This window comes from Primulina tabacum, chromosome 7 (genome assembly GCF_025594145.1).
Source record: "Primulina tabacum isolate GXHZ01 chromosome 7, ASM2559414v2, whole genome shotgun sequence".
In the NCBI taxonomy this organism is placed as follows: domain Eukaryota; kingdom Viridiplantae; phylum Streptophyta; class Magnoliopsida; order Lamiales; family Gesneriaceae; genus Primulina; species Primulina tabacum.
In genome coordinates, this window is record NC_134556.1 from 3,709,044 (window position 1) to 3,781,132 (window position 72,089).

The 72,089-nt window shown below is 36.7% G+C and overlaps 1 protein-coding gene and 1 pseudogene across 1 annotated transcript; both read left to right on the top strand.

The window, feature by feature from the left end:
* Nucleotides 1–32,021: 32,021 nt before the first annotated feature.
* LOC142552393 (uncharacterized) lies at nucleotides 32,022–34,557 on the top strand. Its single transcript, XM_075662168.1, has 4 exons — nucleotides 32,022–32,203; nucleotides 32,296–32,710; nucleotides 32,801–33,218; nucleotides 33,485–34,557. Exons 1-4 carry the CDS (start codon nucleotides 32,022–32,024, stop codon nucleotides 34,555–34,557), a joined length of 2,088 nt encoding a protein of 695 aa, XP_075518283.1.
* Nucleotides 34,558–34,685: 128 nt separating this feature from the next.
* On the top strand, nucleotides 34,686–36,296 carry LOC142550472 (uncharacterized; annotated as a pseudogene).
* The last annotated feature ends 35,793 nt before the right edge of the window (nucleotides 36,297–72,089 follow it).

Below are 72,089 nucleotides of genomic sequence, written 5' to 3' on the forward strand. Positions count from 1 at the left end.
GAAATGATACCGTTTGAAGCGTTATGCAGTAAGAAGTGCAAATTCCTTCTGTACTGGAATAATATCTCTGAGGTACCTGATACTGGACCTGACATGATCAGAGATATGACGAAGAAGGTGAAGCTGATTCAGAAGAGAATGAAGATAGCTCAGAATAGACCGACTAAATTTACCAACGGCAGATGACGACCGTTAGTAATTAAGACAGAAGACCGAATATTGGATCGATTGGTATTGAACCAATTTGATAGCAGATGATGATATTGATTTATTATGACTATTGATGGGCATATACGAATATTGTATAGTCGGTATTTTAAGATTGATTCTGTCGGAGTTATTCCGAGTCGTATTGTGATCTGATACTCCGTGAATGATTATTCCAGATTGAAATCAGAATCAGTAAAAGAATGATAATTCAGAATAAAGACTACTCTGCTAGTGAAAGTTCAATAGAGTTGTTAGAATATCGAAGAAGCTATTTGAAAGACTGAATCCAAGATGAGACAGAGATTACAGAATTTTTTTATTGAGGTGAGTTTTCTTTTAGCTTCTGTATATACCTCCTTTGGTATCTGCTTTGATATCTGACTTGATTGCCTGTGATTTCGGAATTGATTACCTATGATTTCAAGGATGAAATCGTATCTTAGGGGGGGAGAAATGTAAGGCCCGAGAATTTGATTACCGTAATCTGAAATGATTTGGTGATAATTGAGGTGATTATAGATGGAAAGGATTAGATCGGAAAAGACAGAAGAAAACACAAATTATATGCGAGGACAGTACACCTCGCGCATATGAGCCGCACTGATGCGCGCATATGCGCAAAATGGGCAGAGGACCTTGCGCATATGCGCGAAGAGTGGGCGCGCATATGCGCGAGTTGTGTGGAAGGACTTGGGCGTGACCAAAAGGTCTCGCGCATATGCGCGACTTGTGTGCGCGCATATGCGCGAGCAGTCCAGTAGCCAAGGTGAAAACAGAACATTGGGCGCATATGCGCCGAGATAGTACGTGCATGTGTGCGAAGTGATTATTTTGCCATATGCCGAGACAGTAGGTCTCGCGCATATGCGCGGGGCTCAGGAGCGCATATGCGCGAGTCATGCAGGATGAAAAGGTGCCACTTGCCCCCTACATGCAACGTGTATATATATATATATATATATAAGGATCAAAAAATGGAATTCTCAGAAAAAGAAACAAGGAAAGAGAAGCACTGGGGAAGATAAGTTTCTTCGAAGACCAGGAATTGATTTGGCCAAGATCCGTTCGTCCGAATTTGAATCCGAGTATAGCACCGAGTTCCTAGCGACGACAGCTACAACAGAACGTAAGTTTATTGAAGCAGATACCAAAGGAGGTATGTAGCTCTTTGTATCCTCACACACTCTAGTATATGCATCTCTCTTTGCTGATGGTCTTGAGCTTGTATTTATAGAGGCATTGAGACCGTATTCCAAGACTCATCACATGTGATCGTTGCAGCTTGAATGCGTTCCTTGATATATATGTCTTGACTCTTCTAACATGCCTCCAGGAATCTTTTGGCTTTAATCTTAGCTGCAACAATCATTATTGTACCTTTGATAGTACAGATGCTTTTGTATCTTTGTGCGTAGATGGAATCTACTTAAATAAGATTGTCTAGATCTGCAACTGATTGATTCCTAACTGATGTTCCTAACTGGTCATCTGAACTGATCTTCAGTCTAACTAATCTTCAGTTGTGTAAGGCCCGAGAATTCGATTACCGTAATCTGAAATGATTTGGTAATAATTGAGGTGATTATAGATGGAAAGGATTAGATCGGAAAAGACGGAAGAAAACACGAATTAGGTGCGAGGACAGTACACCTCGCGCATATGCGCGGCACTGATGCGCGCATATGAGCAAGATGGGCTCTTAGAAAAAGAAACGAGGAAAGAGAAGCTCTGGGGAAGATAAGTTTCTTCGAAGACCAGGAATTGATTTGGCCAAGATCCGTCCGTCCGAATTTGAATCCGAGTATAGCACCGAGTTCCTAGCGATGACAGCTACAACAGGACATAAGTTTTATTGAATTCTGATATCGTTTGAAATTATGATATTGGTTGAATTATGATTTGACTGATATATTGTGTTCTGGGTATACTGATCAGAATATAATTGAAGTCAGATTGAAGAACGGACTGATTATATAATTGTTATGATTTTTAGAGTTGATATGATCAAGATTATACAGATTTGCGATTGTTATCTGTGATTATTGAAGATTATGATTCGTATTAATATCGATTATGAGTTCTGGTATTATATCTGTGATGTTGAGATTGACGGCGTTACCGAGACTGTATTATTATGTCGTCGAAACATCAGTAGATTGATTTTGATCAGATTCAGTATTGATTGAGATTGTATCATTATATCATTGATATGGATTATATTATGTTTGATTTGAGTATTGATCAGAACAGGTCTTGAATTGAGTTATACATTGATACAGTGTATTCGATATTGTTATTGCCAGATTGATTTGACAGGCAGTGAGTTCGAGACTTCGACAGAGCCAGATCGATAGAACGAAACGAAAGGTATAAATTGATGTTGATGCGGGATTGCACAACTCGAGTTAGATTCGACTTGAGTTTCCCAAAATCACATACTGAACTGTCATTGCCTCGATATGTTGCAATGTTTGAGATTGTTATGCTTATTTTATTGAATTATTCTTAACAGATATTATGATTAGAGTCTTTGAATGATGTGTCTGATAGGTTGGCAGAATATGCCAAGTCTTTGGCAGCCCTACCGAGACACCGGACGTTTGGTCATATTGATGTGGCATAAGAGAAGAGCAACTCCTATTGCAGATATTCGATATAGAGACAGGACCAAAGTCCGTTATAAGAACGTACCGCCACCACGATCGTGAGAGTAGGTGGGAGATTGTTGCGTTCTTATTCAGATCGGGATCCCTGGATTAGAAAAGAGTCGAGTCAGAGTTTATGAGTCAGAGATTGTGAATCAGGGTTGATTTACATTTTTCGTATCGTTTTATGTTTTCAGATTGAATACATGTTATTGATATCTATTTCATGCCTTTGTATTTGTTTATATGATTGCATGTATACATGATTTATACTTGGAATGTATTTCTCACCGGATTCATCCGGCTGTTGTCTTGTTTGTATGTGTGCATGACAATAGGGGGGACATGTTCAGGGTCAAGAGGAAGATGAGAGACTATAGTTTAGCGTGGAGATCCGGACTCAGAAGTAGAATATGATTCAGCATTTGATGTATAGTTATTGAACCCTAGTTTGATGAAAAGACATGTAGTACAAGATTTGTACTTTTATATTAAAATGTGTATCAGACTGATTTTATTATGTTTCCGCTGCTGTATTTAAAAAAAAATTTTGGACCCTGTGTATTTAATTGTTTTAATTATTCCCAAAAATGATTAAGAAATGAATTAGCGTTCGGGTCCCCACAAGTTGGACTGGTGAAATCAGTTGACTCGTCAGTTGAACTGATTTACTCTTTCAGTTGAATTGATCAGCTGGGTTCTTCATCCTTTGAACTCTTCATCAGCTGGTCGGGCTTCTGAAGTCCTTTTGTTGAATCACGTATCAGCCGGACAATCAGTTGAACTGTTCTTCGAAATGTCAGTTGTGCTGATTCAGTTTTGTCTATCATTTGGCGTTTTCAGTTTACGTCTCGATAGCTTTAGTTTTACCTCGTTTAACTAATCAGTTCGAAGCCTGATTATGGGGACGCGGACGCTAATCATATTCTTAATCATCATTGGGACAATTTAATCAATTATAATAAACAGGGTCTAATTTTTTTTTCAAATACAGTATTAAATGCGGAACGTAATGGAATTCAATCTAATATACATATCCGTATAACAGTACAAGTCTTGTACAATACACATCAACTCAAACTAGGGTTCAACAACTAATGTCAAGTGATGAATCCTATCTACCGCAACGTCAAATTCCGTGGTCTCCACTTCAATCATGATCTCTAGTCATCTCCTCGACCCTGATCTTGTCCCACCTGTTGCCATGCACACATACAAACACGACAACAGTCGGATAATTCCGATGAGAATAAAATTCCAGTATAAATCAATGAAACATGCAATCATATAATCAATATAACGCATGAAGCAGATATCAGTACGATGTATCAAAATCTGAAAATATAATCAATATAAAATCGTAAATCAGACTCGTGACTCCACGTCTCAGACTAGACTCAATCCTAGTATAGGGATCCCGGTTTCCAGACGTTGGCATTCCTATATCGAATATCAGTAATAGAAGAAACTCCAATTTTATCCACTTCGATATAACCAAACATCCGGTGTCTTGACCTATCCGTCACAGACTTTGGCACTATCGCCAATCCATTATCTTGTGACAATGTGCAATGTGCCAGTGACGATTCCATCACTATCGGCACTTATGTCACAAGATTACTCGTCTCATATTCGTCTAATACATGCTTCTATAAATCAATAGAACATGCATATTAATTCAAATCAATGTAAATAATAACAATAAGTATGTGATTTAGGGAAACTCGAGTATATCCTACTCGAGTCGTTCTCCCGGTACCACATTGACTTATACCTTTCTTTTATTGTAGTTGCAGTTCTGATGTCGTTCCTGTCTGAATTCAAAGTCTGTCAACCCTCAATCTGACAATGACAATATCAATAATATCATCTTAATATACTGCTCAAATCAATACCAATCTGATCAATCTGGATTCAACTCAAAATCAATGGCATAACGGAACAATCTCGATATCCCCGTCAATATCACATCAACATATATCAATTACAATCTATAACCCATATCCCATAAATACAGCAGGTGCATTCGTCAACCCAAATGACATGACAATAAACTCATAATGTCCATACCTTGTTCTGAATGCAGTCTTCGAGATATCAGAATCCCTGACTCTCAGCTGATGGTATCCAGATCTCAGATCGATCTTGGAATATACAGATGAACCCTGCAACTGATCAAACAAATCATCAATGTGAGGCAAGGGATATTTATTCTTTACCGTTGCTTTATTCAGTTGTCGGTAGTCGATACAGAGTCTCATCGAACCGTCCTTCTTTCTCACAAACAATACGGGAGCACCTCAAGGAGACACACTCGGTCTTATATATCCCTTGGCCAGTGAATCCTCCAACTGTTCTTTCAACTCTTTCAATTCTATCGGTGCCATTTTGTATGGAGCCCTCGAAATCGGAACATTACCTGGCATCAACTCAATGCTAAAGTCGATCTCTCGAATCGGAGGCAATCCAGGAATCTCATCTGGGAAGACATCAGCAAACTCACACACCACTGGTAAATCCGCCAATGATGGACTCGATTTCAGTAAATCAACTGAATAAACAAGGAATCCCTCTGCTCTTTTCTGTAACAATCGAGTCATAGACAATACGGATATCAAAGGAATTCTAGATCGAGAACCCTTACCGTAGAATTTCCACTCATCTGCCATCTCAGGTCTGAATCTCACCATCTTGTGGAAACAATCGACAGTAGCTCTGTACTTGGTCAACATATCGATACAGATAATACAGTAAAAATCAGACAACCCAAGCACAATACAGTCTTACTCAATTTCATGCCCATCATACTGCAGTATACAAGATTTAACAGATTTCACTGATATCAAACCTGTCCCCAACGGAGAAGAGACAGACACTACCGCAGACAATGATTCAATAGGCAAAGAATGCATCAAAGCAAATCGCTCAGATATGAATTTATGCGATGCACCAGTATCTATCAATACATAAGCAGGATAACCAGAAATAAAACAGTTACCTGCAACAACATCGTCAGGTGCCTCCTGAGCCTGCACCTCTGTCAAAGCAAATACTCGGGCCTGCTGTCTAGGAGGCTGGCTCACTGTCTGGCTACTTCCTGGCCTCTGATATGACTGAGATGGTGCTGGCTGGAATGAATGCACAGCGGCTGATCGTCTGTCAGTCTCTGCCGCTGATCCAGATGATTCGGCACCCTGAGAGGTCTGAGAATCTCTCTGGGGACAAACTCGAGCAAAATGTCCCTGCTGCCTACAGATACGGCAACTGTCGAACACTCCTCGGCACTGCTCAGTGGAATGCTTCCCTCCACATGTGCTACAGCAAGGTCCTGTATAACTCTGGCTCTGACCAGTCTGTCTCGAGCCACTAGAACTGGATGAACTACTTCCAGATCTCTTAAACTGTTTCCCCTTAGCTTTAAGGAAATCTTTCTTTCCACTCCCACTGCCACTCTCAAATCTGGGAGATGGTGGAGGCATCTATGGTCTCGGTGCTGGTGGCACAAATGAAGCTCCTCTCTGTCTTATCAGACCGGCTTCGGCCCCCTTGGCTCGGTTCAGGGCATCAGTGAAATTATTCGGTCGCCCTGTATTCACCAATGTAAAGATTTTGGGATTCAAACCATTGATGAACTGATCAGCAATAGCTTCTTCATTCTCGGCCACGTGTAGAGCAAATCGCAACAAAGTAGAGAACTTAGTCACATATTCCTCAATATTCAATTGACCCTGCCTCAAGTTTGCAAATTCTGCTCCCTTATCTTTCCTGTACGACACAGGAAAGAATCTCTGATAGAATTCAGTTCTAAAGACATTCCAGGTAATAGTCGTACCTCGATGCTCCAAGGCCCGCTTGGTGGTAATCCACCAGTTCTTTTCCACATCGTGCAATTGGTGCCCAATCAGTTTCACTCTTTGCTCATCAGTATAATCCAAAGACTCAAACAACATTTCAATGTCATCTAACCATCTCTTGCAATCAACTGAATTCTCAGTACCCATCAGAGTCGGTGGATGGAATGACTGGAATCTCTTCAGTAATGTCTCCATCGGTGTTGCTGTCACATCCATGGGAGGATTCAAAGTGCTACCCTGTTCCGGTATTCTTCGAGGAGGCATATCTGATTATCAAAAGGGTTAGCAACCAAATACCATAAATCTGTTTCAGTCCTCCTCCGGATCATCTTAATGCTAATCAAGAATCGGTTCTGATTCATTCTCAATAACACATGTTTTAAAATCAAGTCAGATAAACAGATAAACATGCATTATAAAGCAGTAAATCATGCAAGCAATCAAAAGTAGGAAAGAAAACTCAATCTACCCCGCTCACTAGCTCCTATCTCAATCTAAAGGATCTATCGCTCTTATACCACCTGTTGTGGGGACCCGGACGCTAATCATATTCTTAATCATCATTGGGACAATTTAAACAATTATAATAAACATGGTCTAATTTTTTTTTCAAATACAGTATTAAATGCGGAACGTAATGGAATTCAATTTAATATACATATTCGTATAACAGTACAAGTCTTGTATAGTACACATCAACTCAAACTAGGGTTCAACAACTAATGTCAAGTGATGAATCCTATCTACCGCAACGTCAAAGTCCGTGGTCTCCACTTCAATCATGATCTCTAGTCATCTCCTCGACCCTGATCTTGTCCCACCTGTTGCCATGCACACATACAAACACGACAACAGCCGGATAATTCCGGTGAGAATAAAATTCCAGTATAAATCAATGAAACATGCAACCATATAATCAATATAACGCATGAAGCAGATATCAGTACGATGTATCAAAATCTGAAAATATAATCAATATAAAATCGTAAATCAGACTCGTGACTCCACATCTCAGACTAGACTCAATCCTAGTCCAGGGATCCCGGTTTCCAGACGTTAGCATTCCTATATCGAACATCAGTAAAAGAAGAAACTCCAATTCTATCCACTTCGATATAACCAAACATCCGGTGTCTTGACCTATCCGTCACAGACTTTGGCACTATCCCCAATCCACTATCTTGTGACAATGTGCAATGTGCCAGTGACGATTCCATCACTATCGGCACTTATGTCACAAGATTACTCGTCTCATATTCGTCTAATACATGTTTCTATAAATTAATAGAACAAGCATATTAATTCAAATCAATGTTAATAATAACAATAAGTATGTGATTTAGGGAAACTCGAGTATATCCTTCTCGAGTAGTTCTCCCGGTACCACATTGACTTATACCTTTCTTTTATTGCAGTTCTGATGTCGTTCTTGTCTGGAATTCAAAGTCTGTCAACCCTCAATCTGGCAATGACAATATGAATAATATCATCCCAATATACTGTTAAAATCAATACTAATCTGATCAATCTGGATTCAACTCAAAATCAACGGCATAACGGAACAACCTCGATATCCCCGTCAATACCACATCAACATATATCAATTAAAATCTAAAACCCATATCCCATACAATCCGAATCAATTAATAACTCAAATCTGTCCAATTTGAATCAATATAGTCTGAAAAATCATAAAAATTCCACAATCAATTCGTTCTTCAATCTGACTTCGATTCTACGATTTCTAACATGTCAAGAACATCATATATGAATCATATCCGATTCTGACAAAATCATAATTTCAAGACATATCAGAACATTAGAAAACTTACGTCCAGTTGAAGCCTGCGTCGATATTAACTCAGTACCGAAGTCAGATTCAAAATCTAACGGGCGGATCGAAATCGAAAGGCGTAAGAATTTCTGGAAGATTTCTCGTGCTTCCTTTCTTCGTTTTCTTCTCCCTCGTTTTCTGCTGAGGATGAAGCAACTTATATATATATATATATATATATATATATATATATATATATATATTTATATATATATATTGCATGTTGAGGCAACGTGTCAAACCTTTCTTCAATCTTGGTTGGCGCTCGGGCGGTCATATATTTTCGCCCTGGCGCTTGCTCAGCGTTCGGGCGGTTGAAACTTACCGCCCGGGCGCGAGGTGTTCTGCCTCCCGATTATTAATTAGCGCTCAGGCGGTCAAAAACTACCGCCCGGGCGCCACATCTTCTGTCCGAAGCATACCTTATTGAACATTAATGGTGCTCAGGCTGTCACTTTCTACCGCTCGGACGCCAATAGTTCTGTCCAAAACTTGTACAATTCCTATGCTTTGCCCAATCTGGTCTCGGAATGGCCCGACTATAATCACATCAGTTCAAAATCAATAATTTCAGATTAACAGAATTAAAATCTCGGGCATTACACTGATCAGTTCCAGTTTCTTGCGCACTACGCCAAATCATTATAAAGAAAATAGCAAGTTTTGTTAACATCAAAATCAAGATTGCGAACATTAAATGTTCCAACACAACTTTTATTCATCATAATTAATGGTAAACCAAATCAAAAGAGCATGAAAATTTGAATGAAATCACGTCCTGAACAAATAATCTAAATAAATCATAAATATGATACTACCAAATAAATATTCAATAATTTTGCACGCTTTCATCTCCAATCCAATGATCGATTCTCCCTTCCAGATCTTCAAAGAAATAAAAAATATCAAAATATGCTGAAAGAGGTGGGACTTGGTTTGAATCTTCAAATTGATGAATAAAATTATTATCAACATTCTTTGTTTTATCATTTGATGCTTGACAGAGATCAACAAGGTATTTGAGCGTACGACAAATATGATACCAGTGCCCATTTACTCCACACTTATAACACTCATTTTCTGATTTCATTAGATTATTATATCGACCAATACTTTCTTCTCTTGGTCATTACCCCACTTTTGACAGTTTTTATTCTTTTGATTGCTTTGATTATAGCGATCATCGTAGTTGCGAGGTTTTCCACGTAAACGACAATATGGATGAAAATTTCCTCCACAGTGGCCCCGACCATGACAATATTCGGTCTTATTTCATTTTCCCTTTTCATAGTGCATTGCCATATTCACTTCTGGGAAAGGCTTGGCACCATTGGGTCGGATTTCATGATTTTTCATCAATAATTCATTATTTTGCTCAGCCACGAGAAAACATGAAATCAATTGAGAATATTTTTTGAAACCTCTTTCTCGATATTGCTGCTGCAGGAGCACATTAGAGGCATATGTTTTTTCCAACAAATCATCATCAATTATTTTTTCTCCACACAATTTCAATTGTGAACTGATGGGAAATAATGCAGAATTATATTCACGTACAGATTTAAAGTATTGTAAGCGCAAGTGTATCCAATCATAACGTGCTTTTGGGAGAATCATCGTCTTTTGATGGCTATATCTTTCTTTAATATTTTGCCAAAAATCGACGGGATCTTTTATCGCCCAATGTTCATTCTTCAAACCATCATAAAGATGGTGACGAAGGAATATCATAGCCTTCGCACGATTTTGTGGTGATTCACTATTTTTCTCTTTGATGGTATTTCCAATGCCCATAGCATCTAGATGTATTTCAGCATCTAGTATCCAAGAGAGATAATTGTTGCCGGATATATCAAGAGCGGCAAATTCAAGATTTCAGATATTTTACATGATGAAATATATATAAAACAATCCATGTTAACAATTATATAAAATCCATCAATAAACATTCAAACATAATTAAAATATTTCATATCACATTATATTCATCAATTAACAAACAAACATGTCACAATTAAAATAAAAATATTGAAGAGTTGAACATGGATGATGTGCATACATGAATTCTCGATCTTCTTGTATCCATGAATTACGTGTTCGTAAAGTTGTATCGATGTTCTGTTTGGATTTTAAATATTAAGAAAAGTAATTCATATTAATCAAACAAAATAAATATTCATCGAATTAGATAAAAGAAATATTTTTTAATCGGTGATGGTGGGGGGCGTAACATTTTCAATAAAAACAGTGGAAAAATCGTGCTTATAAATAAATGCAAAATACTAACCAGACAGAATACAAAGCAAAAAACAAGCAAAACAAGCTAATTGAATATATAAAATTAGTTACATGAATGACATATTTATAGGTACAAGAAATCCTCAGATAAAGTAATTATGATATCAAAAAAATTAATATGATTACGATTCTCTACTATCCCCAAAAAATATGATTACTTATTCTTTGATTATCTTGACATCCATAATATTGCAACATTATTAAATTTTAATGTCAGAGTAGTCGTTTAATAATTTCATATAATTTAGAAATTTTCACATGGGATCCATTCTTATTAGCACAGTGTTATTGTGATTCAAATAGAAGCTTGTCTGTTGTAGTTGGGATTCCACTAGGGGCAGAGCCAAAGATGGAAAAAAAAGATTTTTTATTAAAAATTATTAAAACAATAAAAATAGAAATATAATGTTTAACTTTAATAATAAAACAATATTAGTAACAATATTAAATAGTTGGTGGAAACAATGCAACTAGAATCTTTTAAACCATACAACTTCTCAAGCGCAACAGTTCGATCATTTTTCCCAAAAATTTCTTGTATGATTGAGTGTGGTGATTTACCAAAAGTTATAGTGTGACGACACGTTACTTAAAATAGTACTGCTTTAATATTTGCGAAAAAATTTAAATTTTCTTCATATGTTATTTATTATAAGCATAACTCACAAAATAAAATAACGGTCACCACACATACTGAAAATAGAATTAACGTTAAAAATCCATCATTTGAATGCCACAACCATAAAAAATCCCAAATTAAAAACGACCACCATAATTTGAAAAAAAGTATAATTTAATATAAAAAGTTCAGCGTACTAATCTCTAATACTAATGCATAAAATCAGAGTAAATACTTTAAAAATGTGCATAATAAAAATCTCATTAACTACAAGGTACTCGGGTTTGCACTGACATTAGCCCGAACCTACTAACTGGTCACCACCTCCAGTCCCCTCATCCACAACATCTGCATCAACCAAGTCTAGTTAAGTATAGTGAGTCTAATGACTCAGCATAAATAAACCGCGAGAAAAGTAATATGTAATAAAATTCATGCAATTGAAACATAGCTCATACATAGCATAATATAAGCATAAATATGTATAACACGACTTTTCTACGTAAACCTTTTCATAAAATCACATTTTTATGCTCATCATAGTAATCTTTATCATAAATCAATTTGGGTAGAGTTCTGTTCAATGCAAGTGGCCCATAACATAAATCGTTTGATCAATAACCACAGTACTGGGCCCGCAGGGATCACCACAACCCTTGGACTGGATTTCCACTCCCTAAGATAACATAATTCCCCCGATAAGGTTGGAGAGGTCCTCGGACACGTTCTCCGACTTCAAAACCCGTAACATAATGGGCCACTAGACAAATTGCATACCTAAAAAATAATTAGTTTGTGCGTCATACATGCTTAAGAACATCGTAGACCTCTTTGGAACGTCCCCAGTTATGCTGCCACAACATCCTCGAATAATAACCAAGATTGCCCCTAATGTTGCATTCGGAGACATGGGGCTTCCAGATTAAATAGAACCCCTTAGGACGTACCAATAGTCTCAGGACTCGACTCATACATAAAAAACATACCAAAATACTTTCCAAGGCCATAAACCAGCCCCAAACCATTACCGAACCTTGTACCACGCACAATGAACCATAACAACACAAGCTGCCCAAAGAGTGACTCTATGGCACTTATGCGTTACGTACGACTTCCTATCGATTCCAACTCGAACCAAGCCCAAAAAAAGCCCTAGACTCGACCCTTAGACATCCCTTAAGATTCTATTTTGACCCTTTCGAGCCTATGGCACAAGCACAGCCCCTAAACCCCTTGACCCGTGAGCTGCATGCGCGACGCCCACATCACGCGTGCAGTGCCTTCGACTCCAGCTGAAAGGGTATCGGTTTTATGGTGTTCAAATGCGCAACGGAAGTTCAAAAATTGTTTTCAAAGCATGAAAACCAAAATTTTTAAAGAAAAATTTGAACACCTCATGTACTAGCATGTAACATATACAAAACACAAACTATGACATTCATAGGGTGTTTAGAAATCTTTACCTATCAATCTCTTAAGATTGATGTTGAAAAAGTGCCTCCAACCCTTCACCTCCCTAGCATGCCTTTCTATTTGGTCTAGTAACAATTACAAGGCCCATGGACTTTTATCTTAAATGTCTCAAACACATTTGAATCCATTTAAACTTTACTTGATATTACTCAATTCCACTAGTTTAATAATTATTTCTAATTGGGCTCTATAAGGCCCAATGTTATTTAATTAGTCCAACACTTGAATTAATTTAATTATTTAGACTCTACTAGGTCCACTAGTGTTTAATTAATTCAACACTTGAATTAATTTAATTTAGTCCATAATAATGTTTATGAAAATCACAATTTTCAAATACATTATTTGTTTGGCCAACTTTTAATTTAGGAACACCTCCTCAAATTAAAAATAATATTTTCTTTATAGAAGTCATACTTCTATTTTATTTACGCTTATAAACTCCTTTATAAGCCGTTCAACACATTGAACTATTTTACTTCTCAACGGGATCTAGAAAGCTAGCACTTGTGTGGCCCTCAATGGTTCATTGATACAACTAGCCGTGGGTTCACATCTACATGTGATTCGGACTAAACATGTCCTTATACGATCATACCCCAATTGCTCCATTCTTAATTATCAACTCCTCGATAACAAGAACGTCAGAACTCAAGTCTGATAGTACCCAACCAATCATGTTAAACGCCTAGCAGCATCGCTTACATGATTCCCTAGGTATCAAATGATAATGCCTGCAAGAACCATTCAATTATGGTTAGTGTACAGTACGGTCCCTTCAACAGATCTATCCCGACCGATTCGACAACCATTGGTATATCGAGAGTTGTCAATGAATCGATACTATGTGTCATGTCGTAGTTGCATCGATGGTGTAATCTATGAAACCCCTTTCATAATTACCACCATACTATGATCAGAGATTTCAAACTACATACACATGAGATCACATAGGATATCCATACCCGAGGGTACGCGGTGAATCCCCGACTACAATGCATCAACTCCAATATGTTTCGACAGAACACCCAACCTTGCCACCTGATGACCCTTTGAGAGTCGCTAAACAAGTCAAAGTGTAATGCTAGCACATAGAGTCTCAATGTTGTCCCGGGTCATAAGGACTAATGGTGTACAACCATAAACTAGGACGTTTCCACTCGATAAGTGAGAACCACTTGGAAAGTCCTTTATGGAGGGTTGTTCAGTGCAGTCTACAAGGAGCACCTATCTGCATGCTCGGACATCACAATGTTCCCTACCAATGAAACATGGTACTCACATAGCAGATACTAGTCTCGAACTCTAGCGGCCTATATCCTTCTTAGCGGCGGCTGAATCGACTATGAACTGTTTAGAATATACAGTATTCCAAATATGAGTTTCATGATACTCATCATATGAGTATCTCATATTCTTTCTACTATTTGTATATTCAAGGACTTTATCTATGCAACTAGAATGAGTATACAGATAAAGAAGTGCCAAAACATTAAATTCAAATATTATTAAAATAAAGACTGTTCATACATAGAGTTTAAACATGAACCCTCGGCCAACACTTGGCTCAACGGGCACCTACTCTAATAATCTCCCACTTGCACTAGAGCCAACTACCCATATGCTTCAAACCCATCGATTCGCGATGCTTCTCGAACAATGGTCCAGGTAAAGGCTTAGTTAGCGGATCAGCAACATTATCTGCGGAGCCGACTTTGTCAATCGTGACATCTCCTCTTTCCACGATCTCTCGGAGGATTTGGTACTTTCTCAATATGTGTTTGGACTTTTGATGAGACCTCGGATCCTTTGCTTGAGCAATGGCTCCCGTGTTGTCACAAAACACCGGGACAGGAGCAACTCCATTAGGAATGACGCCCAACTCTTGGACGAAATTCCTTATCCAAACAGCCTCCTTTGCTGCAGCTGAAGCAGCAATATATTCTGCCTCAGTGGTGGAATCCAATGTACTGTCTTGCTTGGAACTCTTCCAAAAGACAGCAGCACCATTGAGCATGAATATGAATCCAAAGGTTGACTTCGAGTCATCGATATCGTTTTGGAAGCTAGAGTCGGTATAGCCTTCCAATTTAAGTTCTCCACCCCCATAGACCAAGAAAAATTTATTGGTCCTTCTCAAATACTTGAGGATGTCTTTCACAGCTTTCAAATGTGGAAAACCGGGGTTCGATTGATATCTAATCACTACACTTAGGGCGAAAGCCACATCAGGACGTGTAGATATCATCCCATACATGATGCTACCAATCGCAGATGCATACGGAATGCGTGTCATCACCTCTATCTCTACATCAGTCTTGGGAGACATAGACTCTGATAGGGACACGCCATGACACATTGGTAGATGTCCTCTCTTGTACTCATCCATCGAGAACCGCTTCACGATGGTATAGATCCATCGAGAACCGCTTCACGATGGTATCAATGTATGTGGATTGGGTGAGACCAAGCAATCTTTTTGATCTATCTCTATAGATCTGTATTCCCAATAAAAAAGATGATTCACCCAAGTCCTGCATCGAGAACTTACTCGCTAACCATATCTTAGTGATGGCAACATTCCTACATCATTCCCAATGAGTAGAATGTCATCAACATACAGCACCAGGAATGTCACAGCACTCCCACTGACCTTCTTATACACACAGGGTTCCTCGGGATTCTTAGTAAAACCAAACTCTTTGATTGTACTATAGAATCTAAGGTTCCAACTCCTAGATGCCTGCTTTAGACCATAAATAGATCTCTGAAGTTTGCATACCATATGCTCACTTCCGACAGATGTAAACCCTTCGGGTTGAGACATGTAAATCTCTTCCTTAATATCCCATTAAGAAAGGTTGTCTTGACATCCATCTGCCATATCTCATAGTCATACCATGCAGCTATGGCTAGCAATATCCTTATGGACTTGAACATTGCAACTGGAGAAAAGGTTTCCTCAAAGTCAACTCCTTGTCTTTGAGTATATCCTTTTGCCACCAATCGCGCTTTGAAGGTCAATACCTTCCCATCCGCCCCAAGTTTCCTCTTATAAATCCATTTACACCCTATGGGACCAATTCCCTCAGGCGTATCCACGAGATTCCACACTTGGTTCAAATGCATGGAATTCATCTCAGATTCCATTGCTTCAAGCCACTTGGATGAATCGGCATCAGATAATGCTTCGTTGAAGGTCCTTGGATCACATCCATGATTAGGCTCATCATGGCCTTCTTCAAGAAGCAGACCATACCTCATAGGTGGTCTCGAGACTCTCTCGGATCTTCTAGGAGCTTGTATCTCATCTCTTGGCTCTTCGGGTGTGGGTTCTATAATTGTGGGTGTCTCTCGAACCTCTTCGAGTTCTATCATCTCCCCTTTTCTATCCAATAGAAATTTCTTTTCCAAAAAGGTTGCATTCCCAGAAACACACACTTTTGTTTCTTGGGGATGATAGAATTAGTATCCAACTGAATTCTTTGGATATCCCACAAAGTAACATAAAATGGATCGACTATCCAATTTATCTCTCACTACCTGCTTCACATAAGCAGGGCACCCCCATATTCTAAGATAAGAATATTTGGGAGGTTTATCCATCCATATCTCATATGGTGTCTTGTCAACTGCCTTTGAATGGACATTGTTCAACAACAGTGCCGCTGTCTCAAGCGCATATCCCCAAAAGGATGGCGGCAACTCCGTGAACCCCATCATAGACCGAACCATGTCCATCAAAGTCCGGTTACGACGCTCCGAAACACCATTCAACTGTGGTGTAGCGGGCGGAGTCCACTGCAAGAGAATCCCATTCTCCCTAAGATACTCTTGGAACTCGACACTCAAGTACTCACCATCTCGATCAGATCGAAGTGTCTTGATGCTTCGTCCTAATTGTTTCTCTACTTCACTTCTGAATTCTTTAAACCTTTCAAAGGCTTCAGACTTGTATTTCATCAAATACACATGCCCATATCTCGAAAATTCATAGGTAAAGGTGATGAAGTAGGCATGTCCATGCTTAGTGGTGATGCTAAGCGGACCGCACACATCGGTATGGATCAAATCCAATAACCCTTTGGCTAGCTCCACATGGCCCTTAAAGGGAATTTCGGTCATCAATCCTTTTAGACAGGATTCACAAGTCGTGAGAGCATTAATATCAGACATATCAAACATGCCCACTCCCACTAACTTGTTCATCCTTCTTAGGGAAATATGTCCTAATCGAGCATGCCATAATTGTGCTGTATTAAGAGTATCTTGCTTCGGCTTGTTTGTTGTTGTTATTGCTTGGACAATGTTTAGTGAAATATCTTTCAATTTTAAGTTATAGAGATCGTTTTCAAGTTCTCCAATACCATTTAAACATTCATTCTTGTAAATGTTGCAAACACCTTTGCTAAATAAACAAGAATATTCATCTTTATCTAGCATAGAAATGGAAACAATGTTTTTCACCAAATCTGGTACAAACAAAACATCTCTTAAAATCAACTTAAAATCATTGTTCAACAATAAGTAAACATCTCCTACGGCCTTGGCAGCAACTCTTGCTCCATTGCCCATTCTTAAGAAGGTCTCACCTTCCCTAAGCCTTCTACTTCTTCCCATAACCTATAACTCATTACAGAGATGTGAGCCAGAGCCAGTATCAAATACCCAAGAAGTAGAATTAATTCAAATGTTTACTTCAATGTAAAACATACCATTTCCAGAACCTTTATGGGCAAGATATTATCTGCAGTTACGCCTCCAATGTCCAGACTTCTTGCAATGATGACAAATATCAACAGTCTTGTCAGCCTTGACTGGTGTGGCTGCCACAACGGGACTCGGAGCTAGCCTCTTCAAGGGCACGTTCTTCTTGGGACGTTGGAAAGAACGGTTCTTTCCCTTCCCACGTGGATCAATCTTCGTGTACCAGATAAAGAACCCACATAAAGAACCGCTTCTCATCATTCATAGAAGCCTGCATATAACACTTGGCTTTCAAGTCATGGTCACACCATTCCTTGTAAGTCTGCAATTCCTCAGGAGTGCAGTCAGTCGGAGCCTCAACAGGGGACGACTAAGTACGTGTATACGCTATCCTTTTCGAATTCAAGATGATTTTCATATTTCTTAGCCAATTGAGGTAATTAGGTCCGGTTAATACGTGTTTGTCGAGTATTACAGATAGCGGATTGCGAATCAAAGACATTGTCAAAAAGTATTGAAAAGTAAAACAGATAAATGTTACTAACTATTTTAAAATATTTAGTAAGATATGAAGTATGGACTTTTACTTCATAAATTTTTACTCCCACTGTTTTGACATCTTTCACTACCCTCTAGTGAAAACAGGAAACTCCTTTCCTCAGTAGGTACGCAAGGTCCAATTAGCGAATTATGATCCCGAATAATATCAGCCAATCACAATTCCTAAAAGGTAGTTTCCAATTGCATCTCAATGCAACCCTCTACGCAAACTTTTGTCTCACGTTTGATTAGGACCCAATAATATGACGTCGTTCATCTTTACGTGTCAAGCCTTACCCATCGATGTTGAACCTTAATGGACGGTCGCCATGAGTTCCCTCAATAATATGAGCCGAAATCATGGGAGTTTCACGTAGTTCACATCACCATGTCAATGGATGTCACAGCTTTCCGGCACCCAGGGCCCCCCCAATAATATGAGCCGAGCCCCAAGCACGGGTAGCGTTCATCATGCACTCATTGTCGATGGAAGACATGAAAATTATAAACAACTTTATAATTCTCCTTTTTGGGCTTGATATTAATTTTGAATCTTATTCAAAATAAGGGTTTTTAATTTTGAAAGGTCTCATCATTAATTTTATTTAAAAGCTTGCCATGTTTGATTGTATGTTTACCGGATTCATGCAACTTTGTTATTATCATAATAATAACGCACATACTCATTATTTATAACATATCATGCATATATTATAAACAGTAAACAAAACAAGGATGATCAATCGCCACAAAACTAATGGTCCGTATGAGCTAAACACGGGCCTAGGTCCAATCCTAGGGAAATGCTTGGGATGCAAATGCAACTATTACATTAGCTTCCAATATTTACATGTCTTCGTTCTTCATAATCATCATGGCCACCATCTTCCAATCTTGATCATCCACTATACTAATATTTACAAATAAATATACATGGCAAATAGGGATACATCCCATGGGGGTGGGAATGGACCATAAACCAAGCCCACTTTATAAATTGATAATTATTACAATCATTCAACACAAAATATCCTAGCATACACCTAGCAAATTGGGCTTGGGCTTTTGATCATCCTTCATGCATAATATCACATATCATACACCATCAATTAATTATATTGATCTAATATTATATATCTTGATCCAATCACTAACCGCCACGATTATAAATTAAATTAACAAAGTATACAAACACCTTTGTCTACTTTCTAATTAATTTATTTATAACCGAATTTCTTGTAAATCACCATTTACTATAAATAACTAAAGTCCAACTTCAATTATTTATTTCATAAGAAAATATTTGCAACTTTTGTAATTTTAAACTTAAGGGCCCAAAAACATATTTTTCACCAAAAAACATTTTGGCCCATTTAAAATTCACAAATATGTTATTCATCTAATGGCCCAACAACATCAAGGTCCATGACACTTTGATAATCCAAAATACTTTTGGAAACCCTAGTCGTCATCGCCGTCGCCGGAGCTCCGTCGCCGGATTCCGGCCAAATTTTTTTTTTTATTTTTGAGGGGGACGTTCGGGCAGCCCGAGGGGCTGCCCTTGCTGCCCGAAATGGGCAGCACCTCGGGCAGCCCGAGCTGCCCAAAACGGGCAGCAACATGCTGCCCGAAATTTTCCCCCAAAATGCCTATATTTTGTTGCAAAAATTTCATCTCATGCGGTTAGAAATCGACCTCAATATAATATTATGTATATGCTACACAAACTATTACCCTTAGCTCATGATACCACTTGAAAGGGGATCGGTTTTATGGTGTTCAAATGCGCAACGGAAGTTCAAAAATTGTTTTCAAAGCATGAAAACCGAAATTTTTAAAGAAAAATTTGAACACCTCATGTACTAGCATGTAACATATACAAAACACAAACTATGACATTCATAGGGTGTTTAAAAATCTTTACCTATCAATCTCTTAAGATTGATGATGGCTTCAACTAAGGTGTAAACACCTTAGCTCTTGAAAGGGTGACAAATCTTCAAGCTTCCCTTGAGCACACCTTGCTCAAAATCAAGCCCACCACCAACTAGGAAGATCCACCTTACACTTGCACTAGAAAATGTAAGGCATTTTCTTTGAGAAATTTGCTATCAATCCATCAAAATGAAGAAGAAAATTTTTAAGAAAAATAAGAGAGAAATTTCGGCCAAAGGGAGTGGGGAGGAGAGAAGGGAGAGTTTTTCTTGGTTGTGGAAAAGTTAAGTATGTCCCCAAAGGCATGCCATGCCTTGGATGTTGAAAAAGTGCCTCCAACCCTTCACCTCCCTAGCATGCCTTTCTATTTCGGCTTGTAACAATTACAAGGCCCATAAACTTTTATTTTAAATGTCTCAAACACATTTGAGTCTATTTAAACTTTACTTGATATTACTCAAGTCCACTAGTTTAATAATTATTTCAAATTGGGCTCTACAAGGCCCAATGTTATTTAATTAGTCCAACACTTGAATTAATTTAATTATTTGTACTCTACTAGGTCCATTAGTGTTTAATTAATTCAACACTGGAATTAATTTAACTTAGTCCATAATAATGTTTATGAAAATCACAATTTTCAAATACATTATTTGTTTGGCCACTTTTAATTTAGAACACTTCTTCAAATTAAAAATTACATTTTCCTTATAGAAGTCATACTTCTATTTTATTTACGCTTATAAACTCCTTTATAAGCCGTTCAACACATTGAACTATTTTACTTCTCAACGGGATCTAGAAAGCTAGCACTTGTGTGGCCCTCAATGGTTCATTGATACAGCTAGCCGTGGGTTCACATCTCCATGTGATTCGGACTAAACATGTCCTTATACGAGCATACCCCAATTGCTCCATTCTTAATTATCAACTCCTTGATAACAAGAACGTCAGAACTCAAGTCTGATAATACCCAATCAATCATGTTAAACGCCTAGCAGCATCGCTTACATGATTCCCTAGGTATCAAATGATAGTGACTGCAAGAACCATTCAATTATGGTTAGCGTACAGTACGGTCCTTCAACACATATATCCCGACCGATTCGACAACTATTGGTATATCGAGAGTTGTCAATGAATCGATACTATGTGTCATGTCGTAGTTGCATCGATGGTGTAATCTATGAAACCCCTTTCATAATTAACATCATACTCTGATCAGAGATTTCAAACTACATACACATGAGATCACATAGGATATCCATACCCGAGGGTACGTGGTGAATCCCCGACTACAAGCATCGACCCCTATATGTTTCGACAGAACACCCAACCTTGCCACCTGATGACCCCTTGAGAGTCGGTAAACAAGTAAAAGTGTAATGCTAGCACATAGAGTCTCAATGTTGTCCCGGGTCATAAGGACTAATGGTGTACAACCATAAACTAGGACGTTTCCACTCAATAAGTGAGAACCACTTGGAAAGCCCTTTATTGAGGGTTGTTCAGTGCACTCTTCAAGGAGCACCTATCTGCATGCTCGGACATCACAATGTCCCCTACCATTGAAACATGGTACTCACATCGCAGATACTAGTCTCGAACTCTAGCGGCCTATATCCTTCTTAGTTGCGGCTGAATCGACTAGGAACTATTTAGAATATACAGTATTCCAAATATCAGTTTCATGATACTCATCATATGAGCATCTCATATTCTTTCTACTATTTGTATATTCAAGGACTTTATCTATGCAACTAGCATGGGTATACAGATAAAAAAGTGCCAAAACAATAAATTCAAATATTATTAAAATAAAGACTGTTCATACATAGAGTTTAAACATGAACCCTCGGCCAACATTTGGCTCGACGGGCACCTACTCTAACACCAACAGCTTTGCCATCCAACAAGACCCTAACCAACCCATACCAATCTTACCCCGGGGCCCTAAGACCCCGCCTAGACCCTAGCCATTAGCCCTAGTCCATCCATCTATTGAACATGATGCTCGAAAACCCCCTTATGCGTGTTGTGAGGCTCCCTTTCACACCTGTGGCTTATCGGCCCATCCCAGACCACCTAATGACATTTGAGCAAACCCTATAACATAACAATATGTATCAGCAAGCCTTTGGATCGGTTCAAAGAAGCATGCGATCCAAAAATTCAAGGAAAACATGGAAGTTCATATGTATTACGTAACAAAACAATATCGGTCACGTTCTATCATTCATATAATCAAAATTTTGGGTGCAATAATTGTCCCTGCTTGGTAGAGAAATCGAACTGTGGTGCTTGAGCTGCTGTGCAGCTTAAAATATTTGAAGCATCATTACCACCAGCTATAGCTTTTGGTAACGTGACAAGCGCTCGGTCCTACAATTGGTATCGGAGCCAAGGTCACGGCTTCGATTCCGATTGATTACAAAGAGTGCAATTATTTGGAAGGATATTGTTGGGTGCAATTGTTGCGTGTTTTCTTGACTGCTCGCAAGCGCACGATGTCAAGTTATAGTAAAATGTAATTCTGAGCACAAGTGTCGATCCCACGAAGAGTGTGTATAAAAAAATATATCAATGCTTGTAATTAAAATAGTCAATACTTTATCTAGAAAAATCAATAATCAGATTGGTTTGCTTAATCGAGTTAATTGAAAACAAAGGAGTAATCCAATCACCGACTTGAAGAATAACAATTAGAGAAAATATCTAGAGAAATGATTTCACCAAGTTTCCACGACAATTATTCCCAATTAAATTTATATTCCTGAATTCCAATTATTTAATGGCCAAGAACAATTAATTATTTTATTCTCTCTTTCCCAAGTGACGAATAAATTGTATCAATCAAATTTCGATTCAATTATTCCTAATAAAATCTAAGTTTAATTGATAAATACAAACGATGTTCTTACCTAAGCCTCGCTAAAGTTATACGCCTTCCGAACGATATAAACATTCAATGATGTGTTTCTAATGATCTATAATCCTAGTCCCTCTCCCGAGTTATAGAATTAATGAAACAACAACAAATTTATAGCCAGTAAATTGCAGTGAAATAAACACAGAGAAACAGAATCAAATATAAAATTGAATTCAATCATATAAAATAACCACGTCAAATTATCGTATCCACAAAGCTACATCATTCTCTAGACTGCAGAATTAGTTCATCACGAAATCCAAGCGAAAACTGTTAGAGTAGATGCCCTGCAAGCCAAAGGTTGGCTAGGGAAGTTATTGACTCAAGTGAAATAAACAATCTTTATTTTAATATAATTTAACTTTTTATGGTCTCATTATACTTTATATGTATACCCATGCAAACAGCATAGATAAAGTCCTTGATTATGCTTTAATACAAATGAATCGTAATTCGATGTTGAAAGTCATTTGTAATCACTGCATATTCTAAATTCGTTCCTAGTCGATTCAGCCGCCTAAAACAGGGATAAAGGCCGCTTGAGCTAGAGACTAGCATCTGTGATGTTGTATACTGCGTTTCTTGGTAAGGGCATAGAGATGTCCAAACATGCAGATGGGTAGTCATATGATGATTATACCGAACAACCCTCCCTCGGACTTTCCAAGTGGTTATCATTCATCGAGAGGATAAGTCCGTGGCTATGATTGTACACCATTAGTCCTTACGACCCGGGACAACATTGAGGCTCTATATGCTAGGACTGTGCTTTGACTCGTTTACCGGCTCCAGGAGAGTCATCAGGTGGCGAGGTTGGGTATAGTTGCGACACATATAGGAGCCAGTGCATTGTAGTCAGGGATTCACCGCTCACCTACGTGTGTGGATATCCTATGTGATCTGATGTAATAATAGTGCATGGAATCTCTGGCCAGAGTATGAGATGTACGTTAGAGAAGGAGTTTTCTGACAGTATACGCGATGCCACTATTATAGTTATCACATATTTATCGAATTAATATGCAACCCTCGATTAACCAATGGTTGCAGATTTGATCGGTATATTTAAGATGAAGGGACCGTACTGTACGTTAATCATAATCGACTGGTTCTTGCAGGCACTATCAGTGATACCTAGGGGATCATGGGGCGATGCTACTAGACGCTCTTACCATGATCCGATGGGTGCAAACATAAATGAGTTCTGACATTCTTGATCAAGGTGTTGATGAAAAGAATGGGGCTAACTAGGGTAAGTACGAATAAAAGATTATGTCCTGAATCACAAAGAGTTGTGAACCCACGGCTAGCTGTATCCCTGAATCATTGAGGGTCACACAAGCACTGAATCATTTGTTCCCGTTGAGAGAATAAATTCAAGGAGTTGAATTTATATTATGATATAGTAAATTGAAGAAGTTGAATTTATGATAATTAAAATTTGAGAAAATAAATTCAAGGAGTTGAATTTATAAGATAATAAATTCAAGAAGTTGAATTTATGAAATTTGGAGAAAATAAATTCAAGGAGTTGAATTTATAAAATTTGAGGATTTAATTTATTAAACTCAAAAGTTGGGTTTATTAAATAATAAATTTTAGAGGTGATAAATTCAAGAAGTAGAATTTATAATTTAAATATTAAATTCAAATGTTGAATTTAAAATTGATTTAATTTATTAAACTCAAAAGTTGGTTTATTGAATATTAAATTAAATATAATGGGAGATATGTTTAATGGGCTTGTAGGAGTACAAGTCCAACATATTAAATAATTAAAGTTCTTAATGAACTTTAATATAATTAATTAAACTAGTTTGACTAGTCCATTTAATTAACAAAGCCCATTGGATTTAATTAAGGAACCTAAATCCATAATTATGGAATTTAGGTTAAAGGCTCTTGTTTTTTAATATATATAAAAAAAGGGTAGCCTCCATGTTTTCCAATTTTTGTGATTCACGAGAGTTTCTTAAAAAAAAAATCCTCCAAATTGTTTTGGTTTTTTTCAAGAAAAAGAATTTTGATTCCTCTCACAAATTTTTGATCTCAACGTAAAAGTTCTTCCAAATATTCTAGTGCTATTTGGAAGAGGAACAAATCATCTAGTCGTGGACCTGATTAGAAGAGAGGAGTCTCTTGAAGAAAGTTCGTAGGGATTCTTCAAGAGCTAATCCGTTTATACTGGATTAGTTGGAGCCACGTGATCTAATTCACAAAGGTATGAAATTTCAACACCCTATGAATGTTTATGATTAAATCATACGAGCGCCCAAAGCAAAACATATTTTGATTGTCAAAATAAAATAAAAATTTTAAAACTTCCGCTATGTTTGGGCGTGTAGAAAACCAGGATCCAACAGTGGTATCAGAGCCAAAGTTTTTTCTAGATCGTATGGTTTTATATTGAATAATTTAATTCTAACCAAACAAGAAAATTTTTAGAAAATTGATGCACCATAAAATTTTTTTTCAGAAAACAAAAAAAAAAATTTCGTTTCTGCCCGGAACATGTTCCGGGCAGCCTGTGCGCGCAGGGTCGCGCACGCCAGCGCGCAGCGTGCGCGCGGCTAGCGCGCAGAGACGCGCAGCACACGCGCGTAGATTGCGCGAGCCGGGCAGCGCAGCAGGCGCGCGCAGATTGCGCGCGCCGGGCGGCGCAGCGTGCGGAGCGTCCGCACGCTGTCCGCCGCCAGCGCGGCGTGCTGAATGTCCGCACGCTACGCGCGGCACCGCGCGCGCCTGTGCGCCCTACGCGCACAGGAGTGCCCCCACTGCCCGAAACGTTCGGGCAGCGGAGGCGGCTGCCCGGGATTGTCTCGGAAAACGTGCTGTATGATGGGCTTTAATTGTTTGGGCCTAGAGTACAATTTTCTGATTTTTCAAATTTTTGGGTAAAATTGATATTTTTGAAAATTGGTTCAATTTTTATTTTGAAAAATTGGTTTTTGGAAAATTAATAATTTTCTTGTAAAATAAATAATTAGAATGTGATTTTAATTATTTATGGTAAAATGAGTTTTACAAGAAATCAATTATTATTGATTTATTTGGAAATTAAATAAAGGAGCTTATTTAATTTATTAAATTCTTTAATAATTGTGGTGGTTAGTGATAAAATTATTAGATATATGATTTATCAATTAATTAAATTGTTTAATTAAATTGATGTTAATATTTGATATTAAATGCATGAAGGATGATCGAAAGCCTTGACCAATGTGTTAGGTGTATGTTAGGATATTTTACTGTTTTATTCGTTTTTTTAATATTTGATATTATTAAAGTGGGCCTGGTTTATGGCCCGTTCCTATCCCATGAGATGTATCCCATATGTGCCATGGCTATTTAAATGTACTTATTAGAAATAGTGGGAGATCAAGACTGGAAGATGGTGGGCCCGATGAATGAGATGAAGACATGTAAAATATTGGAAGCTCTTGTAATAGTTGCATTTGCATCCCTGCATTCACCGAGGTTTTGGACCTGGATCCATGTTTGGCTCACATGGATCTAATAGTGTTGGCGATCAATCATCCTTATTTATTGTTGAATGTCATATTATGATATATGCGATATATAGTAGTATGCATGTATGTATATTATTAGATAATATAGTTGCATGAATCCGGCAAACCTACAAACTCTTGGCACCGATTTTTAAATTAAAATGATGAGATAATTTTAAAATTAAAATCCCTCATTTTGAATATGATTCAAAATTCATATCAAACCGTAAAAGTAAAAATTAAAAGAGTTTAATTTTTCATTGCCTTCCATCAACCGTGGTTGCATGTTGATTGCTACCCGCGGACAGTGTCTGGCTGATATTATTGGGGAGGCCTGTACGCCGAAAAGCTGTGACTTCCATCGGACATATGATGTGAATTGAATGGAACTCCCATGACTTCGTCTCATTATTGGGGGAACTCATGGCGACCGTCTACTACAATTCAATATTGATGGGTCAGTTTGACACGCGAAAATAAACGGCGTCATATTATTGGGTCCTTATTAAACATGAGGCAAAACACGTGGAGGTTGCATAGGGATGTAATTGGATTCTACCTTTTAGAAATTATAATTGGCGGATATTATTCGAGATTATAATTGGCTAATTGGACTCTACGTGCCCACTAAGAAAATACGATTTCCCTTTTTCATCAGAGGGTGGTGAAAATGTCAAAATAGTGGGAGGAAAATTTATAAAATGAAATCCATATTTTATATCTTAAAATTATTTTAAAATAATCAGCAACCATTATTCTGTTTCCATATCAGTATATTTTCGATTTCGTCACGTAATCTATTTTTGTTATCAACAAGCTAACCGAATCTAATTTACAAGACTGGTTGGAAAAATTGTTCTAAATTCGGAGAAAATGATATACACACTAATGTCAGTCCTGCTGAACTGACAATGCATGCAAGATGGTGGGACCATAATGTGCAAGCTAAAGTGTAATATGCTCGCTTTTATGTCAATTGAACTGTAGGGACAATTTGAGGAATTGTTGAATGTTGCTGACATTCGAATAAACATGCAAGAGTTGCATGGTACATGAAACTCGTACAGTGATGAACACCATTTTAAAAGCTCATGACTACATGTAAGCAAGATGGGGCTCTGGCCCATGAGCGTGGTGTAAAATGATTGGGCTTATTGAAAATGTGGTGGGCCTGGAATATGTGATTCCTAAAGAGTTAATTGATAACATCAATTTGTTGTCTTTCTCTTCCTCATTTGACGGGGTTATGATGAACTTCAAGTTTAATAAGATATTTGATAGCCTTGAAGAGCTAGTCAATATGCTTATAACTTATGAGATCACCATAAAATAAGAAAAATTGTTGTTTTTATAATGTGCCTTTCGTCAGACGAAAAATGACCCACAAGGTAAGGGAAAGAAATATTATGCCCCTCACAAGAAAAACAATCCCAATAAGAGGCAAACTCTGAAAGACACTTAAAAGGCCTACAAAGCCCGATAAGTTAGAACATATTTATTTCACTGCATGAAGTCTGGACATAAGAAATTATATGTGCCAGAAATGTTCTGGAAAATGATAAGTGAATGTCCAAGTAAACATGATTTCAACAACAAACAAAAGAAAGTTAGATGATCCAAATCCCACACAAATATGGCACGCTAGAATAGGTCACATTTCGCAAAGAAGGATGCACAAGTTAGTGGGAGAATGCATGTTTGACTTGTCAGACATAAATTCTCTACTTACCTGTAAGTCCTGTCTAAAAGGAAAAATGACCAAAACTCCATTCGATGGAAACGTGGAACGTGCGCATGGTCTACTGGATTTGATCCACACAGACATTTGTGGCCCGTTAAGTGTTAGCACAAAATATGGGCATTCCTACTTCATTACCTTTACTAATGACCATTTGAGTTATGGGTACGTTTATTTGATGAAACACAAATCTGAAGCATTTGAAAAGTTCAAAGAGTTCAGATCTGAAGTAGAAAATCAGCTGGAAAGAAGTATTAAGGCACTTCGATCTGATCGAGGTGGAGAATATTTAAGTGCTGAATTTTTGGGTTATCTAAAAGAGAATGAGATTCTCTCACAGTGGACTTCACCAGCAACACCACAATTGAATGGTGTTTTTTAACGTCGTAAGCGAACCTTGTTGGACATGGTTCGATCCATGATAGGATTCACTGAATTGCCTACATCGTTTTGGGGCTTTGCGCTTGAAACGGCGGTAATGTTGTTGAATAATCTCTACGCTAAAGCAGTTGATGAATCACCATATGAGATATGGATGGGAAAAAATCACAAATATTCTTACGAGAGAATATGGGTGGGAAAAAATCACAAATATTTTTTATATGATGATTTTCGGATTTAAAGCTTTCTTTAACAGATCCGAAAATTTTCATTCCGAAATTAATAGAATCTGAAGCGAAAATGTAAAAATAATTTAGAAAAAACCCCAAAAAATAACATTAAATCTTTTCTCAGAAAAATCGACGGTAAATCTAATTATATTAGACCCCAAACAGATTTTTTCTGAGGTAAAAAATTCGAGTATGCATCTGTACATGCCATGAGTTTCGGCATGAAGATAAAACACTCGAAAATGATGAAAAAAATTAGATCTAAAATTATATGTACTTCAATAGATCTATTATCCCGAAATCATGAAAATAAAATTAAATCAAGGATAAAAATCAAAATATAAATATTATTCGTGAATCAAAAAATCCGAAAAACAACATAATGAAATCCTGATTCTCGGTGCACAATAGTCACTGTATCGAATTTTTCTGAAGTATAGAAATAAAAACATGAAGATCTGTGTGGAACATGACCAGATCTAAATAGATCTTGTGCTCCATAAACAGATCTACGAAAAAAATGAATAATGCTTGAAAACATGTTTTATAAAATTCATATTTCGGAAAAAATAAATTTTTTATATGATAATTTTCGGAATTAAAGCTTATCCGAAAATTATTATTCCAAAAGTAATAGAATCTGAAGCAAAAACGTCAAAATAATTTAGAAAAATCACAAAAAAATGACATTAAATCTTTTCTCAGAAAAATCAACGGTAAATCTAACTATATTAGACCCCATAAAGATTTTTTCCGAGGTTAAAAATTCGAGTATATATCTGTACACGCCATGAGTTTCGGCTTGAAGTTAAAACACTCGAAAAAGATGACAAAAATTAGATCTAAAATTACATGTTCATCAATAGATCTATTATCTCGAAATCTTGAAAATAAAATTAAATCAAAGGAGAAAAATCAAAATATAAATATTCTCGGTGAATCAAAAAATCCGAAAAACAACAAACGAAACCATGATTTTCGGTGCACAGCAAAACTAAGAACAAAGAAGAAATCATGGCATATTTTCGTTTGAGAGAAAATTTAGAAAGAAACAATGGGATACGAGAGGTCCCCCTTTGCCATTTTTTTTTTATGTTTTGTGTGGGAAAAATATGTACAAATCCCGAAACAGACATGTATATATTGAGTCACTTTAGGGTTAAGATAGATAGTTGGATTGGGCTACTAAAATGTTTATTTGGGTTGGGCTACTTCAACATTTATTTGGTTGGGCTGTTTATTTGTTGTCTTTGATTTTTAAGGGAAAAAATTGGGCTATTATTGTTGGGTTGTTTATTTGTTGTCTTTGAATTTTTAAGGGAAAAAATTGGGCTATTATTATTTGGTTGTTTATTTCGAATTTTTAAGGGAAAAAATTGGGCTATTTGATTACAATTACACACACACACACACACATATATATATATATATAATGTTATTACAAATTAGAAAATTTCATCTATAATATTGATGAAAAATTTTAATTTGAATTTATTTTTTAGATCTAATATATTTATTTCAATGATAGTATAAAATCATTTTTCTCTTCGATATATCAACTTTAATCTTAGACCAACAATTCCCGAATCAATATAGAAGATTAAAAAATAATCGTATGTCAATTGATATAAACTATTATTTTAATATTTTTTATTCATGCAAAATAATATAAACAAGAAAAAATGTTAATTAACATATTTAGGGTTAAAATATATGTAGGAATTTGACAAACTCAAAAGGCAAAATTTGTTAATTAAATTACTTCAATGCCAAAATTGATTATGGAATTATATGGTAGGCTATTGTTAATAATCTCTATTAAATAAATTTATATTAAATACCAATTACTGTTTTTGTTATACTTGAATACATTATCTTTTGAATTATCATTATAAATGTTTCTTTTAGAATTAGTTCTATTTATTTTAATTGTTTTTTGTTGTAAATATTTAAACAGAAAATATGGATTTGAGAGCTAGAGTATCTCAACAATTTAGCTTTCATGGTTCAATCAAGATGTTGATTCCAACATCAATATCTCCGTTAAGCGATATTACAAATGGTATGAATTTTTTTAATTAAATAAAGTACTTTTTTAAAGTTTTTCTAATATATAAATTACTGTATTTAATATTTATAATTTTTTTTGCAGTTAATCCATCAAACCGAATGGCCAAAAATGTATCTTTTGAAATACCTAGCAGCTCAACTACAAATATCTCAGAGATCATTGATCTAACTAATGGTGATGGTTTTCATATCTCTTCTGTTAAGATTCTTCATAAATTGAAGTATGTTCGTCAATGTAAATATTTAATGTGAATATATTTTAACATTATTACTAATGTTTAACTTTAATTTGAAAAATATGAAAATATACCCTAAGATGTTCTAATAATTAATTAAAAAATTTATTTTTAAAATTCACATTTTCATTCTAGATATAATTATATTACAATATTTAAATATAATTTTTTTAACTAAGATGTTCTAATAATTAATTAAAAATTTATTTTTAAAATTCACATTTTCATATTACATATAATAATATTACAATATTTAAATATAATTTTTTTAACGTATTTATTGCATTATTTCAATAATACTTTTTATTATTTTTTTGTTTTTTGCAATTGAAAAATCTGGTTCCATTCATATTAATTCAATTTCCATATCAGACAGTCAACACGATTGCAATAATCGTGACAAAAGAACCTCAGTAACATCAATTGGTACAGTTAAATTTTATGTTTTTATTATTTTTCAATTAGGATATTTTTAATTTTTTTGTTATGTTATTATATAAATTTTCTTTTATTTTTTTCCTTCAATTTGTATTTAACAATGTCCTTTTATATATAGATTATTGGGACATAGGGAATCCAACGTACAAATGTGAATTTTGTGGTGCGATGTTTTGGTATGAAGAGAGGTTATGTCAAAGTTATAAATCTAGAAATCCTAAGTACTCTCTATGTTTTATGCAAGGAAAAATACAACTTCCTCCTTTAAAAAAACCTCCTCAATTACTGCATGATTTATTGAACGGAGTGAGTGATAAGATCAAACATTTTCTAGAGAGCATCCGATCATACAATAATATGTTTTGCTTCACGTCGATGGGAGGGAAGATAGATTCAAGTTTAAATCGAGGTGGCTCCCCTCCAATTTTTAAACTTCATGGTCAGAATTATCATTTAATCGGAAGCCTACTTCCATGTGAAGGTTCATCCCCGAAGTTTGCTCAGCTATATATTTACGACACAGAAAACAAAATTTCTAATCGGATTTCTGCTGTCAAGTATATCTCAAATTCTATATGTTACATTGAATAGACCATATTTTCTATTTTTGTTCTAGAAATTAAATTTTTTTAATCGAAATATTTTTCAGACAAAATAACGACACAAATAATCTGCATTTAGAGATAGTTTCTGATCTGATGGTAATGTTGGATGAAAACAATGTTTTGGTCAAGTGTTTTAGAATGACCAAAGAAAGAATGATGGTAGAAGGACGATCCGATGTGAAATTAAAGTTGATTGGTAGAAGAAGTGGGGACGGAAGGAGATATAATCTTCCATCTGCTTCTGAGGTTGCTGCATTAATTGTGGGAGATTTCGACGAGTCTTTGGGCAACCGAGATATTTTAGTAGAAACTCAAACGGGGCAACTTAAACGTATCAATGAGTTGAATCCTGCGTATCTTGCTCTCCAATATCCTATACTTTTTCCATACGGTGAGGATGGTTATAGAGAAGATATTCCATTTTCAGAATCTAAATCAAGTATTGGAGGAAGAAAAAAGGTGAGTCTAAGAGAATTTTTTGCTTATTGACTGCATGATAGAGATTTTGAATCTTCGAGTATTTTGTTTTCAAGAAGACTATTTCAACAGTTCATTGTTGATGCATACACAATGGTTGAATCTGCAAGGTTGACATATATTCGGATGCATCAAAAACAATTGAGATGTGAGATGTACAAAGGTCTTCATGATGCGCTTTTGCATGGTGAAACAAACGCATCTACACAAGGAAGACGTATTATCTTGCCTTCTTCTTTTACTGGAGGGGCAAGATATATGATTCAGAACTATCAAGATGCGATGGCTATATGTAAATGGGCCGGTTACCCAGATTTGTTTATCACATTTACATGTAACCCAAAATGGCCAGAAATTTTGAGATTTATCGAGCACTATGGGTTGAGGGCAGAAGACCGTCCAGATATTGTTTGCAGAATCTTTAAAATGAAGTTGGATGCCTTGATTAAAGATCTTCGAAGGAATAAAATATTTGGAAATGTTAAAGCAGGTAAAAAAATTATGTTTTTTTAATTATATATAACGTACTAATATTTTGGATTTTAGAAAATTAATATATTTCAATAAACATAATTAATTATTTTTCTCATTTTGTTAGTAATATACACCGTGGAATTCCAAAAGCGAGGATTACCGCACGCCCACATTTTGCTTTTCCTCTGTAAGAAGACAAATATCCAGCAGCAGAGGCAATAGATCATATCATTTTTGCTAAAATTCCTGATGAAAAAAATGAACCTATTTATTATGGTGCAGTACGAGATCTAATGATGCACGGTCCATGCGGAAAAACAAGAAAGAACTCTCCATGCAAGTCTAACGGTCGTTGTTCAAAGCATTTTCCTAAAAAGTTTGTTGAAGTGACATCAATTAATGAGGATGGATACCCAATTTATAGACGCAAAGATAATGGGCGAACAATTATCAAGAATCGTGTTAATCTGGATAACAGATTTGTTGTTCCCCATAATCGTTATTTGTTAATTCGGTACGGAGCCCATATGAATGTTGAATGGTGCAATCAATCTCGAGCTATCAAATATTTGTTCAAGTATATAAATAAAGGACATAATCGTGTGACTGCCTCATTCTATAAGAGCTCAGATGATGATAGTTTAGGGAAAAATGTTGATGAAGTTAATATGTACTACGACTGCAGATATATTTCCCCGTGTGAGGCTGCTTGGAGAATTTTTGGATTTGATAGTCAATACAGAGATCCACCCGTCGAGCGTCTGAGCTTTCATCTTCCGAATGAACAAAATATTATTTTTTCAGATTCAGATGAAATCAGTACCGTTCTCGATAGAACTACTATTAACCAGAGCATGTTTCTTGCTTGGATGGAAGCTAATAAGAAATATCCAGAGGCAAGAGAATTAACATATGCTGAATTACCAATGAAGTTTGTTTGGAAGCAAGAAACACGAGAATTCGTTCCCAGAAAACAAAGATTTTCAATCGGACGCATTTTTTACGTTCCTCCTGGTTGTGGGGAAATGTACTATTTAAGATGTCTTCTCAATGTAAACCGTGGCGCCAGGTGCTATGATAATATAACTTTTGTTAACGATGTTCAATACCGTTCATTTCGTGATGCTTGCTATGCATTAGGGTTGTTGAATGATGACAAGGAGTATATCGACGGCATTATTGAGGCAAGTCATTGGGCTTCAGCACAATCTCTGAGAGTTTTATTTGCTACTCTATTATCATCGAATTGTATCAGCCGACCTGAAGTTGTTTGGGAGTCATGTTGGACATATTTATCTGATGATATTTTAATAAAAGACGTAACTTGCTGCAACACCAAGGTATGCATGAACTGATAATTTATATATATATATATATTAATCTTTATCTTTTTTTTTGTAGAATTGGAAATAAATGAGGATGAATTAAGAAGTTATGCATTGGTTGATATTGAAAAGCTATTGCAAAGCTATGGAAAGAGTTTACGTGAACTCCAATCAATGCCTTTTCCCAGTGATCAATATTTTCAATCTTCACGAAATAGACTAATTCATGATGAGTTGCGGTTTGATAGAAGATCTTTGTCGCAAGAACATGATAAACTCATTAATAATTTGAACTCAGAGCAGCGTCGTGTATATGATACAATAATGAAAGCAATTGCTTCAAATAAGGGAGGAGTATTCTTTGTTTATGGATATGGAGGTACTGGAAAAACATTTGTCTGGAAAACTCTATCTGCATACTTGAGATCGAAAGGAGAAATTGTCTTGAATGTGGCATCAAGTGGTATAGCATCTCTTTTACTGCCTGGTGGAAGAACTGCTCATTCCCGTTTTGCAATTCCATTTAATCCCAATGAGGAATCAACATGCAATATCAAACAAGAGAGTCATCTTGCAGAGCTTTTTGTAAAATCTAAACTTATCATTTGGGATGAGGCTCCAATGACGCATAAGTTTTGTTTTGAAGCTTTGGATAACAGTATGAAAGATATAATGAGAATTGTCAATCCTTCAAGCCTTCATTTGCCTTTTGGAGGCAAAACGGTTGTTTTTGGTGGCGATTTTCGACAAATATTGCCTGTTATTCCAAAAGGCAGTAGGCAAGATATTGTTCACGCCACTATCAATTCTTCATATCTTTGAAGACATTGTATAGTTTTGAGATTGACGAAAAACATGTGCTTACAGAATTTAGGTTCTGATGAAGAATGTGCTAAAATCAAAAAATTTTCAGATTGGATTGCTAATTTAGGAGATGGAAAAATTGGAGAAGTTGGAGAACAAAATGACGGTTATGCGACAATAGATATTCCTGATGAACTTCTGATCAAAGATTGCAATGATTCTATTGCATCAATAGTTGAGAGTACGTATCCGTCTTTAGACAACAATATCAACAATACTGTATATTTTCAGCAAAGAGCTATTTTGGCACCAACACTTGATGTCGTTCAGTCCATAAATGAATATTTGATATCTCTAAACCATTCAGAGGGAAGGTTGTATCTAAGTTCTGATACGACGTGTCACTCAGATAGAAATGTTGATCTACTGAATGATGTGCATACCCCTGAATTCTTAAATGGAATAAGATGTTCTGGAGTACCAAATCACGAGTTAAATTTAAAGGTTGGAACTCCAGTTATGTTGTTGCGGAACATAGATCATTCACTTGGATTATGCAATGGCACTAGATTGATCGTGACAAGGCTCGGAAACCATGTTTTGGAAGGTAAAATTCTTACTGCAAGTAATGCAAGTCATAAAGTGCTTATTCCAAGAATGTCATTGACGCCTTCTGATCTAAGGCTTCCTTTTAAATTTCAACGAAGACAATATCCATTGATTATATCATATGCAATGACAATCAACAAAAGTCAGGGGCAATCATTGTCTCATGTAGGACTTTTTTTGAAGAACCCTGTTTTTAGTCATGGTCAGTTGTACGTTGCTGCATCTAGAGTTACGAATCCTGAGGGACTAAAAATTTTGATATGTGATAGTGATAGCAACCCGAAAAATTCAACGACAAATGTTGTATTTAAGGAAGTTTTTCAAAATTTGTAATTTTTTTTTGTTTTCTAATTGTATGATCTATAATCCATTTAGTTTATTTTTATTTTATTTATATTATTTATTGAAATTAAAACCACATTAAAAGTTTGTATCATGTTTATCATTTTATTTTGTTATAGTTATTGTTTTGTGCATATAACATAAATTTATATGTGAATACAATATAATTGATAAACACATTATGTCATTCATCGTCTAATACAAGTGTGATATTAATTTTCAGTCGAAATACAAAATGATCTTTTATTCAGTGTTTCATTGTTAAGTTCTATATGTATATGAAAATAATAAACATTTCACTTTGATAAAAAGTCATGTTATAGAGAAAGTAAACAAATTATCATACATATTAATTTTAATATCTAATTACATAAAATAAGAATCTGAAGCGAAAATGTAAAAATAATAAATTTTTTATATATTAATTTATAAATTTTTTATATGATGATTTTCGGATTTAAAGCTTTCTTTAACAGATCTGAAAATTTTCATTCCGAAATTAATAGAATCTGAAGCGAAAATGTAAAAATAATTTAGAAAAAACCCCAAAAAATAACATTAAATCTTTTCTCAGAAAAATCGACGGTAAATCTAATTATATTAGACCCCAAACAGATTTTTTCTGAGGTAAAAAATTCGAGTATGCATCTGTACATGCCATGAGTTTCGGCATGAAGATAAAACACTCGAAAATGATGAAAAAAATTAGATCTAAAATTATATGTACTTCAATAGATCTATTATCCCGAAATCATGAAAATAAAATTAAATCAAGGATAAAAATCAAAATATAAATATTATTCGTGAATCAAAATATCCGAAAAACAACATAATGAAATCCTGATTCTCGGTGCACAATAGTCACTGTATCGAATTTTTCTGAAGTATAGAAATAAAAACATGAAGATCTGTGTGGAACATGACCAGATCTAAATAGATCTTGTGCTCCATAAACAGATCTATAGATCTGTTTCGAAAAAAATGAATAATGCTTGAAAACAAGTTTTATAAAATTCATATTTCGGAAAAAATAAATTTTTTATATGATAATTTTCGGATTTAAAGCTTATCCGAAAATTATTATTCCAAAAGTAATAGAATCTGAAGCAAATATTGATATGTCTCAACCTGAGGAACACACATCAGTGGGAAGTGAGCATAAGATATGCAAACTTCAGAGATCAATATATGGTCTCAAGCAGACATCAAGGAGTTGGAACCTCAGATTTGATAGTACTATCAAAGAGTTTGGTTTTTGCTAAGAATCCTGAAGAACCATGTGTGTACAATAAAGTTAGTGGGAGTGCAGTGAGATTCCTAGTACTTTATGTTGATGATATCCTGCTCATTTGGAATGATGTAGGATTATTGCATTCAACTAAATTATGGTTAGCCAGTAAATTCTCCATGAAAGACATGGGTGAAAGATCCTACGTATTGGGGATACAAATCTATAGAGATAGATCAAATAGGATGCTCGGACACACCCAAGCCACCTATATCGATACCATTATAAAACTATTCTCTATGGAAGAGTCCAAGAGAGGATATTTACCAATGTGTCATGGTATTACTCTATCTAAGGCAATGTCTCCCAAAACTGATGAAGAGATAGAGATGATAACACGAATTCCATATGCGTCAGCCATTGGTAGTATCATGTATGGTGTGATATAGACACGTCCTGATGTTGCTTACACTCTGAGTGTTACAAGCAGATATCAGGCAAACCTTGGTCCAATGTATTGGAAGGCCGTAAAAGATATTCTTAAGTACTTGAGAAGGACTAAGAACTTGTTCATGGTCTATGGGGTGGAGAATTGAAATTGAAAGGCTACACTGATTTTAGCTTCCAATGTGACGTAGATGATTCGAAATCGACCTCTGGCTTTGTATTCATGCTTAATGGTGCGGCTGTCTCTTGGAAAAGTTCAAAGTAAGACATCGTTGCAGATTCCACCACTGAAGCTGAATACATTGCTGCATCTGATGCAGCCAAAGAGGTAGTTTGGATGAGGAATTTTGTCCAAGAGTTGGGCGTTATTCCGAATGGAGTTGATCCAGTCCCGTTGTACTGGGACAACACTGGTGCCGTTGCGCAAGCAAAGGAACCAAGGTCTCATAAGCGATCCAAACATGTACTGATGAAGTTCCACATCATACGGGAGATTGTGGGAAGAGGAGACATATCGGACGAAAGAGTTCCTCTGCAGATAATGTTACTGATCCACTTACAAAGCCCATGCCAGGACCATTGTTTGAAAAGCTTTGCGAAGCAATGGGACTAAGGGTAGTTGGCTCTAGGGCAAGTGGGAGATTGTTAGAGTAGATGCCCTGCAAGCCAACGGTTGGATAGGGAATTTATTGACTCAAGTGAAATAAACAATCTTTATTTTAATATAATTTAACTTTTTGTGGTCTCGTTATACTTTATCTGTATACCCATGCAAACGGCATAGATAAAGTCCTTGATTATGCTTTAATACAAATGAATCGTAATTCGATGTTGAAAGTCATTTGTAATCACTGCATATTCTAAATTCGTTCCTAGTCGATTCAGCTGCCTAAAACAGGGATAAAGGCCGCTTGAGCTCGAGACTAGCATCTGTAATGTTGTGTATTGCGTTTCTTGGTAAGGGCATAGAGATGTTTAAACATGCAGATGGGTAGTCATATGATGATTATACCGAACAACCCTCCCTCGGATTTTCCAAGTTGTTATCATTCATCGAGAGGATAAGTCCGTGGTTATGATTGTACACCATTAGTCCTTACGACCCGGGACAACACTGAGGCTCTATATGCCAGGGTTGTGCTTTGACTCGTTTACCGGCTCTAGGAGAGTCATCAGGTGGCGAGGTTGGGTACAGTTGCGACACATATAGGAACCAGTGCATTGTAGTCGGGGATTCACCGCTCACCTACAGGTGTGGATATCCTATGTGATCTGATTAAATAATAGTGCATGAAATCTCTGGCCAGAGTATGAGATGTTCGTTAGAGAAGGAGTTCTTTGACAGTACACGCGATGCCACTATTATAGTTATCACATAGTTATCGAATTAATATGCAACCCTCGATGAAACAATGGTTGCAGATTCGATCGTGATATTTGAGATGAAGGGACCGTACTATACGTTAATCATAATCGACTTGTTCTTGCAGGAACTATCAGTGATACCTAGGGGATCATGGGGCGATGCTACTAGACACTCTTACCATGATCCGATGGGTGCAATCAGAAATGAGTTCTGACATTCTTGATCAAGGTGTTGATGAAAAGAATGTGGCTAATTAGGATAAGTCCGAATAAAGGATTATGTCCTGAATCACAAAGAGTTGTGAACCCACGGCTAGCTGTATCCCTGAACCCTTAAGGGTCACACAAGCACTGGATCGTTTGTTCCCGTTGAGAGAATAAATTCAAGGAGTTGAATTTATATTATGATATAGTAAATTCAAAGAGTTGAATTTATGATAATTAAATATTGAGAAAATAAATTCAAAGAGTTGAATTTATAAGATAATAAATTCAAGAAGTTGAATTTATGAAATTTGGAGGTAATAAATTCAAGGAGTTGAATTTATAAAATTTGAGGATTTAATTTATTAAACTCAAAAGTTGGGTTTATTAAATATTAAATTTTGGAAGTGATAAATTCAAGGAGTTGAATTTATAATTTAAATATTAAATTCAAATGTTGAGTTTATAATTGATTTAATTTATTAAACTCAAAAGTTGGGTTTATTAAATATTAAATTAAATATGATGGGAGATATGTTTAATAGACTTGTAGGAGTACAAGTCCAACATATTAAATGATTAAAGTTCTTAATGGACTTTAATATAATTAATTAAACTAGTTTGACTAGTCCATTTAATTAACAAAGCCCATTGGATTTAATTAAGGAATCTAAATCCATAATTATGGAATTTAGGTTAAAGGCTCTTGTTTTTTAATATATATATAAAAAAAGGGTAGCCTCCATGTCTTCCAATTTTTGTGATTCACGAGAGTTTCTTAAAAAAAAAATTCCTCCAAATTGTTTTTGTTTTTTTTCAAGAAAAAGAATTTTGATTCCTCTCACAAATTTTTGATCTCAACGTAAAAGTTCTTCCAAATATTCTAGTGCTATTTGGAAGAGAAACAAATCATCTAGTCGTGGACCTGATTAGAAGAGAGGAGTCTCTTGAAGAAAGTTAGTAGGGATTCATCAAGAGCTAATCCGTTTATACCGGATTAGTTGGATCAACGTGATCTAATTTACAAAGGTATGAAATTTCAACACCCTGTGAATGTTTATGATTAAATCATACGAGCGCCCAAAGCAAAACATATTTTGATTGTAAAAATAAAATAAAAATTTTAAAACTTCCGCTGCGTTTGGGCGTGTAGAAAACCCGGATCCAACAAAAACAAGACATGTTCAACGATTTAAACATCGCAATACAGTAAAATATAGAAAGCGAAGGAAAAGATAACAAATCCGAAGTGTCGTCTCCATCCCCAGATCCGTTGTTCTTCGTATTTGTGACTGTTCTTCGCCTCTGAATCTTCTTCTCGTGGATGCGCTCCGATTTCTTGTGTCTTTCTCCAATGATGGTTGATTCCCCCCGTTTTCTGACCTAAGAATCCCGCTTTTATAACTTTCTGGAACGCGGCGCGCGCGGTTGCGCGTGATCTTGCGAGGTTGAGCGCCTTTTTGCTCGCTGCCCCTTGTATGTGCGCGCGCAGTCGTGCATGAAGTGGCACGGCCGCGCGCGCTGTTCTGTTCGTTGTGCTGCATACAAAGGCGCGCGGATGCGCGTGATCACGCGCGGTCGCGCGCGAGGCTCTGTCGTTCATCTTCTTGCCTTAGTGCGCGTGGCTGCGCGTGACTTGGCGCGATCGCGCGCGCACTTCTGTCCAATACCATGCTCTCGGTTATTCTTCATGGTGCACGGATCTGTTTTCTTGCATTTACTTGGCTTCGTGTGCACTTTTTATCTATTCCTGCAATGACATAAAAAACAAACCAAAAACACATAATTATGTTCGAAACAAGCATAATTCAGAATGCATTCTAATGTAAATTAAGTGAAAATCTTGCACTTATCAAACCCCCCAAACTTGAACTTTTGCTAGTCCCGAGCAAAATAAAATAAAAGCAAATAATCAAGAAAAATTAACGCTAACGACTATAGTCATGAATATACAAAACGTGATATTGGCCTCCGACGTATCTAATTTCATGTAATTCACTGTTTCCCAAAAGTCACGTGCGTGTGTGATATGTCAATGTTTATTTATCCAATCGAATGCTCAAATAGCGTTGTAATACCCATTCGCCTTACAGAATCAAGAAATCCTCAGTTCAGTTCAACTCACACTTCATCAAAATATAAATTTGCATTCACATATCACATAGGACTTTATCGGTGATTATTTGGCTCAAAAGATAGTTAACATAAGTACGCCACATATGAAATCACACAATGAGATGCTTGCAAGGAAGTGATTAAAGTCTATACTTGATAACAATGTTTTTCAGGTATCCATAGGCTTGACTTGAACAACTTTTCTCCACTAGTATATTGGATAACTGTGACAAGGTTAATAGGTCTTGTAGGCTTGTAACGTTAGGCTGTGGCTTATGGCTACAATAAAGGTATGGAGATCAAGATTTGAGAGAAATAATTGAATTTTCATAATTCTCATCCTCATTTCATTCACCATCACTTTATTGTTTTCTTCTCACTCATATCCTTCATCTCCCATATTCTCCTTTTTCACCACTTTTGTTTGATTCATTCTTTTGATTGTTTCTCTTTTCCTTCTTTTTTTTTTGTCTATTTTCAACTCCTTTTTGCACCCTTCAATTTTTCTTTTTCTTTTCAAGGAGTATTTGAATCATTACAACACTCATCAACTTATTTCTCTCAAAATTAGGTAGGACAATAAGTGTATAAGCTTCATTAGGTAGTTGTTGTGGGATGTAGAATAGATACAAGTGGGGGCAAATTGTATGTCATTGACATACACCATTTGATTTTTTAGTAGGCTCAAAATGGGACACTAGGGATATTTCATGTTAATTTGGTAGGCTCGAAGGCTCAAAAAGACTCTAAAGATCGCCTAAATAATTCTTATGTCACATATTATCCGTATTTCGCCTCGAAAAGTGCTCAAACAAGTTCTAGATTACTGTCAATCCATTAGTCAACTCATATAAACCAATCACATGCATTTGTTCAATCAAAAATGATATACGAGGTAGGTACAAAAGAAATTTTAAGCATCTCAATTAATTCGAAGCTCAAAGGGCTACAATTGACAGTAAACAAAGAACAGAGGCCCAAAGATATTGTGAAAAAATTGCCTAGATCATTTATATGTTTGCAAAAGTTTCAATCAATGTCATGCAAGAATGACGAAAAATCAGATCTCCCTCATCTATTTAGCATCACAGGCATGCAACTTGTCTCTAATCAACGATAGTATCAACAAACACGACAGTGCAAAATAATTATGACTCCTAAGTTATCATGAACACATATATACTTCAGGACCGCAGTTCAATTTTCATCATCGGCCACACATTTTACTTATCAATGACTCTTCCTAACAAATCTAGCATGCAAAAATAAGTAAAGAAACTAAAGAAGAAAACAATTTAACTACTGAGCAATAAAAATAATAATAATAATAATTAAAAAAAAAGCAAATTCACCCTTCCAAACTTAAATTATGCATTGTCCTCAATGTATAGAAATAAAGAACTCGACAACACATACCTCGCGCACGAGTGTCAGAACTTGGGGCTAGAATCATCGTTCGCAGCATCTTCATCATCATCGTCCATGGGCTGCGGCGGTGATAGATCTGGTGGTGGGTACTGTGGTGGCTAGGCTGGATGTGGTGGAAAGGGAGAGGGGAGTGTTGGATTTGTGCAGGAGATGATTTTTGGAAAAAAATTATGGTGGAGGCGGCTGTTTGTTCCGAGGGAAGGAGAGGAATGATTAAAAAAAACGAGAGGTAGGTTATATATATAAAAAAACTTGTACGCGGCGCGCGCGGTTGCGCGAGAAATGGCGCGGCCACGCGCGCGCCTCTATCATCTGTCAATAATTGAGCGCGCGCGGATGCGCGAGACGTCGCGCTGCCGCACGCGAGCTTCTTTGCGTCAGGGGTGATGAGGCGCGCGTGGTAGCGCGAGACATGGCGCGGCCGCGCGCGAGCGTCAGTGCTGCCCACGGGTTCTGAGCGCACTGGTGCGCGAGATGCTGCGCGGCGGCGCGCATGCATCTGTCCCAATTTTTTTTTTTAATACCTGCAAAATTAAAAAGATTCAAATTAATACTTGAATAGAGAAATTAAAATAAAAAAATAAAAAATTTGAAATAAATTAGTAAAAAGATTGCTAAAAATAATTGTGGGTTTCCTCTCACACAGCGCTTGGTTTAACGTCATCAGCCCGACTACTCCAATCCTGTTCATGGTGGATCGTATGATATCTTGGAAGCCTTGAGTTCTACGTTTTGACCATCAACCTCCATGGTCAGTTTTCCTTGTTTCAAATCAATGACGGCTCCAGCAATAGCCAAGAATGGTCGTCCTAAAATAGCACAAACATTCTGACTGTTCCCCATGTCAAGCACTACAAAATCTGCTAGAAGACTTATTTTATCAATCTTAAGTTCAACATCTTCCACAATACCCAGCGGTGTCCTGACCGATTTATCTGTCATCTGCAAGCTTAGTCCTGTGGGCTTTATCCTACTCAATCCAATTTTCTCGTAAAGAGAACTTGTCATTATATTCACACTTGTTCCTGAATCACAGAGCACTTTTTTCACCAATTTACCCCTATTTCACATGGTACTACAAATTCTCCGGGGTCTTGTAGCTTCTGAGGAAGATTTCCTTGCTTCCCCTTATCATCTCCTCCAGTAAATGCCACCCCTTCCTGCTCTGCAGACTGGATGTTAGAGTGTAGGGCCTTGAGATCTTCAAGACCTTTTTTCTTGTGAAATTCAGATTGTAATTGTAAAAATCTCTGGGGATAGAGGAGCAAAGAAATATCAATACATTGATCAAAATCATAACTCATACCTTTCTTAACTCGGTTTCCTTTGCTTGGAGTCGGCTTATCTTCCCGGCTGGGTGTGTGATCAATTTTTTTCTCTTCTCCTTCTATCATCCCAATCTCCTCATGATGTATAAAGATAGCATTCACTTCCCTCAGATTTGGGTCTGCAGTCTTTTGTATTGCGCTTGATGGTTGAGACGTGAGTTGCTTCGTTATCTGCCCCACTTGCGACTCGAGGATTTTCAAGGAAGCTCCAATATTTGCCATGTGTGTCTCTAGGTTGTCAAGCCTAGACCCAGTCCTAGCCATCTTCTTGCCAGATTCAGAAACAAATGTCCCAACTAAATCTTCAAATGATGGCTTCCCTTCCCCATTTGATGTATGAACCCCGGTGGAGGATTCAACACATTCTTATTGTTTGCATAAGAAAAATTTTCATGGTTTCTCAACCCAGGATGATAAGTATTAGGGGGAGGGTTACCTCGATATACTCCATAGTTTCCAAAGTTCTTGTTGTTGATGTATTGGACTTATTCCGGAAAATGTGATTCTTCAACAACAACCGGTGCACTTTCACCCTCAGTTGTGCTCACTTTGTTCATAGCTGCTAATTGTGTAGTCAATGCTGAAACTTGCGCAGTAAGTGATGTGATAGGATCCACAACATAAACTCCAGCTGTCTTCTTTATTCCTGACCACTCAGACGGCCACTGGTAGCTATTAATAGTCATCTGCTCAAGAAAGTCATAGGCTTGAGCAGGAGATTTGGCTAAGATCGTGCCACCTGCTGCTGCATCCACTGTTGTTCGTGTCTGACCATTCAACCCATTATAGAATAGCTAAATCTGTACCCAGTCTTCAAAGCCATGATTCGGGCACCTCCTCAATAACTCTTTATATCTTTCCCAAGCTTCGTAGAGCTGCTCAAAGTCAGTTTGCCTGAAGGTACTGATCTCAATCTTCAACTGTGCAGACTTTGCAGGGGGAAAATATTTAGAAAGAAATTTTGTTGCCAACTCTTACCACGTTGTGATGCTCCCCAGCGGCAATGATTGGAGCCATCCTCTAGCTTGATCCCTGAGAGAAAACGGAAACAAACGCAGTCTAATAATATCATCAGAAACACCATTTATTTTACCGTGTCCGTTAACTCCAAGAAAGTCCTCAAATGAATGTGAGGATCAGCAGTGGCAGTTCCAGCAAACTGATTTTGCTGAACCATATTGAGCACAAGTATCGATCCCACGAGGAGTGTGTATAAAAATATATATCAATGCTTGTAATTAAAATAGTCAAGACTTTATCTAGAAAAATCAATAACCAGATTGGTTTGCTTAATTGAATTAATTTAAAACAAAGGAGTAATCCAATCACCGACTTGAAGAATAACAATTAGAGAATATCTAGAGAAATGATTTCACCAAGTTTCCACGACAATTATTCTCAGTAAAATTTATATTCCTGAATTCCAATTATTTAATGGCCAAGAACACTTAATTATTTTATTCTCTCTTTCCCAAGTGACGAATAAATTGTATCAATCAAACTTTGATTCAATTATTCGTAATAAAATCTAAGTTTAATTGATAAATACAAACGATGTTCTTACCTAAGCCTCGCTAAAGTTATACGCCTTCCGAACGATATAAACATTGAACGATGTGTTTCTAATGATCTATAATCCTAGTCCCACTCCCGAGTTATAGAATTAATCAAACAACAAACAATTTATAATCAGTAAATTGCAGTGAAATAAACACATAGAAACACAATTAAATATAAAATAACCACGTCAAATTATTGTATCCACAAAGCTACATCATTCTCTAGATTGCAGAATTAGTTCATCACAAAATCCAAGAGAAAACAAGACATGTTCAACGATTTAGACATCGCAATACAGTAAAATATAGAAAGCGAAGGAAAAGATAACAAATCCGAAGCGACGTCTCCGTCCCACGATCTGTTGTTCTTCGTATTTGTGACTGTTCTTCGCACTCTGAATCTTCTTCTCGTGTATGCGCTCCGATTTTTCGTGTTTTTCTCCAATGACAGCTGATTCCCCCCGTTTTTGACCTAAAAATCGTGCTTTTATAACTTTCGGGAACGCGGCGCGCGCGGTTGCACGTGATCTCGCACGGTCGCGCGCGCCTTTCTGCTCGCTAGCCCTTGTATGTGGGCTCGCGGTCGCGCATGAAGTGCCGCGGCCGCGCGCACTCTTCTGTTCGTTGTGCTGCATACAAAGGCGCGTGGATGCGCGTGATCTCGCGCGGTCGCGCGCGAGGCTCTGTCGTTCATCTTCTTGCCTTAGTGCGCGCGGCTGCGCGTGACTTTGCGCAACCGCACGCGCACTTCTATCCAATACCATGCTCTCGGTTATTCTTCATGGTGCACGGATCTGTTTTTTTGCATTTACTTGGCTTCTTGTGAACTTTTTATCTATTCCTGCAATGACATCAAAAACAAACCAAAAACGCATAATTCTGTTCGAAACAAGCATAATTCAGAATGGATTCTAATGTAAATTAAGTGCAAATCTTGCACTTATCAGCAATAATTGTCCCTGCTGCTTGGTAGAGCGATTGAACCGTGGTGCTTGATCTGCTGTGTGATTTAAAAGATTTGAGTTGTACCATTACCACCAGCTATAGCTTTTGGTAAAGCGGCTAGAGATCGGTCCAACAATTGGTATAAGAGCTGATCACCCACTGAATATTTTCATAGAATCTGGTGAAAAATTGAAGCTTGTTGGTCTACGTGCACCACCAATCACATTGATCCGACGAACTGTTCTTCCGATCGCACGACCCAAGGACGTGGTGCTTCGTGAAAGAGTTGATTCAACTAACTCAAGGCTAGATCTTTCCCGTCCTCTGACTGATCCAAAAGGCAATGACAAGATGATTGAGGAGTCCAGGCCAACCAATTTTGTTCAGACTCACATCGATCTTCTCTGAACTGATAACAATGAGTTTGTTGAATCAGAATTGGAGAACTTTGATGAAAGGGTCAAATTCCGAACTGTAGTATTTGTCAGACGGTTGAAGAAAAATTTTGTGTTGCAGGAATATTTTACTCTGGAAACTACCGTGCTGAAGACAGTCAAGGCTGTAACAATCGAACAAGCCTTGGAAATAAGAGTTTACTTCTTTGACTTGATGTGGATGAAGAGATTAACAGAAGTAATGGCAGAACTGAAGCAGAACTATAATCCAACCGCGTATGCTGACAGGGCTCTATTTCAACAACTAGAATCAGATCAAATTTTTCTCCAAATGAAGATCAAACTATGGGAGATGGATTAGCAGTTGCACATACCAATTGACCCCCAAAGTCCACAATCAGCAGCGCAGGCCCAAACAACTGAAGCATTCAAGGAGCCAGTTGCTGAACAAGTTTCTGAGCAGGAAGCTAAATCTGTTCCGGAGCTGATTCAGCCATTCATTTCTGCTGCACCTTCATCATCTCCACCAGCTAGAAAAACTCTATACACAGATGCTGAGTTATCATTGGCCAACGTTGACGAAGTAGTCCCATCAGTTGCCACTAACATCCAGCTGAACTTCAAATCTGCTCAACCGGCTGAGGAAAATGTAGGTAGGGATGTAATCGAGTCACGCCGAGCCGAACTCTTGAATGTTTGAGCTTGGTTTGTTTATAATTGAGCCGAGCTCGAGCTTTATTTAACGAATATATGCATGGCTCACGAGCTTATTCAAGCCTTTATCGAGCCTAAACAAGCTTAATAAATATGAATTATACATTTAAATTTTCATTAAATTAATTAAAATGTAAATTATATATTTAAAGAAAAATATATTATTCTTATTAAAATTTGTAAATTTATTATAATAAATAAATTTAATAGATTTTTCTATATATTTCATAAATAATATGCAAAATCAATAAATCAAATATCAAAACTATTATTTTTTCATCTAAAAGATTACTCCTGAACTTACCAACGAACATGTTCACGAGCTAACGAGCCGAATACTGTAAAGCTTGAGTTTGGTTTGTTTATCTTAATAAGCCTCATTAAACGAGCTCAAACGAGCTTTTATCGAATCGAGCTTCGAATAGCTCACAAACGGTTTGGTTCGTTTACATATCTAGATGTAGGCCAATGATCAACAAAACAACTATCCTTGGAGGCTATGTTAAAAGAAATTGAAGATGAGATTTAGTCAGTTGTTATGAATGAACAAAAAACTGACACGGCCCAGTTGCATTCTGAACAAATAGCTGATATGAAAAAGCCAAGTGATGTGCCGTCTAGTTCAACTGCTCCTCAGCTCAACAATTCAATTCCAGACGTTCAGTAAGAAGCAGTTGAAATCTTCATTATTGAATTGGAACAACAGGCTGCGACTGAATCCCAAGCCCTAGCAATGGTGACTTTCAGCGAGAAGGGCAAAGGCAAAGCACCCAAAATATCTGAAGCCTTATCTCCTGAAGTACCCATTGATACTGATATCATGATCGAAGGTATTCAGTGTATTCTACCCTATTTGACAACAGTATCTGAAATCAAATCGACTCAGCTGATGCGCACACTCAAATTTTATTCCATCAAGGACAATAGTATGAAGAGCCTCGAGAAGGTTACAAAGGATATCACGGCCTTATTTTTCCTTGTTGATTAGCTGAAGAGAGACAGAGTGAAAGTTCCGGCTCTTTTCCAGACTTAGGACATGCTTGACAACCGAATTGAATTCGTGCACACAGGTTTGTCAAAGCGTATGGATTTGATGCAGGAACAAATGCTGAATACTATAACCTAAGTCAGCTATGAAGTCCGCCATCTTTCTAACCTAGCAGGTGTTGACAAAAAGAGGGAAGAAGAGTAGCAGGATCTGTCCAAGAAAATAACTAGTCAACCAACTGATCAAGGACTTGCTAACAAAATAGCTAAGAAGTGAAGAGTTGTCAGTTCAGTGAAATATTATTGTATTTGTACGAATCTTTACACTTGAAGATTATTTTATCTACAAAGAGTTCTTTTAACTTATCTAATACAAGGTTTATCAGTTCTTGAATTCTATGTTTTGTCAAACACCAAAAAGAGGGAAATTATTAGAATCAAAGTTTTCTGAGTTTGACAAATAAAGTTTTTGAAGGTTGTAGAACTGATCGGCTCAACTGAATTAATTCGAACTGAAACTACCTAAACTGAAGTTGTCCGAACTGATAATTAATGAGTAAAATAATCGGAGACAATCAAACTGATCAAAGCTAACTGAATCTATAAAGATAACTGAACTATCAGTTAAAATAATCGGAGGCAATCGAACTGATCAAAGCTAAATGAATCTGTAAAGATAACTGAACTATCAGTTGGAACTGATCAGTCATACAGTCAATTCAACAGATAAGCTATATAGTCAACTGATAATCAGATTGACACGTCATCAGTTAGAGCACATCTACCAACCAACAAATCGTATGTAGCATACTGCAACTAACAGAAAGAGCGTCGCATAGCAGACTACCACATAGTACTAGTTTCAGAAGAATTTTGACATATTCAGAAAAGAGAAATCAATGGATAAGTATTAACTAATGCATTCAATGTTACCGTTGGAAGCAAAACTTATAAATAGCCGAGGAGTTCAACTAAATAAAAATTATTTTGGATCATCACTCGGATTGACTTTCGAATTTAGTTATACACGATCAGTTAAGATATTCATACAGAAAAACTCACACTTCAAATAAAAATTCATAGCTTTTTGGCTATCATATGAGCTAAAGTACTAGAACCTTGCATCGTTGTATTTGATCTTCTAAGATCAGTTGTGCTAAGAAAGAAAATTCAGTTATATACTGATAAATTGTAAGGGAACTAAGAGTTTCAGTTTGGCAGTGATTAAGTCCAAACCGAAGGGGGTTATCACAGCTTCTGTAATTAATCAAAGTCTTTTAGTTAAAAACATATCCTTGTGATAGAAGGGGTAACATAGAAGCATTTGAAGCCTCCGAGCATCCATAAAATCTTGCGTTCATTATGTCAGTTATTCTATAAGTATTCAATATATCGGTTAGTTTATTTTCACACTTAAACTAGTTAACTGACTGATATTGACAACAAGATCATTGGAATCAATTTGTCACTAAACTGATTCATTATTTTGAAAAAGAGTCAAAATCTCAAAGTGTTTATTCAATCCCCCTTCTAAACACTTAGACCCTTCAAACCGATCCTAACACAAACAAATGAGTTTTCATGCATATTTTGTATCAAAATATAGTAAGTAACATGATCGATGCGTCAAAGAAAGGTTTAGGAACGTCTTTTTGTTTTTTAAATGCACGAAATATCGAATACTGACGTGGGGGAAAACAGAGGCCGAATGGAGAGCGGTTTGTTGTGTTTTCTTGCTTCAAAAGTTACTAAAAATCAAGGAATATAGGATATATGTTCGGCTATTGATGCTACTAGGAGAAGAGCCACAAAAAAATTCCAACTCTAGCTCTTACCTTCGGCTGCTGGGTGTGTGTGTTTAGTGTGTGTTCTAGGTATGTGTTGTGTGAGAGGCGTGAGTTGCGAGTGTTTCTAGGGTTAGGACTCTACCTTTTATTTAATAAAAAAATCACCTAGGTGTTTTAGGTTAATTACCCAAGGTTTTAAATAATGAATAGGTCCTCCAAATTTTAAAATATGACAATTTAAGAGTCCTTAAAATTTTAAATTATTCCACAAATTTATATACTACAAATTTAATTAGTTAAGACTTAAAAATAATTATTAAAATAGTGTATCTCAGGTGAAAGAATTTAAATCCCTTACTTTCCGAATTTTTGCTAACTAAAATGCTCAACGTCTTTATTTCACTTGATAAATTAAATCATACCATTAAACTCTAAAAGTCATAAGTTCTAAAATGCATAATTTCTTGACTTAAAATAAAATTATAACTTTAAATTTTGACACAGCAATCATCTCCGGTCTTCTTTCCTGGTTCAGCATCGAATAATCTCTTTAAAGACTAAAACTCGAAAAACTTTTTAATTTGTATAAAAATAAATATATATACATTTAAAAATAATTTAACACATAGTATGCATCACTAAAATTATTAATTAAATAAATAAATTATTTCGATCATGAATGGGGTTTACATGTACTGGTTTTTGGGCACTACAATTCCTCCCTCCTTAAATAAATTTCATCATCGAAATTAACTCTAACCAAAAAAACTCTGAGTAGCGACTCAACATGTCGGATTCGGTATCCAAAGTAGCCTCCTTATCGGAATGATTCAGCAACCTGACTTTGACCAACTTGGTAACTTTGTTCCGTAGCCTCCTCTCTTGTATGTCTAAAATCTGAATAGGCCTCTTCTCGTATGACAGGTTTGGTGATAGCTTTAACGGATTAAAACTCAGTACATGTGAAGGATGCGCCATGTAATTCCTCAGTATAGAAACGTGGAACACGTTGTATACTCTTGCGAGATTCGTTGGCAGTGCTACGCGATAGGCTAGTGTTCCCACTTTTACAAGGTTCTCAAATGGGTTTATTGATCTCGGACTCAATTTTATTTTCTTCACAAATCTCATAACACCCTTCATAGGTATTATTTTTTCGAAGACATTATCTCTTATGGGAAACTCAAGGTCTCTCCTTCTCGCATCAACGTAGTTCTTTTGAACACTTTGAGCATTTTTCATCCTTTTCCGGATTTTGACTACTATATACATGATATGCTGAACAATTTCTAGACCTAGTTTGGATCTATTGCGGACCTCATCCCACTGAATAGATGATCTGCACTTTCTTCCATATAGTGCCTCGTAGGGAGCCATACCTATAGATGACTGAAAGTTGTTGTTATAGGTGAATTTCACTAGAGGTAACTCCGATTCCCAATTCCCATAAAAATCGATCACACATGCACGTAGTAAGTCTTCCAAAATCTTTTTCACCCTATCGGACTGGCCATCTGTTTGAGGATGGAATGTTGTACTGAATAGCAATTTTGTCCCCATTGCAGAATGCAAACTATTCCAAATGGAGGACGCGAACCTCGGATCTCTGTCAGATACAATGGTAACTAGGATCCATGCAATCTGACTATCTCCTGGATATAAAGTTCTGCATACTGTCAGCAAGAAGGGCGCCAACTTGGTAAGACGATCTGCAATTACCCAAATGGCGTTAGATCCTCTGACTGGCCTCAGCAAACCGATTAAAATCCATGGTGATATTATCACATTTCCACTCGGGGATAGGATTGCTGGTCTCTGATGCTCTACTTTCACATGCTGGAAAGTTAGACATTCAGATACCAAGCGCCAAATGCCTCGTTTCATTGTTGGCCACCAATAAAGCATCTAGAAATCTTTATACATCTTGGTACCTCCTGGATGAATGAAAGATGGTGTTGTATGTTCTTCTGGAAATATATCTCCTCTAATCAAATCATCTCTAGGTACCCAAATTATCCTCTGTACCTTACAATCCCATCCCTCACTGCATAAAGTTTACGGCTATTAGATTTATCTCTCGATCGCCACTTCTGCAATTGCTCATTAGATTAATGTCCAATCCGGATACTGGTCTATCAAGGTGGACTGCATTTTCTAGGTAGATAATCTAGGAGCTCTGCCCCTAGGATAGACCTCAAGATCGAACATCTGCATCTCTAGCTGTAGAGGTATTTGTATCGACAGTTACGACATAACTTCTACTTTCCTACTCAAGGCAACAGCGACTACATTGACATTTTTTGATTGATAGCTGATGTCGCAATCATAGTTTTTTACCAACTCTAGCCACTGTCTCTATCGCATGTTCAACTCATTCTGCGTGAAGAAAAATATTTGAGACTTTTGTGAGCAGTAATATCTGGCACTTCTCACCATACAAGTAGTGTCAACATATCTTCAAGGCAAAGACCACGACAACTAACTCCAGATCTTGAGTTGGATAATTCTTTTCATGTACTTTCAACTTTCTGGAGGCATATGCGATGACTCGGCCATGCTGCATCAATACGGCGCCTAATCCAAGCTTGGAAGCAACGGTGTACAACACAAAGTTGTCTTGCGTTGATGGCATGGTTAACACTTGCGTTGTTATAAGAGCTTGCTTCAAGGTTTCGAAACTTTTCTGGAAGTCAGCACTCCATAAAAATTTGGAATTTTTCTTCGACAACGAGGTCAGTGGCACTGCACTAGAAGAAAATCCCTGGATGAATTTTTTGTATTAACCCGCTAAGCCCAAGAAACCGCGGATATCAGATGCGTTCTTTGGTTGTACCCATTTCTCCACTGTTTTCACTTGGACGGTTCAAACTCAATGCCACTGCTCGAGATAAACATGTCCCGAAGAAATGACACTTTCTCCAACAAAAACTCGCACTTGCCATGCTTTGAAAACTACTTATGATTCTTCAACACTTGCAATGCGGTACGCAGATGCTGGCTATGCTCTTGCAGGTGCTTTGAGTAAATGAGGATGTCATCTATGAATACAATTACAAACTGATCCAAGTAATGTTGAAATACGCCATTTATTAGATACATGAAGTTCGCTGGAGCATTTGTCAACCCAAACGGCATAACTAGGAACTCGTAATGCCCATAGCGAGTTCTGAAGGTTGTCTTGTGAACATTTGCGTCTTTCACTCTCAGTTGAAGATACCCGGAGCGTAAATCTATCTTGGAAAACACAAAATCTCCTTGCAATTGATTGATTAAGTCCTCGATCCTTTGTAATGTATACTTGTTCTTCACTGTAACTCTATTCAGCTCTCGGTAGTCTATACAAACTCTCATGCTACCACCCTTCTTCTTAACGAAGAGTACTGATGCACCCCAAGGTGAACAACTAGGGCGTATAAATCTTTATCCAATAGCTCCTGTATCTATATTTTGAGCTTTTCCATCTCTGCAGGCGCAAAATGATATAGTACCTTGGAGATTTGCATGATACCTGGCATAAGATCAATATAATACTCAACCTCACGCTGAGGTGGAATACCAACAATGTTGTCTGGAAACACAAAAAGAAAATCATTGACAACTGGGACGTCAGTTACTAACTGACTGTTAGTGACAGGGGCTGAAATAATGTTTGCCAAGAATTCTTGGCACCCCTTATGCATGAGCTTCCTTGCCTGAAGACATGATATCATTTGAGGTGTGCTGTTGCATCCACTTGGCTCGAATACAAACTTCTCCTTGCCAAATGGCCTGACCCTCACTGATTTTCATTGGAGTCGATCGAAACTCCATTCTTCAACAACCAATCCGTTCCCAGAATGATTTCAAACTCGGGCATCGGTAGTACAATAAGGTCAGCATAGACCGTGTGGCCTTGTAGCTTGAGACTCAAGTCTCTGACCACACTAGAAGCAGATAATTACTCCCTAGATAGAATTGTCACAGAACAACTCACGTCGATCTAGGTGTCCTTGACACCCAAATAACTCACAAAGCCATCTAATATAAAAGAATGAGTAGCCCCAGAATCTAATAGAGCATTGGTGGCTAAATTAACAATACACTCAAAGTTAACAATTCTAAAAAAGGAATAAACTTAATCTCATGCACATGCTAAATCCACTATCCTAGAGTTCTCATATAAATTTCGAAAATAGCCTACTAATATACCCAAAAATTCAAACCATGCAAAATAAATTGCAATAAATAACATGATGTGTTTTAAATTATATTACATGTCAAGAGTGTATTGTCTGGATCCGTCTCCTCGGCATGCATCGTATAAACTCGGCCCTGTGTCGGCTGCTTCCACTGTGGAGAATTCTTAAGCCTGTGGTCAGTGGATCCACACTTGAAGCATTTGCCAGAACCCCATAAACACTCTCCCTAATGCTAGCGTATGTACTTTGTCACACTATATAGCCAGTATTCTTCTGAGCAGCTTATCTTGTAGATTATTCCATGAGCATTTTATTTCATATTTTCTTTTATTTTTTATGATGTTGAAATCCGCATCCTTATTTTTCGGTGCACACTAGTTAAACTTTCAAGCTAAAGCAGTAGTCTGCAAACCACATTAGTCAGGAAAACCACACTGAGAAAACATTGTATTAAAGTTGCTACGATAATAATAATAAGTGAAGCACGTTTTTCCATTTTATGCTTTACCTTTTTCCTCTATGTACATAGATAAGTTTAGACGTCTACTATTTAAAATACTAATAATTTTTTTTGTATGCTAAATCTCCAAAATACATTTATATGCATGCATGCAATACTGCTGTAAAACATAAATTTAAAAATAAAAGGATTCCAATACTGGTAAAAATATTGCAGTTAAAAATATGTCATGAACCCTGTCAAACCAACATCCAAAGTCCTGTCAACAATCGACATATAAAACAAAAGTGTGATAGATTGGTTCAGGCACCTTTGAGGTTGCTTCAAAAAAAATATTCTCAATGAGATGCAATACTCGTGTTCTAAGAATGTAAACACCGAAGAATTAGATCAAGTTTGATTTTAAACCAAGCGGAAAATACTCGAAATAATCATTCGTTAAGAAAGTTAAACAGTTTTATATCTTGTGTAATTGAATAACTAAAAAATACATGAGATCAGTTCTGACTTATATCAGTTTAATTATGGACAGAACTGGACTGATATCAGTTGAACTGATCAAATCAGTTAAAAACAAAAACAAGCAGTTAAACAAAAATAACACAAGATATGTTTATGGATGTTCAAAGACTTCAACTGCTCCTACGTCATCCCTTCTAACTTCTCGGGTAGGATACACTAGAAGATTTTAATTTATACAACACTTTGTATAAATCCACTTAGCTTAGGACTTACTATAATGCCTAACTGAACTCTTAATCTAGACTGAAGGCAACACTTTCCAGCTAACACTTGTTTAATGTCTGTGTGTCAAAGACTACATACACAAGTTTTACTTCTTTGTGCAAGACTCAACTGATCTTTTAATATCTACTCATATAATAAGCTCTACTCTCTGATATATGTGAGTGATATTGTGTGAGTATGTGTGAAAATTGAACAATGAATATAACAGGAAAGTTTTCTGACACATTGAGGGAAAAGAGCTTCTATACTAAGCTGATAACACGTTGAAGTGTTTTATCACAACTGGGCTGATTACTTCTTGAAAACTGATAAGGCTTTTAGCGTGCCCTTCTACTTCACACAATTTTGTTGTGCTATATATGTGTGATCTTCACCGATCTTTATCTTCTATTTAAAGGCGCGAAGTTTGATCGTACAGTGAGACTCAATTATTGTATCCGTTGCATTTTGAATATGTTCCTTGATATTTGTCTTGTAATTTCCGTCAACCATTCTGGAACGTTTTGGTTTTAAACACTGATGCAACTTCTAATATTTTCCTTTGACTAGACAATTTCTTTTGTACCTTTGTGCACTGTTGGATTCCATTGAATAAGCTTGTCGTGTTCTGCAACTGATTTGTTCTAACTGATGCTCTGACTGGTCATCTGAATTGATCTTTAGTTGGGATGGTGAAATCAGTTGACTTGTCAGTGGAACTGATTTCACTCTTTCAGTTGAACTGGTCAGCATAGCTCTTCATCAGTTGAACTCTTCATCAGTTGGCCAGGCTTCTAAAGGTCTTCTGCTGAACCACCTATCAGCTGGACAATAAGTTGAACTGGTCTTCTGATATTTCAGTTGAACTGGTTCGATTTGGCCGATCAGTTGACGCTTTCATTTTGCCTCTTGATAGGTTCAGTTTTGGCTCGATAATTGATCAGTTTGAATCATGATCAGTTCTAGTTTCTGTGCACTTAGGTAAAATCATTAGAAACAAACTAACAAGTTTTGTAATCATCAAAATCAAAATTGCGAACATGAAATATTCCAACAAAGTGTATAAAAATATTCATGGTTCCTCTTCATTCACAAACGTAATGTGCGGAAAAATATAGTCCTCGAGTTTGCATGCGCACATCCAGCTCTGCCTACTCAGTTTTGAGTGCCTCCAGTATCTTAATCGTGTTCGTATTAGTCAAAACAACCTCCCTTCCTTCAAAACATGTCATCATATTCATCACTTATGAAAATCAGGCATATACGTAAATTTTTCTTAAAATCAACCATGCAACTTATTTCATAATCCATAAAAGGTCATGTTCATGATAGAATATGCATTAAAAACATATAAAATCATGATCAGGGCGCTGACAGGACTGCTAACTAGACCCGGGTGCAAAGTGACCATTTTTATCACGGAAATGCAAATTGATCATTTTACCCCTTGACCTCAAAATTTCGACCCGAAACCAACCAAACTCTTAAAAACAACTCAAAACATTTTTATAATCAATTTAAAGACGTAACCTCTAGCTCTTTTCTTAACTTATTCGATTCGTTTTTAAACTTGGTCTAGAGTCCCATTTTTTAACTTGAATAAACCTAAAACTTAACCCAATCTTTCCAAACTTAAACCACAACATAATCACTCCCTATCAGCCCTAGACCACCCAATTCCATCCGTTTAGAACATAATAAAACACGCTGGCGCTTGCTGGAATTTTCATCACACAAGCACCGAAAACCCAAGAATATCTATCCTCCTAAATTTCGACCCTATCACAAACCAACGAAGACCAGACCCAAACCAACTCTTCCTAGCCCACCACTGGACCCTCCTGGACCGACCTAGCCCAAACCCTCGGCCTAATGCACGCTTTTAACCGCGACCACCTGAGAGCCCTCGCACCAAGCCCCAACCGAGACACCCGTGCGCTTATCTCCCTCGTTCGACTCAATGATCAAGACCAGCGGTCTTCGAGCAATCCTAGGCCAAGGCTTGGAACAGCCTTTGCACCGCCGGTTTCGTCCAATCTCTCCCATCTTCCGATCTAGCTCAACCGAGACAGCCCACCAAGGGAAAATACGATCGGCCTTCACCAAATTGTGCCTACCTCGTGACACCAACCCCTTGACACCATGACTCCCAACGTTTACAGCCCTTAAACCCTTAGACGTAGCAGCCTCTTACACGAAAGTCATGAAAAACGTGAGTTTCATCAAAGAATAGGTATATTTCATTCAAAAATATACAAAAACGATACCACAATTTAAATCAAAATATTTCTCATGCATAAACACACGAACCATCATATAGTAGCGTGATTGATGATAATAAAATGTTTTAGGGCGTCCCTTTACATATTTACGCTAAAAAAACTTAGAGATACTCGCATCGAATTGACACCGGAGGGACGGGGAGGAATTCATTTGAAAAAGCTTGAGAGAAACCAAGAGAAAAGCTACTGAACTAACATTAGGCTGCTGCTGAAATGGGTAGGGGGAGGCCAACATGAGTGGAGGTAGGTTTAGGGTTTGCTAACGAGGTGTTTAAGTCATAATATAAGGTGCTAATGGAACCTTAACTAAAAATAAATGTATTAAAAGAGTTTTAGACCCATTAAGCAATACAATAATCCCCTTAAACCCAAAAATATTCTCAAAAAATATTTCATTTAGGAACATTTTTGAAAATATTGTCTGAACCTTCAAAAAATCCTCCGACTCGCTAAATTTTGTGGGCGTGTTAAAAATACAACTCGTCGAGTAAAAATACCTTAACAAGGTCCTTTTTCAAAAATCACCCTTAATAACACCATATATTAAATGATTAAAAATAATTATTTAATAAAGATATTTTTTCTTAATTATCCCCGGTCGTCGTTCCTCGTTCAAGCATGAAATAATGCTAAAAGCCTTATATCATGCAAACTTAATGAACCAATAATTAAACATATATATTCATGTTAAAATCATGCATTAATGATTTAAAATTAAATTAATTAAAATACATAAGAAATTTGTTAACTTGCATGCATGTGGTTCACATGGACATTCAACTTTTTGAGACGTTAAAATCTATCCCTCTTAAATTGAATTTTTTCCCTGAAATTCTCTTATCCTCGATAATCAAAAAGTTTAGAATCGTAATTCTAGTATCCCAATAATCCACGCTTCCACTGCGTCACTCTGATAAAGTATGTGTTAGGTTGTCCTTATGTCTCGTCAATCCTAATTAAATTTTCCTTCGACATCCTCGTTGCAAATCTCAACTTAAAACGACCTATTATGACTTAGTTCTATTTTACTATGACCTTGAATTTTGACTTTTCTCGCAAATCCTATTACTAGAAGTGGAGGTCCAAACTTATCGTGCCTTGCTTTTCTTATACTATACACTAAATGTTTATCGACCTATTACATTTCAATATTAAAATCCCAAAAGCATCCTTTCTTAAATTTATTGAATTTAAGTTATGCTAAGGCTTTAAATCCAAATATTAGCATTTATGCAATTCAACTTAAGAGATCTTAACACAAAGATTTATCAATCGACTCCTATCTTACGGCACCAAACTAACATAACTTAACTATTTACAAGTAAATCCCAAATATTTAACAAATCCTAGATTTCGAGTAACGTTATTCTATAAAACTCAAATATACAATATCGATCTTTTACCTATATAATAAAACCCTTCTAGCATCAATTACATGCTTAAACTATTTTCTTTCCCAATTACAATACTGTTGAGGCCTTAGACACTTGGACATTTCTCATTGGAACGAATGTCGCATTCCGACGTATCATTAATGCATAATTAATACTAGAGTATAAAACTTAGTAAGTTATCCCATGTTAGCGTTAGACTAATTCTAATAAGTCAACTTCACTTAAATTCCGTAGAATTCTATAATCCACATATCAAGATTTTAGATTTCTCACTTGATAAAAATCTTAATATCCGTTCATTGGTAACCTATGTTGACCACAACTAATTTTTTTGTCATTTTTATTTCACCCAAAATTTTTATATGAACATCTATCTCCTAAACTGGGAATTCAAACTTACCCAACCCAAATAGTATTAGATAACATAATTCTAATACACATATCCACTTAATCTAAAGTTTCTTAATGACTTTCAAAATTCCTCAAGATATGGTGTCTATCTCACTTCTTACATACATCTCTCAATTAAACTAACTATCAATCATACCCAACTTTCTAAAAAAAAATTAACCCTAACAAATGTATAATTTTAACTGTTAAGATCATGATTAAAATTTATGATACATCAAACTTAGGTTCCCAAAAAAATGTTAACTTAATGTCTAATCCTATAACTTAACTAATTGATCAACTTTACCTTAAATTGTCCTCACTCTAAATTCTTAATTTGCTACAGCATTATTCCACTAACGATTAAATTTTCAAGCCCAATGTTGATTCATCCTACAATGCCCTTGATTACCATTTCTTATAACATTATTACTCAGATATTTCAAGGTTCGAAATATCTCTTCAAGCCTAAATCATCGAAAATTCATATGATTAAAACCATTCAATTCTTACTTATAGTTAAACCAGTCCCCAAATTTCTTAACAATTGTAAAATTAATTCCTAACTTCCTCGAGAATAATCAAATTGGTCCTAAATTTCAAAAGTTCTACAATTATCCATAAGTTCTTGGCGTTCCTAATTCCATTTTATAGGTTTCCCGTAACATAAAGTTCTATCATCTGAAGATTATTAAACGCAAAATCAATTCTCATAACCAATCTTACATTTCCATCAATACTTAAAATATCAAATTATAAATTTTTATACTTCTAAAGATCTTCGTATTCTTCGAATCATTATTCCTTATATGAAATTTTCAAAAATTAACTCAAATAGTAACCACGAATAATCAGTATTTTCTTAGAAAATCTACATGTCCCAAAAGCATTCATAATATTCATGACTAACTTATGACCCAAAAAGTAGAATATCAGTATTACTAACAAAAAATCAATATAATCAAATAATTTTCAACATTTCCTAACGCCCATTAGCCAAATTTTTAATCATGTCTGTGGGGCCCAGGGTCCGATATCTAATACTAATAATTTTTAATGTATCAAACCAAACAATTTATTAAAATATAATTTATTGTTCACAAACTGACATAAACATCGTCTGAATAATTTAGATGTCTCAAATGTTTGAAATTTAATTTTCAACATGTCAAAATAACTAGTGAACAAAAGTAATCCAAACATCATCAAATAACTCCTAAGACCCGAGAATCCCACTCTAACTCGTATCTCCTCGCCTGGAACTGGACTCTGGCATCCCAAGCCTCGCCTCACCTACCGTCAAGCACATGAAAACAAGAGGTAGCCGACGTGCCGGTGAGTATAAACCCAGTATGATACAATCAATAACATATGAGAATTTAATTTTCAAAATAGTTCATATAAATCCATAAAGATGCAATATAATGCAATGCATGATCAGAAGCTGTGGGCTATCAATAAATTTCAAGATCAAGTGAATCATCTGGTCATAGGGTACCCAAGGAAAGAGAATCCTCAGCAACATCCACCGACTCATCCGCTCGAGGTGGGGTGCTGTGTTCTACAATCCCAGGACTATGGTGCGCCTATAGAGAGTGTTCAGGCCATAGCAGCGACCTCCGCATACACTATGCCAACTCAACAATAGCCCCATACGTCCAACAAATCAATATCTCAATGCGACCTCCGCTATATCAAATCTGAATCGAAAAGTGGCTCAATATGCAATGCAATGATGCATTTCAATCTCATCAAGTCAATATCATAATAAGCTCATCTCAAAAGATCAATCATCAAAAATCACAAGTATTTCATCAAGCCATAGAATTTTCAATTTAAAATAAAAATGATACTTTTACCTCGTATGTTACCGACCGTAACATACCTTTCAAATATTACCAAAAGAAGATCGAAATGTGTAGGTGAGAAGTCTTGAACATCTGAATTCTACTATACCTCAAGAACTCGGATCATTTATCAAAATAGAGCAATTTCTGTACAAAATTCATAATTAATTCCATAATGCTTCGAATCAAGATCCGCAATTTGGATATTCAAGAAAACTCAAATCCCAACAATTGTGTAAAGAAGGAATCCATATCATTTCTTAACCGTAATATGACATAAAAACATTCATTGAATCATTTTGTCAAACACGTGACGTGCGTGCTAAAGAGTTAGCTCCTCTACAATTCCATTTCTTTTCCAAAATATCAATACATACAATACCATCAATCATTATATTAACAACTTTACCTCAACACTCAAACCAAACAACCCATTGTTTTCTCTTCAATCACTAACCCAAGGAAATAAGCTTTCTTACCTTGCTTCTAAACTCTTGAGGAGAAGAACTTCTAATCTCCAAGCAAAGATTAAGGCTTCAATCAAAGATTAATGCCTTGGAAGAAATTGGATTGAAGAAGAAATGAGGAACCTTAGCTCTAAACCAAAGGAGAGAAATGAGGATGAGAAGAAATGATACAAAAATCATTCCCCAATCTAATATATACCATCCAAACCTCAAAACACGTTTTTTGTACAAGTGCTGGGCGCCATGGCGTGTGTTTTGGCGCAGGGGCGCGTACCATACTGCCCAAACACCAAAATTTCAGCAATGGGCGCTCCATCGCGCGGGATCTAGCGCAGGGGCGCGCCGTATTCTGTCCAAAACGCATTTTTAACTTCAGAATTTGCGAAAGTGGTAAAATAGAAAGTTATAGCCCTATGTCTTGGCTTGTATCTCCAATTGGCCTCATGTTGGAGGTGTGAGTAAAAAGTTATGCTCAATCTCCCAACATGTGTCATTGTTGGAACGACGATACGTACGACACACTTTGGGGCGCTTTTGGCTCGTCTTCCCTAATGATTTGACAAAAACTCAAAATAAGAAAGTTATAGCCTTATGTCTTATCTTTTTAATGAAACTAGCCTCACATCAATTGGATCAACATACAAAACATTATGCTAAAAACCACAACTACTGCCACATTTTTCATACCGTTTCTGTACTTCCATTACCTATTTAGTTCAAATTCAACCTTTGATTCTACCCATCCATTATCTATTCAATTCTATAACATTCATTACCATTCATACCATAACGTAAAGCCATAAACCATCACAACTACTGTCACAATTTTATTTTTTTCAAAATTCGGGCATTTTATTTCCTGCCCTCTAAAAATAGATTTCGTCCTCGAAATCAATCATCTCTTACAAGTCTAAGATGTAATGATCAATTCTGAAAATAAAACCGAGAATAGAAGCGTACTTCATTTGAATAACTCTGAATATTTATGTCTCATTTTATCTTCTAATTCCCAAGTTGCCTCTTCGACACCATGTCTGTTCCACTGTACTTTAATCAACGGTATCAATTTATTTCTGAGTTGCTTATCTTTTCTATCTAGAATTTTAATCGGTCTCTCAATGTAGCTCAAATTCTGATCTAACTCATCTTCATCGGGTGGAAGTACATGAGAAGGATCTGGATGATATTTCCTCAACATGGACACATGAAAAACATCATAAACACCTGATAACGCAGGAGGAAGAGCTAATCTATAAGCCAAATCACCAACACGTTCCAAAATCTCATACGGACCTATGAATCTCGGTGATAATTTACCCTTCTTTCCAAATCTAACTGTACCACGAAAAGGATATATTTTCAGAAAAACTCTTTCACCTTTCTCAAAAATCAACGGCCGTCTCCTGATGTTCGCATACTTAGCTTGTCTATCCTGAGCAGCTCTCATACGACTCTGAATCAATTTCACCTTCTCTGTCATATCACTTATCATATCAGGTCCTACAATTGGTGCTTCAGATAAATCGTCCCAATACGAGGAGATCGACACTTCCTGCCATATAGTGCTTCAAATGGTGACATTCCAATGCTCACTTGATAACTATTGTTATAAGAAAACTCGACAAGTGGTAACGAATCCTGCCAACCAATACCAAAATCAATCACTACAGCTCTCAGCATATCCTCTAATGTCTGAATAGTACGTTCTGACTGTTCGTCTGTTTGAGGATGATATGCTGTACTCAAATGCAAACGAGTACCAAGGGCCTCTTGTAAACTCTGCCAAAAATGAGAAGAAAATCTGGGATCACGATCTGATACAATGGACTTAGGCACACCATACAATCTCAAAACTTCTCTGATATACAATCTGGCCATCTGATCATGCCTATATGTCATCTGATAAGGAATAAAGCATGAAGACTTGGTTAATCTATCAACGATAACCCAAATTGAATCGCAACCCCTCGACGACCTTAGACATTTCGTGACAAAGTCCATGGTGATATGGTCCCACTTCCATTCTGGAACTTTAAGGCTATGCAAAAGACCTCCTGGTCGCTTTCTTTCTGCTTTCACTTGTTGACAATTCAAACAACGAGATACAAATTCTGCTATGTCAGATTTCATTCTTTTCCACCAAAATTGTTTCTTCAAATCATTGTACATCTTTTTACTTCAAGGGTGTACACTCAATTTACTGCAATGAGCATCACGCAAAATCTATATCCTCAAATCTGAATTATTAGGAACTACAATACGATCATTCACAAACAAAATACCCTCATTAATGACCTAAAATTCTGATCTATGTCCTGATCTGACGAGTTCAACTGATTTCTGAATGCTTTGATCTAACCTTTGAGCCTCTTTAATCTTTACAAACAACTCTGGCTCTGCCTGAATCATAAATAGTCTTACAGGTTGAGTATCTACCACAAAATCCAAACCAGAAAGACAACATTCTTCTATTAAATCAGATACACTGCTAGTGATCAAGGACATATTACATACTTTTTCTGCTCAAAGCATCGGCTGCTGCATTAGACTTTCCTGGATAATATTTTATTTCGCAATCATAGTCTTTCAACAAATCTAACCAACGCCTCTGTCTCATGTTCAACTCTACTTTTGAAAAGAGATATTTCAAACTCTTATGATCAGTGAATATCTCAAATTTCTCCCCATACAAGTAGTGACGCCAAATCTTTAAGGCAAAAACCACTACTGCTAGTTCCAAGTCATGCACTGGGTATCTAGACTCATGTGGCTTCAACTGTCATGAAGCATAGGCAACCACACGGCCATGCTGCATTAATACACAACCCAATCCTTGATGTGAAGCACCAGTGTGCACTGTAAATCCTCCTACACTTGATGGAATAGTCAGAACTGGAGCACTAGTCAATCTCTGCTTAAGTTCAACAAAACTAGCCTCACATGCTTGCGACCAAATAAATGGTACATTCTTTTATGTCAGCTGGGTAATTGGCCTCGCAATCAATGAGAATCCTTCAATAAATCTGCGATAATAGCCTGCCAAACCCATAAAACTACGTACCTCAGGAACTGATGTCGGTCTAGACCAATTGATGACTGCCTCAACTTTACTCGGATCAACTGTTATACCAGCACTCGAAATCACATGTCCAAGGAATACCACTCTATCCAACCAAAACTCGCATTTGGATAATTTAGCATACAACTTTTCAGTTCTCAAAATCTGCAGTACAACTCTCAAGTGTTCGACATGCTCAATTTCAGATTTTGAATAAATAAGAATATCATCAATGAAGATCACAACAAATTGATCTATATACCGTTGAAACACACGGTTCATCAAATCCATAAATACCGCAGGTGCACTGGTCAACCCAAAAGGCATAACCAAAAATTCAAAATGCCCATACCTGGTACGAAAAGCAGTCTTAGGCATATCTGTCTCTCTAACTCTTAACTGATGATATCCGGATCTTAAATCAATCTTAGAATATACTGAAGAACCCGGCAACTGGTCAAAGAGATCATCAATCCTTGGAAAAGGATACTTATTCTTTACTGTGGCTTTATTCAACTGTCTATAATCGACACAAAGCCTCATAGACCCATCTTTCTTCTTCACGAATAAAACCGGAGCACCCCAAGGTGAAACACTTGGTCTTATATATCCTTTAGCCAATAGATCCTCAAGTTGTTCCTTTAGTTCCTTCAATTCAATTGGCGCCATCCTATAAAGAGCTCTAGAAATAGGCTGTGTACCTGGCATCAACTCAATGTTGAACTCAACCTCTCGGACTGGAGGAAATCCTGGAATTTCATCTGGAAATACATCTGAAAATTCACTAACAATTGGAATATCTGCCAATTTAGGTACTGACCTTGAAATATCTATCGTATAAACCAAGAAACATTCTCCTCCTTTCTGCAACAAACGAGTCATGGACAAAACAGATATCAAAGGAATCTTAGCTCGAGAACCTTTACCATAGAATGTCCAGTGATCTGTCATATCAGGCCTAAACTTAACAATTTTCTGAAAACAATCTACAGTAGCCCTGTATCTTGTCAACATGTCAATACCAACTATGCAGTAAAAATCAGACATCTCCAATATAATACAATCAAGCTCAATGACATTATCCTCATAACGAAATTCACAACCACTTATCATTTCAGCTGACCTCATCACTTTGCCCAGTGGAGTAGAAATAGATAAGGTAGATGATAATGGTATAGAATGCAACGAATGCAATGTGACAAAGTGCTCAGATATGAAAGTATGTGATGCACCCCTATCCATCAAAACATAAGCAGGATAACCTGAGAGAAAACAATTACCTGCAATGACATTATCTGGAGCATGATGTGCCTCATCCTCAGTGAGTGCAAAAACTCGAGCCTGCTGTCTAGGTGGATGTCCTGCCCTGTGGCCACCACTCTGTTTGTTCTGATCTGATCGGTTTGATTGTTGATAAGAATGAACTGTAGGGGTCTGAAAATTCTGGTGAGGTGTCTGTCTCGATGATCCCCCATTCTGAGATATTTCACTGCCACGATTAGGACACAATCGAGCATAGTGTCCCACCTGGTTACACAAGTGGCAAGCTCCTGAGATTCCTCTACACTGATTGGTATAATGTCTACCACCACACTGACCACAAGTTGTGCCTGAATAACCACTGCTTTGAACTGAACCAAACTGTCTAGATCCACTAGAATTCGAAAAATTACTGCCATGCCTCTTAAATTGCTTCCCTCTAGCTCTAAACTGCTCTCTTATGTTGCCACTATTACCCTGTCTGAAATGCTGTCGGAACTGTGGCTATTGGGGTCGTTGCGAATACTGAGAACCTCTCTGCCTATTGATTCCGGTTTCAGCTCCCTTTGCTCTATCAAGTGCCTCAGCAAAAGTGTTAGGCCTTCCAGTATTAACCAGGGTAAAGATATCAGGATTAAGACCATTTATGAAGTGATCAGCCTTAGCTTCTTTATCGGATGCTACATGAGGAGCAAATCTCAGTAAATTCGAGAACTTAGCAACATAGTCCTCAATATTCAGATTTCCCTGCTTTAAATTTGCAAACTCGGCTCCCCTATCTTTCCTGTAAGAGGTAGGAAAGAAACGCTGATAAAATTCAGATTTAAAAATGTCCCAGGTAACAATCGTACCTCGACCCTCTAAAGCTTTCTTTGTCATGATCCACCAACTCTTAGGAACTTCCAATAACTGATGAACAACTAATTTGATTCTACGATCATCTGGATACTCAAGAGATTCAAATAATTTATCCATATTCTCCAACCAGTTCTCACACTATAATGCATTCTCGGTACCCTTCAACATCGGTGGGTGCAAAGACTGAAATCTGGCTAACAGTATCTCCATCGGAGTCGGAGTTATATCCATCTGAGTATGAGTAGCACAATCCTGATCTTGTGCCACTGGTATGTTCTGTCTAGGTCTACCACGAACTCTACCACGAGTAGCCATGTCTGATATACAATAGATCAAACATAGATAAATCACAATATCATAATCATCTCAATCTTGTATCAATCATCTCTGGCTCTCGAGACTCAATAATCTCAAAAATCTCGAATATAGCTTAACAATAGAGTATCTCAATTATGATCTTATATTTCACATTACGGCACAGTGAAAATGCTAGAAAATATATCACATGATCAAGGAATTCGAACTGACTCGATCTACCCTGTTCCCAAATATCTTTCGCTCTGATACCACCTAATGTGGGGCCCTGGGTCCGATATCTAATACTAATAATTTTAAATGTATCAAACCAAAGGATTTAATAAAATATACAATTTATTGTTCACAAACTGAAATAAACATCGTCAGAATAATTTAGATGTCTCAAATATTTGAAATATAATTTTCAACATGTCAAAATAACTAGTGAACAAAAATAATCCAAATATCATCAAATAGCTCCTAAGACCCGAGAATCCCACTCTAACTCGTATCTCCACGCCTGGAACTGGACTCTGGCATCCCAAGCCTCGCCTCACCTACCGTCAAGCACATGAAAACAAGAGGTAGCCGACGTGCCGGTGAGTATAAACCCAGTATGATACAATCAATAACATATGACAATTTAATTTTCAAATTAGTTCATATAAATCCATAAAGATGCAATATAATGCAATGCATGATCAGAAGATGTGGGCTATCAATAAATTTCAAGATCAAGTGAATCATCTGGTCATAGGGTACCCAAGGAAAGAGAATCCCCCAGCAACATCCACCGACTCATCCGCTCGAGGTGGGGTGCTGTGTTCTACAATCCCAGGACTATGGTGCGCCTATAGAGAGTGTTCAGGCCATAGCAGCGACCTTTGCATACACTATGCCAACTAAACAATAGCCCCATACGTCAAACAAATCAATATCTCAAGGCGACCTCCGCCATATCAAATCTGAATCGAAAAGTGGCTCAATAAGCAATGCAATGATGCATTTCAATCTCATCAAGTCAATATCATAATAAGCTCATCTCAAAAGATCAATCATCAAAAATCACAAGTATTTCATCAAGCCATAGAATTTTCAATTTAAAATAAAAATGATACTTTTACCTCGTATGTTACCGACCGTAACATACCTTTCAAATATTACCAAAAGAAGATCGAAATGTGTAGGTGAGAAGTCTTGAACCTCTGAATTCTACTATAACTCAAGAACTCGGATCATTTATCAAACAGAGCAATTTCTGTACAAAATTCATAATTAATTCAATAATGCTTCGAATCAAGATCCGCAATTTGGATATTCAAGAAAACTCAAATCCCAACAATTGTGTAAAGAATGAATCCATATCGTTTCTTAACCGTAATATGACATAAAAACATTCATTGAATCATTTTGTCAAACACGTGACGTGCGTGCTAAAGAGTTAGCTCCTAGTACAATTCCATTTCTTTTCCAAAATATCAATACATACAATACCATCAATCATTATATTAACAACTTTACCTCAACACTCAAACCAAGAAACCCATTGTTTTCTCTTCAATCACTAACCCAAGGAAATAAGCTTTCTTACCTTGCTTCTAAACTCTTGAGGAGAAGAACTTCTAATCTCCAAGCAAAGATTAAGGCTTCAATCAAAGATTAATGTCTTGGAAGAAATTGGATTGAAGAAGAAATGAGGAACCCTAGCTCTAAACCAATGGAGAGAAATGAGGATGAGAAGAAATGATACAAAAATCATTCTCCAATCTAATATATACCATCCAAACCTCAAAACACGTTTTTTGTACAAGTACTGGGCGCCATGGCGCGTGTTTTGGCGCAGGGGCGCGCACCATACTGCCCAAACACATTTATCAAAACAGAGCAATTTCTGTCCAAAACGCATTTTTAACTTCAGAATTTACGAAAGTGGTAAACTAGAAAGTTGTAGCCCTATGTCTTGGCTTGCATCTCCAATTAGCCTCATGTCATTTGTAGGTATGAGTAAAAAGTTATGCTCAATCTCCCAACATGTGTCATTGTAGGAACGACGATACGCACGACACACTTCGGGGCGCTTTTGGCTCGTCTTCTCTAATGATTTGACCAAAACATAAAATAAGAAAGTTATAGCCTTATGTCTTATCTTTCTAATGAAACTGGCCCCACATCAATTGGATCAATATACAAAACATTATGCTAAAAACCACAACTACTTCCACATTTTTCATACCGTTTCTGCACTTCCATTACCTATTTAGTTCAAATTCAACCTTTGATTCTATCCATCCATTATCTATTCAATTCTATAACATTCATTACCATTCATACCATAACGTAAAGCCATAAAGCATCACAACTACTGCCACAATTTTATTTTCTTCAAAATTCGTACATTACAATGTCCAATTCTTCCATAAAGCCAGCATGCATGAAAATCATATAATTTCTCATTTCAAGTCGTAACAAGCATATAGACAAATAAACACGTACTGCAAAATTTATATCATGTTAACATGCAGGTGAGAGTGAAACGTCTGCCCTTCTTAATGTTAAAAAGTACTAGAATTTTTTAAAAAAAAAACACTCATATTTTCGGCTATATTCATATACTACATAAAAATATTGTACCCATTAAAATGAAACATCAACCAACTAGTATTAAAAATCAAGTGAAATAGTCATAGCATGAAATCGTCACATGTTTTACCAAGATTTCGAAAATTACATCATGGTCCTTAAGCATGAAGTAGTCATACTAATTCGAAAATTACATCATGGCCCTTAAGAATTCGGTAATTGCACTAAATCCCCGTATCTTTTGGTTGATTGCAATTGGTCATTTAACTTTTGAGAATTTCATTTAAGTCCTCATGATTTCGAAGTTTACAATTAAGTCCCTTAATTTCGAATATTGCCCTTATGACCCCTAAAAATTCGAAATTCTCAAATCCTTAAATTATGATTTTTCTTTAATTCTGGCCCTAAAACATTTATTTGGAACTATTTCATCCTTCACATAAAATAAGGCACAAAATTCATTACCCATTTCTATTAGTTTCTAAAATCATACCTTAATTCTGACTAAGTAGAACATGCAACCTAATTTTCACTAGGTTAGATCTTGTTCCCAATTCAATTCTAATAACCAATCTAACATTTCATGCAATAATAAGCAATATAAAAATGTTAAATGACTAGGTTACCCGTGACAAGTGTCGTGTCTTCCTCCTCCTCTGCTTCTTCAGCATTCATAACATAAGCTCGTCCCACAGTAGGCGCTTTCCTCTTCGGGCAATCAACAGCTTTGTGCCCATTCTCCTTGCAGTAGAAACACTTGAACGCCCCCCATTCACATTTGCCAAGATGTAAGCGATTGCACTCCTTGCATGGTTGCCTCTCAGCAGGCTGTGGTGCTCCTGGATTTTGTGGCCTTTGCTGTCCTTGCTTCTTGTTTTGACCTTGGGGCTTTTGAGGCCCTTGAGGTCTAGGAGGACCTGTATACTATTTTTTGTTTGGCTGATTGTTATTATGGTGTTGTTGCCTCTTGCGCTGAATCTCAAACTCAATAACCCTCAAAGCTTGCTCAGACTTGAATGCACATGTAGTAGCTGTAGCGTAGTCCAATGGATGCATCATCATAACATTTTTGCGTAGTGTAGGTCGTAGACCATCCATGAAGTGTCTAAGCTTCTCAGCAGGATCCCTGGCAATAAGGGGTACAAATTGACACCCCCTATCAAATTTCTTCACGTACTCGGCAACAGACAAGTCTCCCTGACGGAGGCTCATAAAAACCCTCTTCAGTCTTCCTCTAACATCAGCAGTAAAATATTTCTCATAGAAAATCTCTTTGAATTGAGGCAAAGTAATAGTAGCAAGGTTGACACCATTCTCGGCTCCTTCCCACCATAGTGAAGCATCATCCCTAAAAAGGTAAGTGATACACCTCACACGGTCGGCATCCCCCATGTTTAGATAACGAAAGTGTACTTCGAGTGAATGGATCCAGCTCTCAGCAGCAAAGGGATCAGCAGTGCCAGAAAATTCCTTCGACCCTAGCCTCCGAAACTAATCATAAATATCCT

What these genes read in the sequence shown, in the direction of transcription:
- LOC142552393 (XM_075662168.1), top strand. Translation starts at nt 32,022, where the DNA reads ATGGGAGGGAAGATAGATTCAAGTTTAAATCGAGGTGGCTCCCCTCCA. An exon ending in GTATTGGAGGAAGAAAAAAG is followed by an intron (nt 32,711 to 32,800) that starts GTGAGTCTAAGA and finishes CTATTTCAACAG; the next exon opens with TTCATTGTTGATGCATACAC. An exon ending in ATTTGGAAATGTTAAAGCAG is followed by an intron (nt 33,219 to 33,484) that starts GTAAAAAAATTA and finishes ATTATGGTGCAG; the next exon opens with TACGAGATCTAATGATGCAC.